The following is a 72,089-nucleotide window of genomic DNA, read 5'->3' on the forward strand; positions in this document are numbered from 1 at the left end:
CCAAGATCCGCCCTTTCCTCTCCATCCAAACCGCTACCTTGCTGGTTCCATCTCTCATCCTAGCCCGACTGGATTACTGCATCAGCCTCCTCTCTGATCTCCCATCCTCCTGTCTCTTCCCGCTTCAGTCTATACTTCACTCTGCTGCCCGGATCATCTTTGTGCAGAAATGCTCTGGGCATGTCACTCCCCTCCTCAAAAATCTCCAGTGGCTGCCTGTCAACCTACGATCAAGCAAAAACTCCTCACTCTCAGCTTCAAGGTTGTCCATCCCCTCGCCCCTTCCTACCTCACCTCCCTTCTCTCCTTCTCCAGACCAGCCCGCAACCTCCGCTCCTCTGCTGCTAACCTCCTCACCGTGCCTCGTTCTCGCCTGTCCCGCCATCGACCCCCGGCCCACGTCCTTCCCCTGGCCTGGAATGCCCTCCCTCCCCACATTCACCAAACTAGCTCTCTTCCTCCCTTCAAAACCCTACTGAGAGCTCACCTCCTCCAGACTGAGCCCCCTTTTTCCTCTCCTCCTCTCCATCCCCCCTGCCCTACCTCCTTCGCCTCCCCACAGCACCTGTATATATGTCTGTACAGATTTATTACTCTATTTTACTTGTACATATTCACTATTCTATTTATTTTGTTAATGATGTGCATATAGCTATAATTCTATTTGTTCTGATTATTTTGACACCTGTCAATATGTTTTGTTGTCTGTCTCTCCCTTCTAGACTGTAAGCCCGTTGTTGGGTAGGGACCGTCTCTGTACGTTGCCGACTTTTACTTCCCAAGCGCTTAGTCCAGTGCTCTGCACACAGTAAGAATGAATGAATGAGAAGGAGATTGACAAGAGGGAGACACAGCAAATAGGAGCAAAGTGTGGGTCCAGGTCGTAGGTCTAGAGGAGCAACGTTAGTTTTTGAGAGCTGATTGAGTGCCTTAAGGCTGCTAATGAATTTCCGTTTGGCTCCAAACAGATGGATGGACAACCACCGGAGGTTTTTGAGGGTGGGGAAAATTTGTTTAATGTTTTCAAAAACCCATCTGAGCAGCAGAGTGAAGGAAGAACTGGAACAAGGAGAGACAGCAGGCAGGGAGGTCAACCTGGAGGTTGATTCAGTAGCCAAGGTGGGATATGACAAGTGCTTGGATCAGCACGGGATAGGCTGAGCCTTGTGGTTACTCTTCCCTGTGACCTTGACCAACTAATGGGAACATTCCCTGCCTTCGGATGTCTTCCTGGCTCCACCACTCGTCTGCTGTGTGACCTTGGTCAAGTCACTTCACTTCCCTATGCTTCCATTATCTCATCTGAAAAATGGGGATTGAGACCCATATGAGACGGGGACTGTGTCCATCCTGATCTGCTTGAATACACCTCAGCACTTAGTACGGTTCCTAACGCTTAGTAAGCACTTAACAAACACCACAATTGTTATCACTATTATTATTAATCCCTGCCTAATCCCAGTTTGGAAATGGGACTGATTTGAGAAATGCCTATCGGTCAAGCAATCATTTGTGTTTATTGAGCACTTATGGGGTTCTAAAAGCTTGGGAGAGTCCAAAATAACAGTATAACAGAGTAGGTAGACACATTCCCTGTCCGCAGCAAGTTTACAGTCTAGAGGGGGAAAATCTGTGTATCTGCTTATTTGTTTGATTAAAACATCTCTGCTTTGGCACCTTCAGGCGTCTGTACTCGTCTAAACAGCTCTGCAGGCCCGGCCACACAAACACGCACAAACCCCTGGCTGCGTCGGGCATTCATCTCCCAGTCCGCCCCGTACTTCCGTTGTGAATCTCTGTTTGGCTCTGGGCCTGGTTGCTTTTGGGAGCCAGAAAGGAGAGAGGCTCCTTGGCCCAGAGCTAATCAGAGCGATGAGACAAAAAGAAAACAAACTGAAGAGCAAACGTGACCTTGGTCAAGTCACTTCACTTCTCTGGGCCGCAGTGACCTCATCTGTAAAATGGGGGATTAAGACTGGGAGTTCCGTGTAGAAAAGGGACGGTGTCCAACTTGATTAACTTGTACCCACCACAGTGCTTAGTAGGGTGTCTGGCACGTAGTAAGTGTGTAACAAATATTATTATTATTATTTTTAGAACAGCTTCTGCTCCTCGAACATCTTTCACTGTCAAATCCCTCAGCGGGACTTAGCAGGCCCGGCTCCATCCCTGCTTCGGGCTGCAGCCAGCCTTATTCCAGCCCCAAATACACCCCAAATTAGACCCCCAAAACCCATCAAACTCCGTATTTGGGCCCAGCCTTTAATCCCGTGTTTGTGCGGAAAGCTAAAGGCCTTAGGTCACTTTCTGGGTTTAACTTACGACTTTCTCTGCAAATCATCTACTTGGCAAAGCACATAGACCCTCCAGCAATACTTAGCAAAACCCAGCCCAAGACCCCTTTGCCCTGATCTGCAGATTTCTCTTTTTGTTTTCTAACCAGGGTTTTTTTGTCCACTTTAATAATGGCATTTATTAAGCGCTTACTATGTGCAAAGCACTGTTCTAAGCGCTGGGGAGGTTACAACGTGATCAGGTTGTCCCACGGGGGGCTCACAGTCTTAATCCCCGTTTTACAGATGAGGTAACTGAGGCCCAGAGAAGTGAAGTGACTTGCCCAAAGTCACACAGCTGACAAGTGGTGGAGCCGGGATTTGAACCCATGACCTCCGACTCCAAAGCCCGGGCTCTTTCCACTGAGCCATGCTGCTTCTCTAATGGAATGGAACTATTGGAACTATTGGAACTATTTAATGGAACTATTGCCTGCTAGCTGCATGGGGTATTGTGATTATTGTTGTATTGTACTCTCCCAAGAGCTTCGTATAGTGTACTGCACGCAGTGAGCACTTAATAAATATGACTGACTGAGTGAATGAGTTAAACTCTTGCTATGAAGCAGCGTGGCTCAGTGGACAGAGCCCGGGCTTTGGAGTCAGAGGTCATGGGTTCAAATCCCTGCTCTGCCAATCGTCAGCTGTGTGACTTTGAGCAAGTCACTTCACTTCTCTGGGCCTCAGTCAACTCATCTGTAAAATGGGGATTAAGACCGTGAACCCCCCCGTGGGACAACCTGATCATCCTGTAAACTCCCCAGCGCTTAGAACAGTGCTTTGCACTAAGTGCTTAATAAATGCCGTTATTATTATTATGATGTGCCAGGCATTGTGCTAAGCATTGGGATAGATGTAAACTAATCAGGTTGGATGCAGTCTATTTCCGACATGGGGATCACGGTCTTATTCCCCATTTTCAGATGAGGCGACTGAGGCACAGAGTGGTTAAGTGACTTGCCTGAGGTCATGCATGAATATTCATGCATTCAATTGTATTTATTAAGTGCTTACTGTGTGCAGAGCACTGTACTAAGCGCTTGAGATGTACAAGTCAGCTCCTTCCCTTCCCCACAGCACCTGTATATATGTATATATATTTGTACATATTTATTTATTTATTTTACTTGTACATATCTATTCCATTTATTTTATTTTGTTAGCATGTTTGATTTTGTTCTCTGTCTCCCCCTTTTAGACTGTGAGCCCACTGTTGGGTAGGGACCGTCTCTATATGTTGCCAACTTGTACTTCCCAAGCGCTTAGTACAGTGCTCTGCACACAGTAAGCGCTCAATAAATCTGATTGATTGATTGATTGATATAGAGATGGTCCCTACCCAACAATAATAATGATGATGATGGCATTTATTAAGCGCTTACTATGTGCAAAGCACTGTTCTAAGCGCTGGGGTAGATACAAGGTAATCAAGTTGTCCCACATGGGGCTCACAGACTTAATCCCCATTTTCCAGATGAGGTAACTGAGGCACAGAGAAGTTAAGTGACTTTCCCAAAGTCACACAGCTGACAAGTGGCAGAGCTGGGATTTAAACCCATGACCTCTGACTCCAAAGCCTGGGCTCTTTCCTACCGAGCCACGCTGCTTCAACAACAGGCTCACAGTCTAGAAGGGGGAAAAAGACAACAAAACTAAACATGTGGACAGGTGTCAAGTCACCAGAATAAATAAAAATAGAGCTAGATGCACATCATTAACAAAATAAATAGAACAGTAAATATGTACCAGTTAAATAAATAGAGTAATAAATCAACTCCTCCAGAGGGACAAAGTAGCGGTCCCACCTGAGGCTCCAAGTCTTAATCGCCATTTTTGAGAGGCGCTAACTAAGGCTCAGAGAAGTCAAGGGACTTGCCCAAGGTCATCCAGCAGCCACGGAGCAGGGGCTGGATTCGAAACCACATCCTTCTGACCCCAAGACGGGGCTCTATCCGCTAGGGGGCACTGCTTCGCTCCACTTGTCTGCTGTGTGACCCTGGGCAAGGCACTTCACCTCTCTGTGCCTCAGTGACCTCATAATAATAATAATAATGATGGCATTTGTTAAGCACTTACTATGTGCAAAGCACTGTTCTAAGCGCTGGGGGGACACAAGGTGACCAGGTTGTCCCATGTCGGGCTTACAGTCATCATCCCCATTTTACAGATGAGGTAACTGAGGCCCAGAGAAGTGAAGTGACTGGCCCAAAGTCACACAGCTGACAAGGGGCGGATCCGGGATTCGAACCCATGACCTCTGACTCCAAAGCCCGGGCTCTTAACGCTGAGCCACGCTGCTTCTCTAATCTCATCTGTCCAGTGGGACAAGCAGGGCCGCCCTGCGTCTATGCTAGTGCTGAGAACGGTGTCTGGAAAATAGCAAGCGCTCAGCAAACACCGTGGCTCTTGGCAAAATGGCGAACTGATGGTGGAATTGGGTTTCGAACACAGATCCTTCAGATTCCAAGGCCCACGCTATGCCCACTAGGCTGCGTTGCTTCTTTAGGGTTGAGCTTTTCACGGACATTTCTGTGCTGTAGAGAAGGCACTGCTTGCCGATCTCCAGGCCGAAATCCACGCTGGGAAGCAGGACTACTTCAGGTCTTCCCATCGCTTCGTTGTTGCCAGAACCTGCGGAGGCCAAGCCTTCCAGGAACCGAGTCATGTTCTCAGCACGCAGTACGCGCTCAGTAAATACGATCGAATTGAATGAATCCCCCCTCCCAGCCCCACAGCACTTATGTCTATATCTCTCATTTTATATGTTTCTATTAATAGACTGTGAGCCTGTTGTTGGATAGGGACCATCTCTATATGTTGCCAATTTGTACTTCCTAAGCGCTTAGTACAGTGCTCTGTGCACAGTAAGCACTCAATAAATACGATTGAATGAATGAATGAATCCCCCCTCCCAGCCCCACAGCACTTATGTCTATATCTCTCATTTTATATGTTTCTATTAATAGACTGTGAGCCTGTTGTTGGATAGGGACCATCTCTATATGTTGCCAATCTGTACTTCCTAAGCGCTTAGTACAGTGCTCCGCACACAGTAAGCGCTCAATAAATACGATTGAATGAATGAATGAATGACTCCCCCCTCCCAGCCCCACAGCACTTATGTCTATAGCTCTCATTTTATATGTTTCTATTAATAGACTGTGAGCCCGTTGATGGATAGGGACCATCTCTGTATGTTGCCAATTTGTACTTCCCAAGCGCTTAGTACAGTGCTCTGCACACAGTAAGCGCTCAATAAATACGATTGAATGAATGAATGAATGAATGAATGAATGTTCTCATCCCGCTTCATGCTGGTCACCATGGGCCAAGGCCCGATCTCATCCACAACTCGCTGGAGGAGTCGGAGATTTTCATGGTCTGGGGCATCTGGCATAAAGTAGATGATGGGGTCACCCGTGTCGTAGTAGGCGATGCCCAGGTGTCTCACGTGCCACACCACGCTCAGGTGTGTCTCTGCTCTCTCCTCCTCTTCCTCTTGCCCAAAATGCCCCTGCATGGATGGGGAGATCCGGGGGTCGGTGGGAATAATCCCAGCCATATACATATCTATTCTATTTATTTGATTTTGTTAGTATGTTTGGTTTTGTTCTCTGTCTCCCCCTTTTAGACTGTGAACCCACTGTTGGGTAGGGACTGTCTCTATATGTTGCCAACTTGTACTTCCCAAGTACTTAGTACAGTGCTCTGCACACAGTAAGCGCTCAATAAATACGATTGATTGATTGATTTCTGCTCACCGAACACTTCGGAATGATGCATGTCACCCTGACACATAGCCTATACATCAGGGCAGGGCACGGCAGGGCATTTGGGGGCTGGCAGCCTGTCTGCAAGGCAGTTCCTTGAATAATAATTATTAATACTGAGCTCCCCATTCCTCTCCCCCTCCCCATCCCCCCCGCCCTACCTCCTTCCCTTCCCCACAGCACCTGTATATATGTATATATGTTTGTACGGATTTTTTACTCTATTTATTTTACTTGTACATATCTATTCTTTTTATTTTATTTTGTTAATATGTTTGGTTTTGTTCTCTGTCTCCCCCTTCTAGACTGTGAGCCCGCTGTTGGGTAGGAACTGTCTCTATATGTCGCCAACTTGTTCTTCCCAAGCGCTTAGTACAGTGCTCTGCACACAGTAAACGCTCAATAAATATGATTGATTGATTGATTTATTACTCAATTTATTTTACTTGTACATATTTACTATCCTATTTATTTTATTTTGTTAATATGTGTTGTTTTGTTGCCTTGTCTCCCCCTTCTAGACTGTGAGCCCGCAGTCGGGTAGGGCCCGTCTCTATATGTTGCCGACTTGTACTTCCCAAGTGCTTAGTACAGTGCTCTGCACACAGTAAGTGCTCCATAAATACGATTGAATGAATGAATCAATAATAATAATTATGGTATTTGTTAAGCATTTACTACATGCCAAGCACTGTTCTAAATGCTAGGGTAGACATAAAGTCATCAGATTCATTCATTCAATCGTATTTACTGAGCGCTTAGTGTGTGCAGAGCACTGTACTAAGCACTTGGGAAGTACAAGTTGGCAACATATAGAGACGGTCCCTACCCAACAGTGGGCTCACAGTCTAGAAATGTCATGCATTAATTCATTCAATCATCAATCAGTCAATCAATCAATCATATTTATTGAGTGCTTACTGTGTGCAGAGCACTGTACTAAGCGCTTGGGAAGTACAAGTTGGCAACATACAGAGACGGTCCCTACCCAACAGCGGGCTCACAGTCTAGAAATGTCATTCATTCATTCAATCATATTTATTGAGCGCTTACTGTGCGCAGAGCACTGTATGAAGTGCTTGGAAATTACAAGTTGGCAACATATAGAGACGGTCCCTACCCAACAGCGGGCTCACAGTCTAGAAATGTCATTCATTCATTCAATCATATTTATTGAGCGCTTACTGTACGCAGAGCACTGTACTAAGTGCTTGGAAAGTCCAAGTTGGCAACATATAGAGACGGTCCCTACTCAACAGCGGGTTCACAGTCTAGATGGGGGAAGGTTCCCACGTGGGGCTCGCAGTCTTAATCCTCATTTTCCAGATGAGGTAACTGAGACACAGAGAAGTGAAGTGGCTCGCCCGAGGTCACCCAACAGACAAGTGGCAGAGCTGGGATTAGAACCCACATCCTCTGCTTCCCAAGCCGGGGCTCTTTCCACTAAGCCACGCTCCTTTGAATGCTATCGTCTGGCCCCTGCAGTTTCGAAGGGAATCCTCGGGGTCTCAGGAGGTTTTCCGAAGCTTAGCGTCGAGCAGTCCCACCTCTGGTTTGGATTTGCCCGGATGACCTTACTCCCTTCGCCCAACAAACACAAAAGCCATTGAGAAAGCGGAGCTGCGCGGGGAGATTTGATTACATATTTGCGGTGTTACATCGGAAATGCAATTAGGAAGTGTTCACTTAGGACTTCAGCTGCCTTGCTGGCGGCCGGGATTTCGCTTCCATTTCTCCCAGAGGATTACCCGCGTCCGCTGTTGGGCCATCCTGGAAGAGGCCTTCTGGTAGCCTTCCCCCCCAACCCGACTCCTTCCTCTTTCTGGCTGCTCTCGTGTCCTTGGTTAAGCGATCAAACAGCTGTACTTTGTTTGCTCTGAGCACCCTCCTTCAGGGTGAGATCCCTAGACCTGGTTCATCATCGTCAATCGTATTTATTGAGCGCTTACTGGGTGCAGAGCACTGTACTAAGCGCTTAAGCGCTGGTTCATAGACAGTGCCAGATTCCTCCTCGGACGCAGAAGAAGAAGCACTTAAGCAATACGCCATTTGCACTTTCTGGGACTTCTCCAAAACCGCCCGCTTCATTACACCGAGGCCGTTTGCTCGACTGAAAATTGAAGCGGAGAGCAAATTCAGGTGGAAAGTCCAGGAGTTCTATCAGAAGTCGTAAATCGGTTGTAATCAATCAATCGATCGTATTTATTGAGCGCTTACTGTGTGCAGAGCACTGCACTACCAATCAATCAATCAATCATATTTATTGAGCGCTTACTGTGTGCGGAGCACTGTTCTAAGCGCTTGGGAAGTACAAGTCGGCAACACATAGAGACGGTCCCTACCCAACAGCGGGCTCACAGTCTAGAAGGAGACAGAGAATCAATCAATCAATCAACCAATCATATTTATTGAGTGCTTACTGTGTGCAGAGCACTGTACTAAGTGCTTGGGAAGTACAAGTCGGCAACACATAGAGACGGTCCTTACCCAACAGCGGACTCACAGTCTAGAAGGGGGAGACAGAGAACCAAACCAAACATACTAACAAAATAAAATAAATAGAATAGATATGTACAAGTAAGATAAATAAATGAATAGAATAATAAATAAATAAATAGAGTAATTATAATTATAAAATAGAGTACTAAGCGCTTGGGAAGTAATCAGAATCGAAGAGATCTGCTAAGCGTCCTGCATTTCAGTTCTGGCTGAGCGACTGGCTGGCTGGTTTACCTGTACTTCCCAAGCGCTTAGTACAGTGCTCTGCACACAGTAAGCGCTCAATAAATACGATTGATGATGATGGAGTGAATCGTATGTTCAGCTGTAGAATCCCAGGAACAGGTCAGAGGGGGTCATCTAGTCCATCCCCCCACCTCCCAAGGAAACTACAGTTAAATCATCCCAAGAAGATGAGGAAGAAGCATTTTTAAAGCTCCCAGTCAGTCGATGGTATTTATTTCATGGCTACTGTGTGCAGAGCACTGCACTAAGCGCTTGGGAGAGTCTAGTACAGAAGCAGCATGGCCTAGTGGAAAGAGCCCGGGCTTTGGAGTCAGAGGTCATGGGTTCAAATCCCGGCTCTGCCAACGGTCAGCTGGGTGACTTTGGGCAAGTCACTTCACTTCTCTGGGCCTCAGTTCCCTCATCTGTAAGGGACTGAGGCTAGGCTAGACTGTGAGCCCGCTATTGGGTAGGGACCGTCTCTATATGTTACCAACTTGTACTTCCCAAGCGCTTAGTACAGTGCTCTGCACACAGTAAGCGCTCAATAAATATGATCGAATGAATGTAAAATGGAGATGAAGCCTCACGTGGGACAACCTGATCACCTTGTAACCTCCCCAGTGCTTAGAATAGTGCTTTGCACATAGTAAGCGCTTAATAAATGCCATCATTATTATTATTATTATTATAGTCTTAAGGGGGAAACAAACAGTAATGCAAATAAATACATTCCGGATATATATATATAAGTGTTCTGAAGGAGAGGTGAATACATTGTGCAAATGCAAGCACAAGTGTGATGCAGAAGGGAGTGGGAGAAGAGGAAATGAAGGCTTAGTCAGGGAAGGCCTCTTGGAGGAGATGGGCTTTCAATAAGGCTCTGAAAGTAGGGAGAATGATCGTCTGTCAGATACGAAGAGGGTGTAAGACGGCCAGAGGCAGGGCATGACGAGAGGTCGGTGGCAAAGATAGAAGATAGATATTTAATTTGTACATATTTATTCTACTTATTTTATTTTGTTAATATGTTTTGTTTTGTTCTGTCTCCCCCTTCCAGACTGTGAGCCCACTGTTGGGTAGGGACCGTCTCTAGATGTTGCCAACTTGTACTTCCCAAGCGCTTAGTACAGTGCTCTGCACACAGTAAGCGCTCAATAAATACGATTGATTGATTGATTGCTTGGAAGTGCAGAGTGTGCAAATGTGTAGGAGAGCAGCGGGGTGACATAGGAGGGGGCAAAGTGATAGAGTGCTTTAAAGCAGATGGGTAAGGAGTTTCTCTTTGTCAACCACTGAGCCTTCAACTCAACAAAGATTGGGTTGTTGACTAATCAATCAATCAATCAATCGTATTTATTGAGCGCTGACTGTGTGCAGAGCACTGTACTAAGCGCTTGGGAAGTACAAGTTGGCAACATATAGAGACAGTCCCTACCCAACAGCGGGCTCACAGTCGAAAAGAAGCCAACCATTCATTCATTATCACTGCTGCCCTTGGACAAAGCCAGCCACTCCCCACCTTAGTTTTCAGAAAAACAGCGTGGCCTAGTCGATAGAGCCTGGGAGTTATGTTGCCAACTTGTACTTCCCAAGCGCTTAGTACAGAGCTCTGCACACAGTAAGCGCTCAATAAATACAATTGATTGATTGAGTCAGAAGGACCAGGGTTCTAATCCTGCTCCACCATAATAATAATGACATTTATTAAGCACTTACTTTGTGCAAAGCACTGTTCTAAGTGCTGGGGAGGTTACAAGGTGATCAGGTTGTCCCACTTGGGGCTCACAGTCTTCATCCCCATTTTCCCAGTGAGGGAACTGAAGCACAGAGAAGTTAAGTGACATGCCCTAAGTCACACAGCGGACAAGTGGCAGAGCCGGTATTTGAACCCATGACCTCTGACGCCAAAGCCCAGGCTCTTTCCACTAAGCCACGCTGCTTCACCATATATATGTATTTATGTTTGTACATATTTATTACTCTATTTATTTATTTATTTATTTTACTTGTACATATCTATTCTATTTATTTTATTTTGTTAGTATGTTTGGTTTTGTTCTCTGTCTCCCCCTTTTAGACTGTGAGCCCACTGTTGGGTAGGGACTGTCTCTATATGTTGCCAACTTGTACTTCCCAAGCGCTTAGTACAGTGCTCTGCACACAGTAAGTGCTCAATAAATACAATTGATGATGATGATGATGATGATCTATGTGTTTCTATTTTTTTGTTGTTGTTGTTCTCTGTCTCCCCCTTATAGAATGTGAGTCCACTGTTGGGTAGGGACCGTCTCTATATGTTGCCAACTTGTACTTCCCAAGTGCTTAGTAGAGTGCTCTGCACACAGTTAGCGCTCAATAAATACGATTGATTGACTGATTGATTGATTTGTCTCCTGTGTGACCTTGGGCAAGTTACTTCACTTCTCTGTGCCTCCGTTACTTCATCTGTAAAATGGAGATTGATTGTGAGCCCCACGAGGGACAGGGACTGTGTCCAAGCTGATTAGCTTTTATCTATCGCAGCGCTTAGAACAGTGCCAGACACAGAGTAAGTGCTTAACAAATACCATTAAAACAAACAAACAATCCCCCCACTCAAAAAAACCCATCATCAATCGTATTTATTGAGCGCTTACTGTGTGCAGAGCACTGTACTAAGCACTTGGGAAGTACAAGTTGGCAACATATACCATGGATCTGAGAAAGAGCCTCTGGCCCTGGTGGTCTGGCCCAGCTCTCTGCCCTCAGGCAGGTGAATATTTACCCCATAATACATAACTGTTCCTTCCCGAGCTTTCTCCAAGGTGGAGATTCCACAACTTTCCTTGTTACCCGTTTCAGGGTTTTAGAACTTCTACCATCAGGAAATTCTTCCTTTGGTCTGAACTGAAATCTTTCCCGCTTTCACGTAAGCCCATTTCCTCATGTTCGGGCTGTGTGGTTTAGGGCAGAGAGCCTAGGACTGGAGTCAGGAGCCCAAGTTTCGAATTCTGGCTCTGCCTGTTGAGGGACCTTGGGCAAGTCACTTAACTTCTCTGTGCCTCAGTTTCCCAGTCTGTAAAATGGGGATTAAATTCTGACCTTATTGAATTGTTTCTACCGCAGAATTTAGTACAGTGCTTGGCACATAGTAGCTCTTAACAAATACAATTATTAATCCTTTTAGTGGACCTGGTTATTCATTCATTCAATTCAATAGTATTTACTGAGTGCTTACTGTGTGCAGAGCACTGTACTAAGTGGTTGGGAAGTACAAGTTGGCAACATATAGAGACGGTCCCTACCCAACAGTGGGCTCACAGTCTAGAAGGGGGAGACAGAGAACAAAACAAAACATATTAACAAAATAAAATAAATAGAATAAATATGTACAAATAAAATAGAGTAATAAATACATACAAGCATATATACCAACTGATCCTCCTTTCCCTTTCGTCCTTTTCATCCCTTCCCTCCCTTTTTTCCTTCCCCTTCCTCTTCCCCCTCCTCCTGCTCCTCTTTATGAAAGTTGCACTGTCTTTGAAGAAGATGCTAAATCCTCCTTTAGGTTTCTCTCCTCCAGGATAAACAACTTCAGTTCCTTTCTCATCTTTCTGAATAGATCTCATTTTCCACCTCTTGAATCATTTTTTGTCACTCTTCTCTGGACCCTCTCCAGGCTCTCCACATCCATTTCGAAATGTGGTTTCCAAGACCAGACACAATATTTTAAAGAGGGGCCTGGCAACTAGTGCTGGATCTATGAATAGGATGACTTTGTGGCTCTTGAAAGTCACACTCCAGTTAAGACATTCCAGGACGGTAACATGACGGCATTCTCTGGATTGACTGCTTCTCAATGAGTCCCTCTCCAACCCTGCATTTATACGCCTTGATTTTTCTGTTTAAGTATGCCATCCTGCACCGCTCTTCTTTTTCATTTTAATCCCGTAGGTGATTTTTCTAATTTATTAAGGATACTTTGAATTGGATCATCTCCTTGGGCAAGTCATCTACGTCCGTTGTCTCCACTTCCCCTGTTCCAGTCCTCTCCTTTGACCCCCTCCAGTCTGGCTTTCTCCCTCTTCACTCCACCAAAACTGCCCTCTCTAAGGTCACAAAGGACCACCTTCTGGCCCAATCTAACTGCCTCTACTCCATCCTAATCTTCTTAGACCACTCAGCTGCCTTCGACACTGCTGACCACCCCCTTCTCCTGGAAACACGATCTAACCTTGCCTTCAATGACACCGTCCTCTCTTCCTTCTCTGCTTTCTCTCTGGCTCATCTTCATTCATTCATTCAGAATGAGTCTTTCTCAGGCTCCTCTTCTGCTTTCCACCCTCTAACCCTAGGAGACACTCAAATCTCTGTTCTGGGCCCCCTTCTATTCCCCATTGGAGAACTCATCCACTCCCACAGCTTTAATCACCATCTCTATACAGACATTTCCCAAATTCTCCAGCCCTGACTCTCTTCTTCACAGTTTTGCATTTCCTCCGGCCTTCAGGAAGTCTCTACTTGGATGTCCTGTGGACACCTCAAATTTAACATGTCCAAAAAAGCACTCTTCATCTTCCCACCCAAACCTTGACTTCTCCCTGCCTTTCCCATCACCGTAATAATAATAATGGCATCTATTAAGTGCTTACTATGTGCAAAGCACTGTTCAGGTTACAAGGTGATCAGGTTGTCCCACAGGGGGCTCACAGTCTTAATCCCCATTTTACAGAGGAGGGAACTGAGGCACAAAGAAGTTAAGTGACTTGCCCAAAGTCACCCAGCTGACAATTGGCAGAGCTGGGATTTGAACCCATGACCTCTGACTCCAAAGCCCAGGCTCTTTCCACTGAGCCACGCTGCTTCTCTACTGTAGACGGCAGTCTACATCCTCCCTGTCTCACAACTTTGCAAATTTCTCGACCCATCTCTTTCATTCAACCCACATATCAATGTCATCAAATCTCATCGGTATGGGAATTCATCCTTTATTCTACAACCATACTGCTGCCTTGCTGATCCAAGCATTTATCATATCCCACTTTGACTCCTGTATCAGCCTCCTCACTGACCTCCCTGCCTTCTGACTCTTCCCATTCCAGTTCATTCATTCATTCAATCATATTTACTGAACACTTACTGTGTGCAGAGCACTGTACTAAGTGCTTTGGAAGTACAAATCGGCAACATATAGAGATGGTCCCTACCCAACAATGGGCTCACAGTCTAGAAGGGGGAGACAGACAACAAAACAAAACAAGTAGACAGGTGTCAATACCATGGGTGGGGAGGTCCTCCTCCCCATCCCCCCGACCCTAGCTCCTTCCCCTCCTCACAGCACCTGTATATATGTTTGTACAGATTTATTACTCTATTTATTTTACTTGTACATATTTAATATTCTATTTATTTTGTTAATGATGTGCATCTAATTTTAATTCTATTTGTTCTGATGACTTTGACACCTGTCTACATGTTTTGTTTTGTTGTCTGTCTCCCCCTTCTAGACTGTGAGCCCATTGTTGGGTAGGGACCTTCTCTATATGTTGCAGACTTGTACTTCCCAAGTGCTTAGTACAGTACTCTGCACACAGTAAGCGCTCAATAAATACGATTGAATGAATGAATGAATACTATCAGAATGAATAGGATTATAGCTATATATACATCATTAATAAAATAAATAGAGTAATAAATATGTACAAATATACACAAGTGCTGTGGGGAGGTGAAGGGGGTAGGGCAGAGGGATGGAGGGGAGCGATGGGGATGGGAGGAGGAGGAGAAGAAAAGAGGGGGCTCAGTCTGGGAAGGCTTCCTGGAGCAGCTGAACTCTCAGTAGGGTTTTGAAGGGAGGAAGAGAGCTAGTTTGGTGGATATATGTCACTCTTCTGCCTGGATTATTTTGCTGAAAAAAAAAATCAGTCCATGTCTTCCCACTCATGAAGAACCTACAGTGGTTGTCCAACCACCTCCACATCAAACGGAAACCCCTTTCCAGTGACTTTAAAGCACTCAATCAGCTTGCCCCTTCCTACCTTACCTCACTGATTTCCTACTACAATCCAGCCCAACACTTTACTTTAGAGAAGCAGCTTGGCTCAGTGGAAAGAGCCAGGGCTTTGGAGTCGGAGGTCATGGTTTAAATCTCAGCTCCACCAATTGTCAGCTGTGTGACTTTGGGCAAGTCACTTCATTTCTCTGGGCCTCAGTTACCTCCTCTGGAAAACGAGGATTAAGACTGTGAGCCCCCCGTGGGACAACCTGATCACCTTGTTACCTCCCCAGTGCTTAGAACAGTGCTTTGCATATAGTAGGTGCTTAATAAATGCCATTATTATTATTATTTACTCCTCCTAACGCATTCTCACTATCCCTGAATCTTGTCACCGACCCTTGCCCTTATCCTTCCTCTGGCCTAAAACTCTCTCCCCCTTCATATTTAACAACCACCACTCTCCCCACCTTCCAAGCCTGACTAAAATCATATCTCCTCCAACAAGCCGACAAGCCCCTCATTTCCCCTACTCCTTCTCCCCTTCACGCCACTTATGCATTTGGATTTGTACCATTTAAGTCCTTGATATTCACCTGTACATACCTGTAATTCATTTTAATGCCTTTTCCATTATCCAGACTTCATGCTCCTTCTGGTCAAGAAACGTGTCTATCAGCTTTTTTGTTAATATGTTTTGTTTCGTTCTCTGTCTCCCCCTTCTAGACTGTGAGCCCACTGTTAGGTAGGGACCGCCTCTATATGTTGCCAACTTGTACTTCCCAAGTGCTTAGTACAATGCTCTGCACACAGTAAGCGCTCAATAAATACAATTGAATGAATGAATGAATGAATGAACTTTTGTTGTATCAACTGTCTCAAATAATTGTTAGTACAGTGCTCTGCATACTGTAAGTGCTCAATAAATACCACTGTTTGATGGATTCTAAAGGGTGAGCAACTCCCCTCAAGATAGTACGATCTTTGTGTCTGATGAAAATGTGTTGTTCTTTTGCCTATGCCTTCAGCAAGGATGTTGTAGAGTACCGGTCTCAGAAGCAACTTGGGCTAGCGGAAAGAGCACAGAACTAGAGAAGCAGCGTGGCTCAGTGGGAAAAGCACAGGCTTTGGAGTCAGAGGTCATAGGTTCAAATCCTGGCTCTACCAATTGTCAGCTGTGCGATTTGGGGCAAGTCATTTCACTTCTCTGTGCCTCAGTTCCCTCATCTGTAAAATGGGGATGAAGACTGTGAGCCCCACGTGGGACATCCTGATTACCTTGTAACCTCCCCAGCACTTAGAGCAGCGCTTTGAACATAGTAAGCACTTAATAAATGCCATCATTATTGTTATTATTACTAAGAGTCAGGAGACTTGGGAGTTAATCCTGGCTCTGTCACTTGGCTGCTTTGTGACCTTGGGCATGTCACTTGACTTCTCTGCATCTCACTCTCCTTATTTGTAAAATGGAGATTACATACCTGTTTTCCTTCCCTCTTAGAAGGTGAACCCCTTGTAGGACAGGGACTTTGACTGATCTGATTGTATTTCATTGTGTCTACAGATACAATTACTAGCCCATAGTAAGCATTTAATAACAATAATAATAATAATAATGTATTAATAATAACCACCAGAGCTGATACCTTTTGGAAATCTTACAATATACCCCCCATCTCAAAGCTTGCACTCCCCGAGACTTTGATAACTTCCCTGTGGACATGGCCCTATAAACCAGTAGTTTGGTCAAAATACATATTTTCTAAATGGATTGATGAGAATTCTGTGTGAGACTGACTTGGAAAGCTTGCTGAGGTCCAGATAGAGTCTACCAGTTCTTCTGAGTTCTTACGCTCATTAGAACCCATCCCAAATGGCTTCAACTAAGAATTCAGATGCTTCAGTAGCCATCCAAGAGGTTGAGGAACCAGTTAATGATATTCTATTGTTACATATGGCTCCATAAAATGGAGTCATGGTGGAGTTAATGTTTCAGTCAGTCAGTTGTATTTATTGAGTGCTTACTGTGTGCACAGCACTTTGGAGAGTACAATATAACAGGCACATTTCCCGCTCACAATGAGCTTACAGTCTAGAGGGAATGACAGACATTAATATTCTGATTCTCAGGCCTGTGCTCTAACCACTACGCCATGGTTACAGATATGTACACGGTGATGTGGGGCTGGGAGGGGGGATGAATGAAGGGAGCACGTCAGGGTGACACAGAAGGGAGTGGGAGAAGAGGATAAGTGGAGCTTAGTCTGGGAAGGCCTCTTGGAGGAGATGTGCCTTCAGTAAGGCTTTGAAGGAGGGATAGTAATTGTCAGATTTGAGGAAGGAGGGCAAGAGAGGCAAGATCGAAGCACAGTGAGAAGGCTAGCATTAGAGGAATGAGCTATTCAGGCTGGGTTGTAGTAGGAGAGTAATGAAGTAATGAACCTCAGTAGGAGTGGGTCAAAGTGACTGAGTGCTTCAAAGCCGATGGTAAGGAGTTTTTGTTGAATGCAGAAGTGGATTGGGCAACCACTGGAGGTTCTTGAGGAGTGGGGAAACATGGCCTGAATGTTTCTGTGGAAAAACGATCTAGGTAGCATAGTGAAATATGAACTGGAATGGGGAGAGACAGGAGAAAGGGAGGTCAACAAGGAGGCTGATGCAGTAATCCAGGCAGGTTAGGATGAGTGATTGTATTAACGTGGTAGCAGTTTGGATGGAGAGGAGAGGGCCGATTTTAGCTGTGTTGTGAAGGTCAATCTGACAGAATTTAGTGATGGATTGAAAATGTAGGTTGATTGAGAGAGAGGAATCAAGGACTACGCCAAGGTTAGACTTGTGAGATAGGAAGGATGGTGGTGCCATCTATAGTGATGGGAAAGGCAGGCAAAGACAGAGTTTAGGTGGGAAGGTAATAAGTTTTGTTTCAGACATGTTAGGTTTGAGCTGATGGTGGGACGTCCAAGTAGAGATGTCTTGATGGCAGGAGGAAATGCGAGGCTGCAGAGAGGGAGAGAGATCAGGGCTGGAGATGATTTGGGAATCATCTGCGGAGAAGTGGTAGTTGAAGCCATGGGAGCAAACGAGCTGTCCAAGGGAGTGGGTGTAGATGGAGAATAGAGGGGGACCCAGAACTGAACCTTGAGGGACACCCAGTTATAGGGTAGGAGGCAGAGGAGAAGCCCGTGAAGGAGACTGAGAATGAGTCGCCAGAAAGATAGGAGGAGAACCAGGAGAGGACCATGTCAGTGAAGCCAGGATTAAGTGATGTTTCCAGGAGAAGGGGATGGTCGACAGCGTCGAATGCAGCTGAGAGGTCAAGGAGGATAGGATGGACTAGAGGCTGTTGGATTTGGCAAGAAGGAGATCATTGGTGACATTTAAGAGGGCGGTTACTGTGCAGCGAAGGGGATGGAAACCAGATTGGAGCGGGTTGAGGAGAGAATCGGAGGGGAGGAACTTGAAAAGGCAGGTTAGACAATTCACTCCAGGGGTTTGGGGAGGAACGGTAAGAGGGAAATGGAGTGATAGCTGGAGGGAGTCGTGGGGTCAAGGGAGGGTTACTTTAGGATAAGGGAGACATGAGCATGTTTGAAAACGGTGGGGAAGAACTCACTGGAGAGGGAACAGTTATACACACTCTGAAATAGCCTCACTGGAAGCAGTGGTAACTCCTGGGCCAATTCTTCAGCTTCTGTTCAGTTCAGGGCTCGTCACCCAGCAGGGTTGTTGTTCAGTTAGAAGATGAGTCTGCTGATGGTGATGAGAATCCCACTGAGAAACTCTTGTATCCTTATCTACTGGGTTTTTTTTTAATGGCATTTACTAAGCGCTTACTATGTGCAAAGCACTGTTCTAAGCCCTGGGGATGTTACAAGGTGATCAGGTTGTCCCACAGAGGGCTCACAGTCTTAATCCTCATTTTACAGATGAGGTAACTGAGGCCCAGAGAAATTAAGTGACTTGCCCAAAATCACACAGCTGACAACTGGCAGAGCTGGGATTTGAACCCACAACTTCTGACTCCAAAGCCCATGCTCTTTAGAAATGATGGGTTCAATCGAGTTTAACAAGGGTTGGCATCCCTTTGGGGTCGAAGAGCCAAATGGAATTACATTCTGCCGTGCCCCGAGGAAGCGATAACGTGATGGTGTCATCCTAGGCCGTGAAGCCGCAGCTGCCCCAGAGCAACAACTTCTGCTGCCAGCGTAGCTCAGTCCCATTGCCTGCTCCTCTCCATTTCCCAGTCTGAGCCCCCGCCTGAGACGGGGAGGGGAGGAGAAGGGCGGGGGTCTGCATGAGGGGCCAGCACCGCCATCAACAACTGCTCCCACCCTGCCCTGGCCTAGCCTTGTCTCCCACAGCTAGAGCTCAGAAGGGAAGGTGAGGTTTCAAGAGGGAACTGGTGGCCAGTGGCTTGTGGGGAGCTATCGCAGGACAGGTCTGAGGTATTTTTCACCTTTCCCTCTGCAGCCCCCAGGGGTTTGAGGGGTTCAAGGCCTCCACCGTGGGTTCAAACCCCGGCTCAGCTGCGTGACTTTGGGCAAGTCGCTTAACTTCTCTGGGCCTCAGTTGCCTCATCTGTAAAATGGGGATGAAGACTGTGAGCCCCCCGAGGGACAACCTCATCACCTTGTAACCTCCCCAGTGCTTAGAGCAGTGCTCTGCACATAGTAAGCGCTTAATAAATCATCATCATCATCAATCGTATTTATTGAGTGCTTACTGTGTGCAGAGCACTGTACTAAGCGCTTGGGAAGTACAAGTTGGCAACATATAGAGACGGTCCCTACCCAACAGCGGTCTCACAGCCTAAAAGGGGGAGACAGAGAACAAAACCAAACATACTAACAAAATAAAATAAATAGAATAGATATGTACAAGTTAAATAAATAAATAAATGCCATTATTGTTATTATTATTATTATCTCCCCTCTCCCCCAGCCCCCTCTGTGACACTCGCCTGGAGAGGATGATAGAGAAGACCTTCTGAGCGGGGAGGAGGAGCAGAGTGGAGGGGAGGGAAGATCACTTTTTCAACAAAAGCGTTCAGGACACGTCACCCCGCTCCTCAAAAAACTCCAGTGGTTGCCCATCCACCTCCGCATCAAACAAAACCTCCTCACTGTTGGCTTTAAAGCAGTCCACCACCTTGTCCCCTCCTCCTACCTCCCCTCGCTACTCTCCTTCTACAACCCAGCAGACGCACTTCCCTCCTCTAGCGTTAACCTTCTCACTGTACCTTGATCTCCCCAATCTCACCACCAACCGCTTGCCCACATCCTGCCTCTCTGCACACAGTAAGCGCTCAATAAATACGATTGATTGATTGATTGATTGGAATGCCCTCCCTCCTCAAATCCGACCGAGAATTACTCTTCCCCCGCTTCAAAGCCTTATTGAAGAGAGGACGTATCTCCCCCCGAGAGGCCTTCTCAGACTAAGATCCTCCTTTCCTCTTTCTCTCTATGTTCTTGCCCCCTCCCAGCCCCACAGCACTTCTGCACCTATCTATAATTTATTTACTTGTATTGATGTCTGGCTCCCCGCTTCTCGACTGGAAGCTCTTTGTGGTTAGGGAACGTGTGTGTTTATTGTTGTTTTGTATCATCATCATCATCATCAATCGTATTTATTGAGCGCTTACTGTGTGCAGAGCACTGTACTAAGTGCTTGGGAAGTACAAGTTGGCAACATATAGAGACAGTCCCTACCCAACAGTGGGCTCACAGTCTAAAAGGGGGAGACAGAGAACAAAACCAAACATACTAACAAAATAAAATAAATAGAATAGATATGTACAAGTAAAATAAATAAATAAATAGAGTAATAAATCTGTACAGACATATATACATATATACAGGTGCTGTGGGGAAGGGAAGGAGGTAAGATGGGGGGGATGGAGAGGGGGACGAGGGGGAGAGGAAGGAAGGGGCTCAGTCTGGGAAGGCCTCCTGGAGGAGGTGAGCTCTCAGCAGGGCCTATATATTTGTACTCTCTGAAGCCATTAGTACAGCGCTCTGCGCAGTGGAAGTGCTTAGAGAGGCAGCGTGGCTCAGTAGGAAAGAGCCCGGGCTTTGGAGTCAGAGGTCATGGGTTCAGATCCCGGCTCTCCTCTCTTTTGTCATATCTTCATTCTCCTGATGAATCAGAAGTTAAGAGGAGGAGTCATAATAATAGTATTTACTAAGGGCTTACAGTGTGCAGGGCATTGGACTCAGTACTGGGAAAGAGTACAAGTGGGAATAAGTCATGGACCCTTTTCCCCACAGAGCTCACAATCTATCAATTAATAATCAATCAACCATATTTGAGTGCCTACTGTGTGCAGAGCACTGGGTGCAGAGAAGCAGCGTGGCTCAGTGGAAAGAGCCCGGGCTTGGGAGTCAGAGGTCACGGGTTCAAATCCCTGCTCTGCCAATTGTCAGCTGTGCGACTTTGGGCAAGTCACTTCACTTCTCTGTGCCTCAGTTACCTCATCTGTAAAATGGGGATTAAGACTGTGAGCTCCCCTGTGGGACAATCGGATCACCTTGTAACCTCCCCAGCACTTAGAACAGTGTTTTGCACATAGTAAGCACTTAATAGATGCCATTATTATTATTATTATTATTAATATATCCCGCTGATTGAATGAATGAGGAGGATGTAGGGAGAAAAGGAGGCGCTGGCTTTCCTCAGAGGCTGCATCTTGCAAATAAGTCACACTGGCGAGGCTCCAGGGTTCTCTGCCATGAGAAGCAGCATGGAGTAGTGGATAGCGCATGTCCCGGGGAGTCAGAAGGTCATGGGTTCTAATCCCGGCTCCACCACTCGTCTGCTGTGGGACAAGTCACATCACTGCTCTGTGCCTCAGTTCACTCATCTGTAAAATAGGGATTGAAACTTTGAGCCCCACGAGGGACAGGGACTGTGTCCAACCCGATTTGCTTGTTTCCACTCCAGCACTTAGTACAGTTCCTGGTGCATCGTAAGCGCTTAACAAATACCACAGTTATTACTATTACTATCGCGGCCTGAGGAGTTAGGGAGGAAAGGAGGGGAGGGGCTGTGGCTGTGGAGGGCAGGGAAGCAGCGTGGCTCAGTGGAAAAGAGCCCGAGCTTTGGAGTCAGAGGTCATGGGTTCAAATCCTGACCGCCAATTGTCAGCTGTATGGCTTTGGGTAAGTCACTTAACTTCTCTGTGCCTCATCTGTTAAATGGAGATCAAGACTGTGAGCCCCCCATAGGACAATCTGATCACCTTGTAACCTACCCAGCACTTAGAACAGTGCTTTGCACATAGTAAGCGCTTAATAAATTCATTCATTCATTCAATTGTATTTATTGAGCACTTACTGTGTGCAGAGCACTGTCCTAAGCGCTTGGGAAGTACAAGTTGGCAACATATAATAATAATAATAATAATGATGGCATTTATTAAGTGCTTACTATGTGCAAAGCACTGTTCTATGCCCTGGGGAGGTTACAAGGTGGTCAAGTTGTCCCTTGGGGGGCTCACAGTCTTCATCCCCATTTTACAGATGGGGTAACTGAGGCACAGAGAAGTTAAGTGACTTGCCCAAAGTCACACAGCTGACAATTGGCAGAGCTGGGATTTGAACCCATGACCTCTGACTCCAAAGCCCGGGCCCTTTCCACTGAGCCATGCTGCTTCTCACATATAGAGACAGTCCCTACCCAACAGCGGGCTCACAGTCTAGAAGGGGAAGACAGACAACAACAACAAAAAAATCCGTATTAACAAAATAGAATAGTAAATATGTACAAGTAAAATACAGTAATAAATGCCATCATCATCATCATCATCATCAGGGGCCAGCTCTGCCCTCAAAGCCAAGGGCAAACTGATCCCACAGAGGCAAGGAGAATGAGCATCTCACAGTCCCAGGCTGGGAGCCCTTCCTCAGAGCTGCTTCCAGGAGAGCAGCATATGATTCATGAACCACTGGTTGTTGAATCAATCAGTCATATTTATTGAGCGCTTACTGTGTGCAGAGCACTGTACTAAGCACTTGGGAAGTACAAGTTGGCAACATATAGAAACGGTCCCTACCCAACAGTGGGCTCACAGTCTAGAAGAACTTTAGACTGTTGAACCTTAACACATCCATTGTTGGGTAGGGACCGTCTCTATATGTTGCCAACTTGTACTTCCCAAGCGCTTAGTACAGTGCTCTGCACACAGTAAGTGCTCAATAAATACGATTGAATGAACTAGGTTGTCCACTCATCCATACCAGACTCTTTTGTGTCCTTGAAAAATTTTTCAGGGTCACGTCTCCCTCTCCAACAATTTCTGACTCAGATGAGGTGAGCCCACTGTTGGGTAGCGACTGTCTCTCTATGTTGCCAATTTGTACTTCCCAAGCGCTTAGTACAGTGCTCTGCACATAGTAAGTGCTCAATTAATACGATTGATGATGATGATGAGGTGCTAAAGTTCATGTAAACCTGGAAGAGGAATGTGTGGGTTCTAGTACAAAAATGGGGGGCTTAAGGGTCCCCATAGAGGAGCACTCTAGGATCCCAGATAACAGGCTAGACTGTTTCTAGAGTGTGAGCTCACTGTTGGGTAGGGACCGTCTCTATATGTTGCCAACTTGTACTTCCCAAGCGCTTAGTACAGTGCTCTGCACACAGTAAGAACTCAATAAATACGATTGAATAAATGAATGAATGAACAGGCCCACTCTTGCAAAATGGATCACGTGACATTACAGCAGTGTGGGTCCCATTGTCTGTATTTCCGAGGACACTCAGGGGAAGCAGCATGGCGTAATGGATGGAGCCCGGGCCTGCGAGCCAGAAGGTCATGGGTTCTAATCCCGGCCCCGCCACTTGTCTGTCGTGTGACCTTGGGCAAGTCACTTCACTTCTCTGAGCCTCGGTTGCCTCATCTGTAAAATGGGGATTGAGATTGTGAGCCCTGTGTGGGACAAGCACTGTGTTCAACTTTATTCATTCATTCAATTGTATTTATTGAGCGCTTACTGTGTGCAGAGCACCGTACTAAGCGCATGGGAAGTACAAGCTGATTTGCTAGTATCCACCTCAGTGCTCAGTATAGGGACTGGCACATAGCAAGTGCTTAAATACCATAATTATCATTATTATTACTAGCTGCCCTAGTATAAATGGTTATGGCATTTTGAGCATCATTACCTTAGCACACTATATTTGGCTTCACAAGTTCATCACATATTTCCGGAGCCCTGAATCTAGGGGAACGGTTAAGGCAGCGGTCCAACCGATACCCGTGCTTCAGCAAACTGGCATGTTGTTAAAAAGAATGCACCAACTTCTCACAGCCGGGTTCACATACTTATTAAAACCAGCCCACATTGATTTTGCCCACAAATTGAGATCTATCCATTCTGGAGTTTAATGAATCTGAAGTTAAAGTCCGGTCAATCTGGGTATTTTGGGGCCGTCACTCGGGAATCGGCCATTCCCATCACCTCCATGACAGAGGCTTGGCCTCCTTCCCGATCAGCCTGAGACTGTCCACTTCCCAAGACAGAATCTCTGCGCTATACGTTGGACGCCAGAAGCAGAAGAGTCCCACTTGGGAATGAGGAGAAATCCTCCACTCCTGCTAGCCTAGATGGCATTTATTAAGTGCTTACTATGTGCAAAGCACTGTTTCAAAGCACTGGGGAGGTTACAAGGTGATCGGGTTGTCCCACAGGGGGCTCACAGTCTTAATCCCCATTTTACAGATGAAGTAACTGAGGCACAGAGAAGTTAGGTGACTTGCCCAAAGCCACACAGCTGACAAGTGGCAGAGCCGGGATTTGAACCCATGACCTCTGACTCCAAAGCCCGGGCTCTTTCCACTGAGCCATGGATGGGCCTAAATGGTTGCCTCCGCCTTGCCTTGGCCCTCAGTTTTCTTTTTTGTCTTAATCAGTAGCAGTACCACTTGAGAACCAATTAATGAATTATATTTATTGACTGCTTACTGTGTGCAGAGCACTGTACCCACGCTCTTGGGAGAATACAGCGCTTAGAACAGTGCTTTGCACATAGTAAGCGCTTAATAAATGCCATTATCATTATTATTATTATTAATACAATATTTCTAGACTGTGTGCCCGTTGTTGGGTAGGGACCATCTCTGTATGTTACCCACTTGTACTTCCCAAGTGCTTAGTACAGTGCTCTGCACACAGTAAGCGTTTAATAAATACGATTGAATGAATACAATATAACATAGTTTGTAAACACGTCCCATGCCCATAATGAGCTTAACAGTCTAGGCAGGAAGAGAAATACTAATATAAGTAAAGAGAAGCAGCATAGCCTAGTGGAACGAGCACAGGCTTGGGAGTCCGAGGTCATGGGTTCTAATCCTGGTTCCACCGCTTGTCTGCAGTGTGACCTTGGGGAAGTCACTTAACTTCTCTGGGCCTCAGTTCCCTCATCAGTAAAATGAAGATTGAGACCATGAGCCCCATGAGGGACACAGACTGTCCAACCTGATTAATTTGTATCTACCCCAGCGCTTAGTCCAGTGCCTGGTACATAATAAGTGCTTAGCAAATACCATAAAAAATAGAAATTAAATTACGGATACATGCATAAATTCTCTGGGGCTTAGGAAGGAGTGAATAAAGGTTGCAAATCCAAGTGCAAGATCCTTTCCTCCTCCTCTTCCAAGTGCTTAATACAGTGCTTTGCACATAGTAAGTACTCAATAAATACAATTAAATGAATGAATGAAAGTGGCAAAGAGTGGTTTGATAGAAGATTTCCTGCTGTCCTTGGGGTCATTGTCATTATTCAGTCCCAGCCACTTAGCCACTCAGCCATTTTGCAGCTTGATCTAACTGGTTCCCCAACGTTTAGTTATTTTTTTTTAATGCCATTTCTTAAGCACTTACTACCTGCCAGGCACTGAATTAAGTGCTGGGGTAGATACGAGATAATCAGGTTGCACACAGTCCATGCCCCACGAGGAGCTTTCAGTCTTAATCCCCATTTTACAGATGAGGTAACCGAGGCACAGAAAAGTGAAGTGACTTGCTCAGGGTGACACCCAACAAAGACAGGGGTGTGGGCAAATAGGCTGCTGCTACTTTCTTATAGGGGGAAAGTGGAGTTTTACCAGCTCAATTTTAGAGCGAGTTCAGGAGAGAATCTGGCACTCTTCTGCTTGATGTTTCATAATAATAATAATAATAATGTTGAGCTCACTGTTGGGTAGGGACCGTCTCTATATGTTGCCAGCCTGTACTTCCCAAGCGCTTAGTACAGTGCTCTGCACACAGTAAGCGCTCAATAAATACGATTGAATGAATGAATGAATGATGGCATTTATTAAGCGCTTACTATGTGCAATGCACTGTTCTAAGCACTGGGGAGGTTACAATCAATCAATCGTATTTATTGAGTGCTTACTGTGTGCAGAGCACTGTACTAAGCGCTTGGGAAGTATAAGTTGGCAACATATAGAGACAGTCCCTACCCAACAGTGGGCTCACAGTCTAAAAGGGGGAGACAGAGAACAAAACCAAACATACTAACAAAATAAAATAAATAGAATCGATATGAACAAGTAAAATAAATAAATAAATAAATAGACTAATAAATATGTACAAACATATATACATATATACAGGTGCTGTGGGGAGGGGAAGGAGGTAAGATGGGGGGATGGATAGGGGGACGAGGGGGAGAGGAAGGAAGGAAGGGGAAGGAAAGAAGGGAGGAAGGGAGGAAGGGAGGAAGGGAGGAAGGGAGGAAGGGAGGAAGGAAGGAAGGAAGGAAGGAAGGAAGGAAGGAAGGAAGGAAGGAAGGAAGGAAGGAAGGATCACAAGGTGATCAGGTTGTCCCACAGGGGGCTCACAGTCTTAATCCCCATTTTACAGATGAGGTAATTGAGGCCCAGAGAAGTGAAGTGAGTTGCCCAAAGTCACACAGCTGACAATTGGCAGAACCAGGATTTGAACCCATGACCTCTGACTCCAAAGCCTGGGCTGTTTCCCACTGAGCCCGGGCTTTGGAGTCAGAGGTCATGGGTTCAAATCCCAGCTCTGCCGATTTGCCCAGCAAATCCCATTTGCTCTTTTCCACTGAGCCACGCTGCCTCTCCCAAGCGCTTAGTACAGTGCTCTGCACACAGTAAGCGCTCCATAAATACACCTGAATGAATCCTCTCAGCGTTCCCCATTCCAGCAGCTTCATTTCCTCTTCCCCCTCTTAGCGGCGCTGATTCAATTTGGGCCATGGGATGGTTTAGCTAACACAACTGTACTACCAAGAGGGTTGCCCTGTTGGGAAGGGTGAGGGGTTTAATGGTTAATCAATCAATCGTATTTATCAATCAATCGTATTTATTGAACGCTTACTGTGTGCAGAGCACTGTACTAAGCGCTTGGGAAGTACAAGTTGGCAGCATATAGAGACGGGCTCACTGGGTAATCACCTCCTGCTTTCTTTTTGACTCTAATGACTTAGTGAGGCTAGTGGGGGTGGGCTTTGGGTGGTGGGGGTGGCAGTTGACTTCCTATTCCCTCTCCCATTTGCTTTTCTCTTTCCTTGGCTTTATTTCTCACGTGCGTTGAATGGCGGCTAGACACCGGGTGCCCCAGTACCACCCCTCCAGGTGTCTTAGTCCCTTTCCCACTCCCTCTCATCCCCTTAATTTCCACGATTCTCTTTCAGGAACTAGGCCTGCTTGCTCGAGATTGATTGTTTTAATGATAATAATAATAATGATGGCATGTCCGCCCGCCACCTAAAGCTCAACATATCGAAGACTGAGCTCCTTGTCTTCCCTCCCAAACCTTGTCCTCTCCCTGACTTTCCCATCTCTGTTGACGGCACTACCATCCTTCCCGTCTCACAAGCCCGCAACCTTGGTGTCATCCTCGACTCCGCTCTCTCATTCACCCCTCACATCCAAGCCGTCACCAAAACCTGCCGGTCTCAGCTCCGCAACATTGCCAAGATCCGCCCTTTCCTCTCCATCCAAACTGCTACCCTGCTCATTCAAGCTCTCATCCTATCCCGTCTGGACTACTGCACCAGCCTTCTCTCTGATCTCCCATCCTCGTGTCTCTCTCCACTTCAATCCATACTTCATGCTGCTGCCCGGATTATCTTTGTCCAGAAACGCTCTGGACATATTACTCCCCTCCTCAAAAACCTCCAATGGCTACCGATCAATCTGCGCATCAGGCAGAAACTCCTCACCCTGGGCTTCAAGGCTGTCCATCCCCTCGCCCCCTCCTACCTCACCTCCCTTCTCTCCTTCTACTGTCCAGCCCTGACCCTCCGCTCTTCCACCGCTAATCTCCTCACTGTACCTCGCTCTCGCCTGTCCCGCTGTCAACCCCCGGCCCACGTCATCCCCCGGGCCTGGAATGCCCTCCCTCTGCCCATCCGCCAAGCTAGCTCTCTTCCTCCCTTCAAGGCCCTGCTGAGAGCTCACCTCCTCCAGGAGGCCTTCCCAGACTGAGCCCCTTCTTTCCTCTCCCCTTCGTCCCCCTCTCCATCCCCCCGTCTTACCTCCTTCCCTTCCCCACAGCACCTGTATATATGTATATATGGTTGTACACATTTATTACTCTATTTATTTATTTATTTATTTTACTTGTACATTTCTATCCTACTTATTTTATTTGGTTGGTATGTTTGGTTCTGTTCTCTGTCTCCCCCTTTTAGACTGTGAGCCCACTGTTGGGTAGGGACTGTCTCTATGTGATGCCAATTTGTACTTCCCAAGCGCTTAGTACAGTGCTCTGCACATAGTAAGCGCTCAATAAATATGATTGATTGATTGATTGATTGATTGATTTGTTAAGCGCTTACTACGTGCCAAGCACTGGGGTAGATGCAAGGTAATCAGGTTGTCCCACTCGGGGCTCACGGTCTTAATCCTCATTTTACAGATGAGGGAATGGAAGCACAGAGAAGTGAAGGGACTTGCCCAAGGTCACACAGCCGACAAGCGGCGGAGCCAGGATTAGAACCCATGACCTCTGACTCCCAAGCCCATGCTCTTTCCACTAAGCCACGCTGTTTTTGGACACGTAAGCACCCCTTTTGCACTGGAAGCTCCCGTTGTGTACCAACTCTGTTATATCATACTCTCCCAAGCGCTTAATACAGTCCTCTGCACATGGTAAGCCCTTGTGAGAATCAGCGTGGCCTCGTGGGAAGAGCACGGGGCTTGGAGTCAAAAGACCTGGGTTCTAATTCTGGCTCTGCCACTTGTCTGCTGTGTGACCTTCGGCAAGTCACTTTACTTCTCTGTGCCTCAGTACCTCAGCAAGCATTGAATAGTATTTATTGAGCAGTTGCTATGTGCAGAGCACTGTACTAAGCGCTTGGGAAGTTCAAGTTGGCAACATATAGAGACAGTCCCTACACAACACCGGGCTCAGAGTCTAGAAGGGGGAAACAGACAACAAAAGTATAATACAACAGAGTCAGCAGACACATTCATTCATTTATTCATTCATTCAATCGTATTTATTGAGCGCTTACTGTGCGCAGAGCACTGTACTAAGAGCTTGGGAAGTACAAGCTGGCAACATATAGAGACGGTCCCTACCCAACAACGGGCTCACAGTCTAGAAGGGGGAAACAGACAACCAAACAAAACATGTGGACAGGTGTCAAGTCATCAGAACAAATAGAATTAAAACTAAATGCACATCATTAACAAAATAAATAGAAAAGTAAATATGTACAAGTAAAATAAATAGAGTAGTAAATCTGTACCAACTTATATACAGGTGCTGTGGGGACGGGAAGGAGGTAGGGCGGCGGGGATGGGGAGGAGGAGAGGAAAAAGGGGGGCTCAGTTCCTTGCCCATCTGTAAAATGAGGATTAAGACTGAGAGCCCGATGTGTTACATGGACTGTGTCCAACCTGATTATCTTGTATCTACCCCAGCACTTAGAACAGTGCTTGACACAGTCTTGTCTTACGCTGTCGAGTTGTCTCCGACCCATAGTGACACGGTGGACGCATCAAGACCACAGGCTTTGGAGCCAGAGGTCATGGGTTCAAATCCCGGCTCCACCAATTGTCAGCTGGGTGACTTTGGGCAAGTCACTTCACTTTTCTGGGCCTCAGTTACCTCATCTGGAAAATGGGGATTAAGACTGTGAGCCCCCCGTGGGACAACCTGGTCACCTTGTAACCTCCCCAGCACTTAGAACAGTGCTTTGCACATAGTAAGTGCTTAATAAATGCCATCATTATTTATTATCATTATCAATCAATCAATCAATCAATCGTATTTATTGAGCACTTACTGTGTGCAGAGCACTGTACTAAGCGCTTGGGAAGTACAAGTTGGCAACCTATAGAGACGGTCCCTACCCAACAGTGGGCTCACAGTCTAAAAGGTGGGCTCACAGTCCCAGAATGCCCCACCTCCATCTGCAATCGTTCTGGTAGTGGATCCACAGAGTTTTCTTGGTAAAAATCCAGAAGTGGTTTACCATTGCCACCTTCCACACAGCAAATTTGAGTCTCCGCCCTCGACTCTCTCCCATTCCGCTGCTGCCCAGCACGGGTGAGTTTTGACTTGTAGCAGATGGCCTTCCACTCGCTAGCCACTGCCCAAGCTAGGAATGGAGCGGACAGGTTTGACTCTCCCTCCCCTAGCCAAGACTGGTAGAGGACTGGAAACTCTCCAGGTGCAACCCTGAGAGGGGGCTTGACACATATATATACAATTAAAAAAACCGGTCAGTCAACACAACTGATCGATTGGGTGGCTTTTTTCTTTCCGCAGGTGGAGGGAGGCCTACGGAGAACACGGCTGGTATTCAGTCTCCGTTAAGCCAGGCATCCCAGGAATGAACACCAGTGGTGTCTCCTGTACCCACAAAATAGACAGAATGCCTGAGAACAGCTTCATCCGTAAGTACGGCGATGAGGAGAATCTCGGAGTACAGAAAAAGCAGCTCTTGTGATGGTTTCCCATCCACTCACTCTTGTTCCTGGGATTCTGACAGTCAGTCTAGAGACATTTCCATTTGTTGTTGCTGATGGTGTTTGCTAAGCACTCACTCTGTGTCGGGCACCGTGCAAAGCACTGGGGTAGAGACACAGTAATCAGATTGGACACAGTCCTGTCCCACATGGGACTCACAGTCTCAATCCCCATTTTTCAGATGAGGTAATGAGGCACTGAGAAATGAAGTGACTTGCCCAAGGTCACACAGCCGACAAGTAGTGGAGCTGGGACAGAATTAAGATGGGTCTCGCTTCTATCAATCAATCAATCATATTTATTGAGCACTTACTGTGTGCAGAGCACCGTACTAAGCGCTTGGAAAGTACAAGCTGGCTTCTAGACTGTGAGCCCACTGTTGGGTAGGGACCGTCTCTCTATGTTGCCAACTTGTACTTCCCAAGCGCTTAGTACAGTGCTCTGCACACAGTAAGCGCTCAATAAATACGACTGAATGAACGAGTGATAGGGTATATCAATCAATGATATTTATTGAGCTCTTACTATGCCCTACTGAGAGCTCACCTCCTCCAGGAGGCCGTCCCAGAGTGAGTCCCCCTTTTCCTCTGCTCCTCCTCCCCTCCCCATCGCCCCTACTCCCTCCTTCTGCTCTACTCCCTTCCCCGCCCCACAGCACTGGTGTATATTTGTGCATATTTATTATCCTATTTATTTTATTAATGAGGTGTATGTACCTATAATTCTATTTATCTATTTTATCTTGTTTTGTTTTGTTGTTTATCTCCCCCTTCTAGACTGTGAGCCCATTGTTGGGTAGGGATTCTCCCTATCTGCTGCCGAATTATACTTTCAAAGCACTTAGTACAGTGCTTTGCACACAGTAAGCGCTCAATAAATATGATTGAATGAATGAATGTACAGAGCAGTCAGCCAATCGTATTTATTGAGCACCAACATAGGCGTCTGGAATAGTACTGTACAACATAATTAGCAGACACGTTCCCCATCTATAAATTGCTGAGTAGACATTGGAGAGAAGCAGTTGGATGAACAGAGAGCCAGTGGCATGCATCCATCTGAATTATGTAAACTAATCAATCAATCAATCATATTTATCGAGCACTTACTGAGTGCTGAGCACTTTGCTAAGCACTTGGGAGAGTACAGTTTAATGTTCTCTGCCCACATTGAGCTTGCAGTTTAGATGGGAAGGGAGACATTAATATAAATAAATAAATTATGGATACGTATGTGTTGGGGGGCTGAGGGAGGTTAAAAAAAGGAGGAAATCCAAGTGGAAGAGGAAAGGAGGGCTTAGTCAGGGAAGGCCTCTTGGAGGAGATGGCTTTGAAGAGGGGGAGAGTGATCATCTGTCAGATATAAAGAGGGAGGGCATTCCAGGCCAGAGGTAGGACATGGGTGAGAGGTCAGTTACATAATAATAATAATAATAATAATGGCATTTATTAAGCGCTTACTATGTGCCAAGCACTATTTTAAGCTCTGGGGAGGTTACAAGGTGATTGGTTGTTCCATGGGGGCCTCACAGTCTTAATCCCCATTTTACAGTTGAGGTAACTGAGGCACAGAGAGGTGAAGTGACTTGCCCAAAGTCACACAGCTGACAATTGGCGGAACCGGGATTTGAACCCATGACCTCTGACTCCAAAGCCCGTGCTCTTGTCCACTGAGCCACTTTGGCTTGATTAATCAATCAGTGAGCACTTATTGTGTGCACAGCACTGTTCTAAGTGCTTGGGAGAGTACAATATAACAGAGTTGGTAGACATAATCCCTGTAGGTCTCAGGTGAGGATGGAGATTTGATTCTGAGATGGTGTAGCAACATCTCTCTCAATTTATAGATCAATCGGTGGTATTTACTGAGTGCAGAGCATTTCACTAAGCCCAACAAAATTAGTAGTCACATTCCCTGTCCATAAGGAGCTCTCCTGCTCTCTCTTGCTTCTTACCATGAGAAGCAGTGTGGCCTAGGGGACAGGCTTGGGGGTCAGAAGGACCTGGATTCTATTTCTGGCTCTGCCTCTTGTCTGCTGTGTGACCCTGGGCAAGTCACTTCACATCTCTGTGCCTCAGTTAATTCATCTGTAAAGTGGAGATTAAGACTGTGAGCCCTATGAGGGACAGGGACTATGTCCAAACTAATTTGCTTGTATCCACCCCGGCATTTAGTTACAGTGCCTGACACATAGTTAGTACTAAACAAATGCCACAGTTACTATTATTACTCTGATCTCAATGTCATATTTATTTTGCTTGTATCCAGACTGTGAGCCCACTGTTGGGTAGGGACTGTCTCTATATATTGCCAACTTGTACTTCCCAAGCGCTTAGTACAGTGCTCTGCACACAGTAAGCGCTCAATAAATACGATTGATTGATTTTACTGTCTATATCCCTTTCTAGATAATAAGGTTGTTGAGGGTAAGGAACCAGTCTATTTGCTCTATTTTACTCCCCAGAGTGGTTGGTGCAGTGCTTTGTAAGTGCTTGATAAATACCACTGGTTGATGTGATAGAGGAAATACAACTTGATGCAAACAAGTTTTCAGAGAGAGACTTGAATTGCATTTTGGGAAACAGGCTTATTTTTCTTCATTAGCGTGATTGTTTTACAATTGCAGAACATTTTTGTTTCTTTGGACTGAAATTTGGTAGGGGAAAAGGAGGACCGGAGTAGGAAAGCTGTAAGGAAGGGGGAACATATCTACCAACTCTCTTTTTTTAAATTAAATAGTATTTTTTAACCCTCTCAGAATCGCACCTGGAGAGATCATCATCATCATCAATCATATTTATTGAGCGCTTACTATGTGCAGAGCACTGTACTAAGTGCTTGGGAAGTACAAATTGGCAACATATAGAGACAGTCCCCACTCAACAGTACTCTCCCAGTTTCAGCTATGGGAGGGAGAGTCAAGCAGAGGCCTACCCATTCCATTCCTAGCTTGGGCAGTGGCTAACGAGCGGAGGGCAATCTGCTGCAAGACAAAACTCACCTGTGCTGGGTAGCAGCGGAATGGGAGAGAGTCGAGGGTGGAGACTCAAGTTTACTGTGTGGAAGGAGGCAGTGGCAAACCACTTCTGTATTTTGACCAAGAAAACTCTCTGGATCCACTACCAGAATGATTGCAGATGGAGGTGGGTCATTCTGGGAGCGCTATGTCCAAGGAGTCGCTATGGGTTGGAAATGACTCCACAGCATAAGACAAGATAAGGTATTTGTTAAGCGCTTAGTATGTTCCAGGAACTATACTAAACACTGGGGAGCCCCCTCCCACAGACTGAGCCCCTTCCTTCCTCTCCTCCTCTTCCCCCTCCCCATCCCCCCCGCCTTACCTCCTTCCCCTCCCCACAGCACCTGTATATATGTATATATGTTTGTATGGATTTATTACTCTATTTATTTATTTTAGTTGTCCATATTTATTCTATTTATTTTATTTTATTAATATGTTTTGTTTTGTTGTCTGTCTCCCCCTTCTAGACTGTGAGCCCGCTGTTGGGAAGGGACCGTCTCTATATAATAATAATAATAATAATAATAATAATGACATCTGTTAAGCGCTTACTATGTGCAAAGCACTGTTCTAAGCGCTGGGGGGGGATACAAGGTGATTAAGTTGTCCCACATGGGGCTCTATATGTTACCAACTTGTACTTCCCCAGCGCTTAGTACAGTGCTCTGCACACAGTAAGCACTCAATAAATACGATTGCATGAATGAATGAATAAATACAAGTTAATCAGGTCGGGCACAGTCCCTGTCCCCTATGGGGCTCACAGTCTTCACCCCCATTTTACAGATGAGGTAACTGAGGCACAGAGAAGTGAAGTGACTTGCCCAGGGTCACACCCAGCAGATGTGGTAGAGACAGGATTAGAATTAAGTCTTTCTGACTCCTAGTGCTCTCTGCACACCGTAAGTGCTCAATAGATATGATTGATCAATTGGATAATAATAATAGTAATAATAATTATGGTATTTGTTAAGTGCTTGTGCCAAGCACTATTCTAAGCGCTAGATGAGGAGAGGGGTTTGGGCAAGGCTGAAGTTCCTAAATCAGGCTATCGCAGCCCCTTGCTGTGCTTTTTCCAGGCCAGTCCACACAGTGACCCTTAGCCAGATTCTCCAGGGTGGGCTGTAAGCCCATTGTGGACAGGGAATGTCTCTATTTGTTGCTGAATTGTACTTTCCAAGCACTTAGTACAGTGCTCTGCACACAGTAAGTGTCCAATAAATACAATTGAATGAATGAATGAATGGGCTCAGCCCTGGCATGGGCAGTTCTCACACCACAGAGGTCTCTATGGACAATTTTTCTCCAGGATCCTCGAGCCCCAGCTTCAGGGAAGCAGATGAGCCTCTCTGTCTCCTCCTGGGTCTTCGACAGTGAGTCAGCTTGCGGAAGTTGTCTTCATTTATTTTAATTTAAGTGAGAACAGTTTCATCTTGTGGAATCACTGCAGGCTCTGTGCTGCGCTCATTTATTTGGCCCTTCCGTGCTGGAAGGGGAAGAGGTGAGGAGGAGGAGGTTGAGGAAGAGGAGGAGGGAGAGAGTAGAGCAGACCATTTTTGTTGTTGTTGTTGTGTTTTTCTCATCACCTTTCCAGAGAAAGCAAAGGGGACTATTTACTAGCCTTTTTTGAGATATTGTTGCTCATCCAACTCTTCAAAGGAGAAGAAAGGGAACGTAAATCCAAAGCCAAAGTCTCAGGAAAGGAATGCATCATTTAGAAAATAGTCCCTCAAAGTATAATTAAAACAGGGCACTATGGTTTTCTGTTTTTCATGGTTCTCCATCAGGTATCTTTTCCAAACATGAAAGAATCAGGATTTTGGGTTCCAGTTGTCACCAGCAGCTATAAGAAGAATTTGTTCATGTAAGACTGGCACAAGCGCAGTATGGGAATGTTGATATAATATTAATAATAATAATAATGATGGTATTTGTTAAGCGCTTACTATCATCATCATCATCAATCGTATTTATTGAGCGCTTACTATGTGCAGAGCACTGTACTAAGCACTTGGGAAGTACAAATTGGCAACATATAGAGACAGTCCCTACCCAACAGTGGGCTCACAGTCTAAAAGGGGAAGACAGAGAACAAAACCAAACATACTAACAAAATAAAATAAATAGAATAGATATGTACAAGTAAAATAAATAAATAAATAAATAAATAAATAAATAGAGTAATAAATATGTACAAACATATATGCATATATACAGGTGCTGTGGGGAAGGGAAGGAGGTAAGAAGGGGGGATGGAGAGGGGGACAAGGGGGAGAGGAAGGAAGGGGCTCAGTCTGGGAAGGCCTCCTGGAGGAGGTGAGCTCTCAATAGGGCCTTGAAGGGAGGAAGAAAGCTAGCTTGGCGGATGGGCAGAGGGAGGGCATTCCAGGCCCGGGGGATGACGTGGGCCGGGGGTCAATGGCGGGACAGGCGAGAACGAGGTACGGGGAGGAGATTAGCAGAGGAGGAGTGGAGGGTTCGGGCTGGGCAGTAGAAGGAGAGAAGGGAGGTGAGGTAGGAGGGGGCGAGGTGATGGACAGCCTTGAAACCCAGGGTGAGGACTTTCTGCCTGATACGCAGATTGATTGGTAGTCACTGGAGATTTCTGAGGAGGGGAGTGATATGCCCAGAGAGTTTCTGGACAAAGATAATCTGGGCAGCAGCATGAAGTATGGATTGAAGTGGAGAGAGACGTACATAACCATATGCAATTTATTTTAATGTCTATCTCCCTCTCTGGTCTGTAAACTCTTTGTAAACTTTAAGACTGTGAGCCCCATGTGGGACACGGACTGTGTCCAGCCCAATTATCTTGTATCTATCCCAGTGCTTAGTACAGTGCCTGGCACATAGTAAGCTCTTAACAAATATTATTATTATTACTATTATTATTATTATTATTATTATTATTATTGGAAAGGATTGTTCACACCTCATTTGTATTATGCACTCCAGAGCACTTACTACAGTGCTCTGCACATACTAAATGCTCACTAAATACCACTGATGGATTGATTGATTGTTTTAGGACACAGTCCTTGTTCTTCATGACTCGGTCTCCCCATTTACAGATGAGATAACTGAGGCCCAGAGAAGTCAAGAGATTTTCCCAAGATCACACACCAGACAAGTGGAGGAGCTGGGATTAGAACCCAGGTCCTCTGACACCCAAGCCTGTGACCTTTCCACTAGGCCAGGATACTTCTTCTAACACTTCAACAATTCCAGGCTGCTGCTTTCCTGCTGTGGTTTCCTAAGGTCAATTGTACCACTTTAAGCATATTGTATTTCAAACTGTGGAAAAGCCATGTCTGTACTTTGTTGATTAGGTACAAGACAGGAGGGGCAGTGAAGTCCATTCTGTCCCCAGTGTGATTATCTGAGTCTGGTGTAGCAAAAAGCACCATGCTTCAGCACCTAGGAAGTGCTTCATAAACACCAACTAAGCAATGGTATAGCATGCCTACTGTATGCAGGCCACTGGACAAAACCCTCTGGAGAGTGCAATTGATCTAGTGGACAAGATCCTTACCCTCCCAGCTAACACTCTAGTGGGGAAGACAGACATAATCAAAAGGCAAATTAATGGAAGGAGGAAGCAATAGAATACAAACCTATATATACAAGTTCCAATGGCTTCAACTGTCATACCTAAGTGAATAATTCCCTAATCTACATCTCCAGCCCTGATCTTTCTCCTTCTCTGTAACTTCACATTTTCTCCTGACTTCAGGGTAGTGTTTAAGACATAGTAAGCACTTAACAGGTAGCAGAAGGAAAAAAAAGCAGGAGAATCCCTACTACTTAAGGCATTTAAAAGCAGGTTGCACCATCTACCATCTACAACTAAGCCACAGACTGCCCAGATCCCCAGGAGATGAAATTCTTGACCCAGTGGACACTCTTCGCCTCTTAATAGCATGACTGCTTGCAATCCCTTCCAATAGTGAAGTCACTGCGAAGCACTGTTCCAAGCACTGGGCAGGATACAAGATGATCAGGTTGTCCCATGTGGGGCTCACAGTCTTAATCCCCATTCTACAGATGAGGTCACTGAGGCACAGAGAAGTGAAGTGACTTGCCCAAAGTCACACAGCTGACAAGTGGCAGAGCCAGGATTAGAACCCATGAGTGAGGTTGGGCAGCCAGCTTGATTCGGCTTCTCACAGTATTCATTCCTTCATTCAGTCGTATTTACTGAGCACTTACTGTGTGCAGATTATTGTACTAAGCACTAAGGAGAGTGTAATCTAACAATAAACAGACACATTCTCTGTATGTGAATGACCCTAGAATTGGGAGTCAGTAGACCCAATTTCTAATCTCTCTTGGTGTCTTGACTACTGTGTGATCCTGGGCAAGTCACTTGACCTTTCTGTGTCTCAGATTCCTCATCAGGAAAAGGGGGACTAAATACCTGTTCTCCCTCCTCCTAGGCCTGGGAGGCCTGGGATCACTATACGAGGCAGGGATTGGGTCTGATGTGATTATCTTGTATCTATCCCATGATTCATTCATTCATTCAATCGTATTTATTGAGCGATTACTGTGTGCAGAGCACTGTACTAAGCGCTTGGGAAGTACAAGTCGGCAACATCTAGAGACGGTCCCTACCCAACAGCGGGCTCACAGTCTAGAAGGGGGAGACAGACAGGAAAACAAAACATATTAACAAAATAAAATAAATAGAATAAATTTGTACAAATAAAATAGAGTAATAAATACGTACAAACATATATACATATATACAGGTGCTGTGGGGAGGGGAAGGAGGTAAGGTGGGGTGGTTGGGGAGGGGGAGGAGGGGGAGAGGAAAAAGGGGGTTCAGTGTGGGAAGGCCTCCTGGAGGAGGTGAGCTCTCAGTAGGGCTTTGAAGGGAGGAAGAGAGCTAGCTTGGCGGATGTGTGGAGGGAGGGCATTCCAGGCCGGGGGAGGACGTGGGCCGGGGGTCGATGGTGGGACTGTTCTAAGAGCTGGGGCAGATACAAGCAAATAGGGTTGCCATGTGGGGCTCACAGTTTCAATCCCCATTCCACAGATGAGGTAACAGAGGAGTGAAGTGACTTGCTCAAGGCCACACAGCAGACGAGTGGCAGAGCTGGGACTAGAACCCATGATCCTCTGATTCCCAAGTCTGTGATAAATTTATAAGACTAGGCCCCCCTTTTCCTCTGCTCCTCCTCCCCTCCCCATTGCCCTGAATTCTTCCCTCTGCTCTACCGTCCTCAAGAAGAGTCAAGCAGAGGCCTACCCATTCCATTCCTAGCTTGGGCAGTGGCTAGCGAGTGGAAGGCCATCTGCTACAAGTCAAAACTCACCTGCGCTGGGCAGTGGCAGTATGGGAGAGAGTCGAGGACAGAGACTCATGTTTACTGCGCAGAAGGAGGCCATGATAAACCACTTCTGTATTTTTACCAAGAAAACTCTATGGATACAATACCAGAACAATGGCAGACGGAGGTGGGACGCTCTGGGAGAGATGCATCCATGACGTCGCTATGGGTCGGAGACGACTCGACAGCGTAAAACAAGATTTATGGTGTGGAGAAAGGCGGGGCAAATGAGCAGCACCCTCTGGTGATTGCTGTTCTTTGTTTGCAACTGAGTCTTTGTGAGTTCATTTTGTTTGAAAAACTGCCTACTCTAGTCTTTGGCTCCTAGCCCAGTGTGGACGACTAACAGACAATGTAAGAATCACATTCACATTCAGATGTCAGCTCTGCCAGAAAGATCCTCATTTATTCTCTACTACCAGCCCGGTCCAGCCCTTTCCCATTTTTTTTTCTCGCTAAAGTTCCTAGTGGTTTATTTTTACAATCAGGGAAGTCCACAAAGTGCCCAGTATCCTGCCTTTAGTGGATGCTAAGCAGTCAGAGATGCTAATGAGCAGTGATACATTCAGTTAGCTTGATTGAATTGTGATATAGTAATTTTCTGAGGAACTACATTTTAAAAACCATATTTTCCCATTTCCTTTTGGCCAGGGAGAGGAAAACGGGGAGTAAGAAATGAAATAGAGCAGATCCCTGAACTGATAAAGGTAGATACTTGGATATATGTGAGTGAGGAACAGTGTGGTTTAGTGGAAGAAGCACAGGTTTGGGAATCAGAGGATTTGGGTTCTAATCCCCACTCCACCATTTGCCTACTGTGTAACCCTGGACAAGTTACTTAACTTCTCTGTGCCTTAATTGCCTCGTATTTAAAATGGTGATTTAATGCCTATTTTCCCCTCTACTTAGGCTGTGAGAACCATGAGGGACCCACAGAGAAGCAGCGTGGCTTAATGGAAAGAACGCGGACTTGAGAGTCAGAGGTCACGAGTTCTAATCCCGGCTCCGCCGCTTATCAGCTGTGTGACCTTGGGCAAGTCACTTCACTTCTCTGGGCCTCAGTGACCTCATCTGTAAAATGGGGGTGAAGACTGTGAGCCCCACGTGGGACAACCTGATTACCTTGTACCTACCCCAGAGCTTAGAACAGTGCTTGGCACATAGTAAGCGCTTAACAAATACCAACATTATTATTATTATTATTATTATTGTTATTCTTCTGAGAGATAGGGACTGTGTCCAACCTTATTAATTGTAGATCTACCCCAGCGCTTAGAACAGTGCTTGACATATAGAAATCCCTTAATGAATCTTATCTCAGTTTACGCTGTTGAGACGTCTCCAACCCCTAGTGACGCCATGGATGCATCTCTCCCAGAATGCTCCACCTCCATCTGCCATTGTTCTGGTGGTATATCCATAGATTTTTCTTGCTTAAAATATGGAAGTGGTTTACCATCGCCTCCTTCCACACAGTAAACTTGAATCTCTGCCCTCGACTCTCTCCCATTCTGCTGCTGCCCAGCACAGGTGAGTTTTGACTTCCAGCAGATTGCCTTCCACTCGCTAGCCACTGCTCAAACTAGGAATGAAATGGGTAGGCCTCTGCTTGACTCTCCCTCCCATAGCTGAGACTGGGAGAGTACTGGAATCTCTCCTGGTGTGATTCTGAGAGGGTACCTTAATGAATACAATGATAATACTACTACTAATAATAACACACATGCAAGCCCCTCTTTCTGCCATAGCAGGACTAGGAAAATGTTCGCTTATCATGGTCAGGGAACATATCTACCAACTCTGTTGTATTGCATCCTCCCAAATGCTTAGTACAGCACTCTGCACACAGTAAGCATTTCTTCCTCCCTTCAAAGCCCAACTGAGAACTCACCTCCTCCAGGAGGCCTTCCCAGACTGAGCTCCCATTTTCCTCTCCTCCTCCCCATCCCTCCCGCCCTGCCTCCTTTCCCTCCCCACAGCACTCATCTATATTTGTACAGATTTATTACTCTATTTTACTTGAACATATTTGCTACTCTATTTTGTAAATGATGTGCCTAGAGCTATAATTCTATTTATTCTGATGATTTTGACACCTGTCTACATGTTTTATTTCGTTGTCTGCCTCCCACTGTTGGGTAGGGACTGTCTCTATATGTTGTCGACTTGTACTTCCCAAGCACTTAGTACAGTGCTCTGCACACAGTAAGCACTCAATACATATGATTGAATGAATGAATGAATGAATTGGTTGATTGATCGATTTGTCCATGTGAACAGTGGTTTGGAAATGCATGACAGACTTGCAAGTGGCTCCCTGAACTCATTTCTTGGTTTCATACCCCATCAGGGATCCACCAGAAGTTACAGCCCAAACAAATGCATGACTTCTTTCCATCAATTAATGGAATTTATTGAGCCCTTACTGTTTGCAGAGCACTGTACACAGCACTTACAGGAACTTACTGTCTTAGAGGATCAGCTTGTTATTCAATTCTGCCCATTATTAGTCATTTCTCTGATGTTTCCCTCCATTTTTTAATGGATCTTAATGCAGGTCAGCCGGTTGGGGTGAGGGAGTTTGAAATAAAAAGAATAAAAAGTTGATGAGCTCATTAGCATTTCATATTATTACTCTCAATTCCTTTTGCTTAAACACAATAAAAGCGTAGTGTCAAGAGGTTCTCATCTCAGACAGGATGTGGCATAGAATTAGGAATGCAGCGCTGGCAGGAATGTTTGGTCTAGGTCTAGGCGCCTCGGTTTCTGTGTGACGTTTGCCAAGAAGAGGGATTTTTTTAATGGCATTTGTTAAGCACTTATTAGGCGCCAGACATTGTCCTAAGCGTTGGGGTAGATACAAGATAATCACGTTGGAGACAGTCCATGTCCCACATGGGCCTGACAGTTTTAATCCCCATTTTACATTTGAGGTAACTGAGGCACAGAGACGTTAAGTCACTTTCTCTAGTCCACACAGCAGGTAGGTGGCAGAGCCAGAATTAGAGCCCAGGTCCTTCTAATTCCCGGGCCCATCCTCTGGTCACTAAGCAACACTGCTCCTCCGGTTCAGAATTCAGAAAAGAGCAACAGGAACGAATAGGCTGGAGAGATTGCTTTGTAGAAGATTTCTCCCTTGGAAGAGTAAGCTCTTATGTACAGAGAGAGGGAAATGTAGTCTCCCAGGAGAGAACTCTTGTTGGTGTGAATGAACTTTGTAATCCATTGCTATACATGTTGAAAGAAAACCCTGCGGTGTCCTGGAGAAGAAAAGTAGTGGATAAAGAGATTCCATTCCTTAATTTCAAAGGAGGATGAACACGGGCCTGGGGTGGCCCAGGCACAATGATTAAAAGTGAATCTGTCCCCTCTGGGGTGCTCTGCCCTCCCGCCTCTTCATCAGGGAGGCTTCCTCCCCGCAACTCAATAAAGAACAGAGGAAATGCTATTATTAGAAGATGCCATTATTTTTAGGAGTAATGGGATGACCCTGAGCAAAGTTCATATAAGTTGAATATGAGGCCAATCTTCTCTGAAGTGTAGAAGCCTCATTCATCGACTCCTCCTAAAGCAGGCCTGGATAAAATGCCTGTCCCTTTATTTTTGGCTCATTCCCGCTTAGGGTTGGGACTCTCTCTCGGAGGCTGCCTCTGGATCTGAAGCGGTGAGGCTTAGTGGAAAGAGCATGGGCCTGGAAAACAGAAGGACCCGGGTTCTAATCCCCATTCTGCCACTCGTCTCAATCAATCAAACAATCAATCGTATTTATTGAGCGCTTACTGTGTGCAGAGCACTGCACTAAGCGCTTGGGAAGTACAAGTTGGCAAAATATAGAGACAGTCCGTACCCAACAGTGGGCTCACAGTCTTGAAGGGGGAGACAGAGAACAAAACCAAACATATTAACAAAATAAAATAAATAGAATAGATATGTACAAGTAAAATAAATAAATAAATAACTAGAGTAATATGTACAAACATATATACGTGTGACTCTGGGCAAGTCACTTAACTTCTCTGTGCCTCAGTTCCCCCTCATCTGTAAAATGGGGGTTAAGACTGTGATCCCCATGTGTCCAACCCGATTATCTTACTTCCTATCCAGCGCTTAGTGTCTGGCACATAGTAAGTGCTTAACAAATACCATAAAAAAGAAAAAAAGAAGACAAGGGATACAGCAGTAAATAGCTAACTGCCTGACAGATAAGGTTACCACCTGTTTGCTGTGAGCCCGTTATTGGGTAGGGACCGTCTCTATATGTTGCCAATTTGTACTTCCCAAGCTCTGCACACGGTAAGCGCTCAATAAATACGAACGGATGAACGAATGACCCCTCAAAAGGCTAAAAAGCTCTGGGTTGTTTGTGTCTGGACTCTACCCCTGGAAAGTCTGGGAATGTTGTGACAGCAGATGCTTTGGGTTGGAGAACTGCATCTATTCCAGCCATGCATCTAAACACGGGCCTACTTAGTTTTACAACGTGTGTCCAGATGTTTTCTAAGTTGAGATTAGGTCATTTTTGGACACCTATTGCACGCATTGTATAAAAACAGAAATGTTGAAGCAAGACATTCCAATCTGCTGTGTTGGGCTACTGGGGCGATGTGATGTCATTGGCCATCTTAAAGTGCTAAGGCAGCTTTTTAATTTTTTAATGGAGCTCGTTAAGTCCTCACTAAGAGCCAGACACTGCACTACAAGAAAGATACAAGATAATCAAGTTGGATGCAATCCCTATCTCACACGGGTCTCACAAATCTAAGTTGGAGGGAGAACAGGCCTTGAATCTCCATATTCTAGGTGGTGAAACTGAGGCACAGAGAAGTTAAGTGATTTACCTAAGGTCATAAAGCAGATAAGGGGCTGAGTTGGGATCAGAATCCCGATCTTCTGGTTCCCAGACCTGTGCTTTTTCTACCAAGCCCAGTGAGCTTCAGGTACATAGCGCTTAGTACAGTGCCAAGTGCTTAGTACAGTGCTCTGCACACAGTAAGCGCTCAATAAATATGATTGAATGAATGAATTAATTTACAAGTTCTCCTGTCCCAGGACTCTCTTTTTTTCAGTATTCACTCATTCATTCATTCAATCGTATTTATTGAGTGCTTACTGTGTGCAGATCACTGTACTAAGCACTTGGGAAGTACAAGTTGGCAATATATAGAGATGGTCCCTACCCAACAGTGGGCTCACAGTCCAGGAGGGACCCCTTTCTAAAATCCTATTTTCAGCTGGAAGACTATTTCCCCTATATGTTTCCCTTTCTGTTGACCGAGTGACAAAAAATATAGTAATTTTGGTATTTAAGCCCTTACTAAGCTCTGGGGTAGAACTAGTATGAGCAGTTCAGACACAGTTCCTGCCCCCCATGGGGCCCACAGTCTAAGTAGGAAGTGGAGCAGTTATTTAATCCCCATTTTCCACATGAGGAAACTGAGGCCCAGAGAAGCTGTGACTTGCCCAAGGTCAAAAGGCAGACGAATGGTGAAGCTAGGATTGGAACCCATGCAGAAGCCCCAACTCCCAGGCCCTGGCTCTTTTCATTAAACCATGTTCCTTCCCCAGACTTCCCAGTGCTTGTCAAAGCTCAAGAGGAAACCAGTAATAATAACAGTAATAATAATGATTATGGTATTTGTTAAGTTCTTACTGTGTGCCAGGGATTTTTCTAAGCGCTAGGGTGGAAACAAGCAAATCGGGATGGACACAGTCCCTGCCCCAGGTGGGGCTCACAGTCTCAATCCCCATTTTCCACATGAGGTAACTGAGGCCCTGATGTTCTTAGGATTTGAAGGAGCTGGAAGAGAAGTGGAAGGTTTGTTGGGAGTAGGGGGGAAAGGGAGAAAAAAGTGCTTAATAGATACCATAGTTATTATGGTGATGATTATCAGGCCCCTAACCTAGGGGAGAGAGGTGCTTGAAGGTCATCCTGACTTCCTCCTGACAGGACTTTGGGTGCTGTTGATGAGAGGGGCTGTAACATCCCTGCGGAGAGATTAGCAGGATAATTGAAAGGCTCCAAGGATTGAGCATTGCCCTGGGGGGTTGTGAAGCCATCCTCCCCTGAATCTGTGGAGTTCAAAAGTTGAGATTCATTTGGGATTGAAGGGGTAATTTGTTTCTTTCCCTAAGGGAAAAGAAGGAAATAAACATTATGATTATTAGATGGAGAAGATAAAGTGGGAAACTAGGGAAAGAGTGGGCTGATTTGCACATCAAATACCTTAATAAGTAAAATAGCCTAAGCCCCAAGACTAAAGAAATTAGACTGGGCTGAAAATGGAGAAGGCGGAAGTGAGGGAGCATTTTATTGAAACTTGAAAATGTGTCCTTCACCGTGAGTGTCATAATTCTTCAGGAACCAAGGGTCACAGAAAGCATAATTGCTCTTTCATTCATTGAATCATATTTATTGAACACTTACTGTGTGCAGAGCGCTGTACTAAGCACTTGGGAAGTACAAGTTGGCAACATGTAGAGATGGCCCCTACCCAACAGCGGGCTCACAGTCTAGAAGGGGGAGACAGACAACAAAACAAAACAAAACATATTAACAAAATAAAATAAATAGAATAGTAAATATGTACAAGTAAAATAGAGTAATAAATCTGTACAAGTATATATACAGGTGCTGTGGGGAGGGGAAGGAGGTAGGGCGGGGGGATGGGGAGGGGGAGGAGGGGGAGAGGAAGGAGGGGGTTCAGTCTGGGAAGGCCTCCTGGAGGAGGTGAGCTCTCAGTAGGGCTTTGAAGGGAGGAAGAGAGTTAGCTTGGCGGATGTGTGGAGGGAGGGCATTCCAGGACGGGGGGAGGATGTGGGCCGGTGGTTGACGGTGGGATAGGCGAGAACAAGACACAGTGAGGAGGTTAGTGGCAGAGGAGCGGATGGTGTGGGCTGGGCTGGAGAAGGGAAGAAGGGAGGTGAGGTAGGAGGGGGTGAGGTGATGGACAGCTTTGAAGCCCAGGGTGAGTAGTTTTTGCCTGATGCATAAGTTGATTGGTAGCCACTGGAGATTTCTGAGGAGGGGAGTAACATGCCCAGAGCGTTTCTGTGCAAAGATGATCCGGGCAGCAGTGTGAAGTATAGATTGAAGTGGGGAGAAACAGGAGGATGGGAGATCAGAGAGGAGGCTGATGCAGTTATCCAGTCAGGATAGGATGAGAGATTGAACGAGCAGGGTAGCAGTTTGGATGGAGAGGAAAGAGTGGATCTTGGCGATGTTGTGGAGTTGAGACTGGCAGTTTTTGGTGACGGATTGGATATGAGGGGTGAACGAGAGAGCGGAGTCGAGGATGACACCAAGGTTGCGGGCTTGTGAGATGGGAAGGATGGTAGTGTCGTCAACAGTGATGGGAAAGTCAGGGAGAGGCCAGGGTTTGGGAGGGAAGATAAGGAGCTCAGTCTTGGACATGTTGAGTTTTAGGTGGCGGGCAGACATCCAGATGGAGATGTCCTGAAGGCAGGAGGAGACACGAACCTGAAGGGAGGAAGAGAGCAGGGGCAGAGATGGAGATCTGGGTGTCATCAGCGTAGAGATGATAGTTGAAGCCATGGGAGCGAATGAGTTCACCAAGGGAACCTCTTCCACTAGGGTCTGTGGGAGGGGCTTGAAGAGGTGAAGGGTACTGAAATCTGCAAAGCCCAAGGATAAATAGCCTAGGGTTCTTGCATTTAGAACCGGGTGTTAAGGATTCCTGAGTTCTAATCAGCAGTAAGGCCTAGTGGAAAAAGATGGGGCCTGGGAGTTAGAGGAGCTGGGTTCTAAGTCCAGCTCTGTCCTGCTCTGTCATGTGACCATGGGCAAGTCTCTATACTTTTCTGTGCCTCACTTTCCTCATCTTGAAAATGGGGATTCAATTCCCTTAGACTGGGAGCACCAGGTGGGACGGGGACTCATTCCAATCTGGATTATCTTCTATTCATTGAGTGCTCACAGTGTGCAACAGCATTGTACTAAGCACTTGGACCGTACAGTTCAGCAACTGATAGAGACAAGCTCTACCCAACAGCAGGCTCACGGTCTAGGCGGACAACAAAAGAAAACAAATAATGGCATAGTAAGTGCTTAACAAGAATCATAGTTATTGATATTAATCTAATTCTGGCTTGTCTCCTCAATTTTACTCAGTTGCCTATTCGGGCTCAACTGTTCAGAGCCTTCATTCTGCCTTCTGTCAAATCAGGATGGCATCCCGTCTGAGTCCTGATGGGGAACACTGGAGGAATTATGTCCTGTAAGTCAAACCTCTTCAATTAATAATGATGGCATTTATTAAGCGCTTACTATCTGCAAACCACTGTTCTAAGCGCTGGGGAGGTGACAAGGTGATCAGGTGGTCCCACGTGGGGCTCACAGTCTTCATCCCCATTTTACAGATGAGGTCACTGAGGCCCAGAGAAGTGAAGTGACTTGCCCAAAGTCACACAGCTGACAAGTGGTGGAGCTGGAATTTAATAATAATAATGATGGCATTTATTAATGCTTACTATGTGCAAAGCACTGTTCTAAGCGCTGGGGAGGTGACAAGGTGATCAGATTGTCCCACGTGGGGCTCACGGTCTTCACCCCCATTTTACAGATGAGGTCACTGAGGCCCAGAGAAGTGAAGTGACTTGCCCAAAGTCACACAGCTGACAAGTGGTGGAGCCGGGATTTAATAATAATAATGATGGCATTTATTAACGCTTACTATGTGCAAAGCACTGTTCTAAGCGCGGGGGAGATGACAAGGTGATCAGGTTGTCCCACTTGGGGCCCACAGTCTTAATCCCCATTTTACAGATGAGGTCACTGAGGCCCAGAGAAGTGAAGTGACTTCATCATCATCAATCGTATTTATTGAGCGCTTACTGTGTGCAGAGCACTGTACTAAGCGCTTGGGAAGTGCAAATTGGTAACTTGCAAAAAGTCACGCAGCTGACAAGTGGCGGAGTGGGGATTTGAACCCATGACCTCTGACTCCAAAGCCCGGGCTCTTTCCACTGAGCCCCGCTGCTTCAACTGATGGAGAAGCATGGTCCTGGGAGTCAGAAGGACCTGGGTTCTAATCCCGACTCCACCACTTGTCCTCTGTGTGACCTTGAGCAAGTGGCTTAACTTCTCTGGGCCTCAGTTACCTCATCCGTAAAACAGAGATTAAGATTGTGAACCCCATGTGGGCTATGGACTGTATTCGACCCGATTAGCTTGTATCTACCCCAGTGCTCTTTACAGTGCCTAGCACATAGTAAGCACCTAATTCATACCATTTGAAAAAACGAGTTCCTTTTCAGTCTCCCTGGTTAGACTGTAAGCTGTGTGATTTATTATTTATTTATTTATTTTACTTGTACATAGCTATTCTATTTATTTTATTTATTTTATTTTGTTAGTATGTTTGGTTTTATTCTCCGTCTCCCCCTTTTAGACTGTGATCCCACTGTTGGGCAGGGACTGTCTCTATATGTTGCCAATTTGTACTTCCCAAGCACTTAGTACAGTGCTCTGCACACAGTAAGCGCTCAATAAACACGATTGATGATGATGATGATGATGATGGCATGAATCATGTCTGTACTATATTTTACTCTCCCAAGTGCTTACTGTAGTATTCTGCACACAGTAAGTGCTCAAGTAATGCCACCGACTGAAATTGCAAGAACTTGTTCAGAGTCACGGACTAATTTTCAGGTTCCGGGGGAGCAGCGGATTCGTTAGCTAACACTGTATCTCTGGTCAGTCTATTGCTGGAAAAAACTTCGATGCTGATCAACTGGGACCCTCTCCAATCTCGGTCGATTTCCGGCAGTTGTTTAATTGTTTTATTTTGGCATTTGTTGAGGTGTTAATGTCTGTCTCCCCTTCTACACTGTTAGCTCCTTGTGGGCAGGGAACGTTTCGACCAAGTCCGTTATATTGTACTTTTCCAAGTGCTTAGTAGTGTTCTGTCCACTGTAAATGCTCAGTAAACACCAATGAAGATGGATTGAATGCTTACTATGTGCTAAGCACTGCATTAAGTGCTGGGGTAGGTCATTCAGTTGTATTTATTGAGCGCTTACTGTGTGCAGAGCACTGTACTAAGCGCTTGGGAAAGTACGATGCAATAATAAACAGTGACATTTCCTGCACACAGTGAGCTCACAGTCTAGAGCAGAAGCAGCGTGGCTCAGTGGAAAGAGCCCGGGCTTTGGAGGCAGAGGTCATGGGTTCAAATCCCCGCTCTGCCACTTGTCAGCTGTGTGACTTTGGGCAAGTCACTTTACTTCTCTGGGCCTCAGTTATCTCATCTGTAAAATGGGGATTAAGACTGTGAGCCCCCCGTGGGACAATCTGATCACTTTGTAACCTCCCCAGTGCTTAGAACAGTGCTTTGCACATAGTAAGTGCTTAATAAATACCATCATTATTATTAGAGATAATGAGGTTGGACACAGTCCCTATCCCGCGTGAAGCTCACAGTCTAAGTAGGAGGGAATAGAATTTAATCCCCATTTTACCAACAAGGAAACTGAAACACACGGAACTGAAGTGACTTGTCCAAGGTCACACAGAAGACAGTTGGAGGAGCCGGAATTAGAGCCTGGATCCTCTGATTCCCAGGCCAGTATTCTTTCCACTTGGCCACGTTGCAACTCCTAGACACTCTATTCATTCATTCATTAATTCAATCGTATTTATTGAGCGCTTACTGTGTGCAGAGCACTGTACTGAGCGCTTAGGAAGTACAAGTTGGCAACATATAGAGACGGTCCCTACCCAACAACAGGCTCACCCTGTTTTTTTTAAATGGTATCTGTTAAGCGCTTGCTATGTGCCAGGCACTGTTCTAAGCACTGGGGCAGATACAAAGTAATCAGGTTGGACACAGTCCATATCCCGCATGGGGCTCGCAGTCTTAATCCCCATTTTACAGATGAGGTAGCTGAGGTCCAGAGAAGTGAATAATAAATAATAATAATGGTATTTGTTAAGCACTTACTACGTGCTAAACACTGTTCTAAGCTCTGAAGGGATACAAGGCAATCAGGTTGTCCCACGTGAGGCTCACAGTCTTAATCCCCATTTTACAGATGAGGGAACTGAGGCACAGAGAAGTCAAGTGTCCTGCCCAAAGTCACACAGCTGACGTGGTGGAGCCGGGATTAGAACCCATGAAGTCCGACTCCTGAGCCCGTGCTCTTTCCACCGAGCCGTGACTTGCCCAGGGTGACACAGCAGACAAGTGTTGGAGTCAGGATTAGAACCCAGGTCCTTTTGACTCTCAGGCCCACGATCTATCCACTAGGCTACTCTGTTTCTTCCAGCTCAGAATTAGGGGTAGGGGGAGGTGGGCAGAAAACTGTGCCTCATTTTCCCCATCTGTAAAATGGAGATGAAATACCTCATCTCCCTCATACTTGAACTGGGAGCCTCATGTGGGGCAGCGATTGTGTTTGACCAGATGAACCTGAATCTACCCCAGTGCTTAGAACAGTGATCGATATGTAGTAAGTGCTTGACAAATGCCATTATTATAATCCTTATTAGAAAACTCTTTTTTCTCCCAAGCTTAATTGTTCTGGGAAAAAGAAAATATATAGACACATTCTTCATCAATCCTAGAAATTTTATGACCACCTCCAAGATTGTTCTGGGCCAAGTGGCAAAGAGACTGACAGTTGTCCCCTGTGTCAATGGTGTGAATGTGCCAGGGGAAGTGGGAAATGCTTTTCTTGAACAGTAATTGTAATAACCGTGGCATTTGTTAAGTGCGTACTATGTGCCAGACACATTACTAAGTGTTGGGGTGAATACAAGCAAATTGGGTTGGACACAGTCCCTGTCCCACATGGGGCTCATAGTCTTAATAACAGTCCCCTGACCTCAGTCGAAAATAAATCTGGCAGGGCTGATTCTTTTCTCAAAAGAAATCAGTCTCACCAGAGGAAGTCGGGTCTTCGATCTTGGTCTCTCCTGCCCTTTTTCTTGCTGTGTTTCACGAATCCAAAATCTGATCTCTGAGAGGAGGACTTCCTTAACACCAAGTTACGTCTCCACAGAGACGGATGATGTTTTCGTCTCCACCAGAAGTACGACGAGAAGGGACGGTTATAGGCAAATCGGACGAGACAGGCTGTCAGGGTTAATACCAGCAAGGGAGAAACTGTGAAACCAAGAGGAGAAGAAGCTGCTGAGTGCTTCTCTCTAGTTTATGAGGCTTTGGGGAACTGTGTAGTGTTTTGTAACTTAGGACTGAATGGTGGACCCAAAGCAAATAACCCAAGGAAAAAAGCCCCACCTTTCAGTTTGTTTTCCTCAGATGATATCTTAAGCTGTCGAATCTGGTGAGTTCAGTGTTATTAATCAAAAGCTGTCAACATTTTAGGGAATAGAGGGGTTGTCCATTCCAAAAGGAGCTTGCATCTCAGATCAGAGATTCCACTTCTGCCAGCTGTGACCTCTTTTAGTTCCACGGTTGCCTTTCTGGGAGGCACATCACACCCAGTGGGATCCCTTCCTTCTCTGAGCCTCTGATTCACTTCCCAGAAGATGAAGATAATGCTATTGACCCCCTGTTTCTCAGAAATGTTTGAAAAATGCTGAAAGACATTTTCTCTAACAGCTTCCTCCCCTTGTCCTCTTCCCCCATCCAATCAATCAATCGTACTTATTGATTACTTTCTGCCTTTCAGAGCGCCATACTAAACACTTGGGCCAGTACAATATAACAGACGCATTCCCTGCCCACAACAAGCTTACAGTCTAGAACAGGACCCTGTTTTTTTCAAGGTCCAAAGGCAACATAGAGTCTTCGGCTTTCCTTCAGTTTTTTTTATGATATTTGTTAAGTGCTTACTATGTGCTAAGCACTGTAGAGAAGCAGTGTGGCTCAGTGGACAGAGCAAGGACTTTGGAGTCAGAGGTCATGGGTTCAAATCCCACTCCGCCACTTGTCAGCTGTGTGACTTTGGGCAAGCCGCTTAACTTCTCTGTGCCTCAGTTACCTCATCTGTAAAATGGGGACTATGAGCCCCCCGTGGGACAACCTGATCCCCTTGTAACCTCCCCAGTGCTTAGAACAGTGCTTTGCACATAGTAAGTGCTTAATAAATGCCATTATTATCTTGAGAAGCAGTGTGGCTCAGTGGAAAGAGCCCAGGCTTTGGAATCAGAAGTCATGGGTTCAAATTCTGGCTCTGCCAATTGTCAGCTGTGTGACTTTGGGCAAGTCACTTAACTTCTCTGGACCTCAGTTACCTCATCTGTAAAACGGGGATGGAGACTGTGAGCCCCCTGTGGGACAACCCGATCACCTTGTAACCTCCCCAGCACTTAGAACAGCGCTTTGCACATAGTAAGCACTTAATAAATGCCATTATTATTATTATTATTATTATTATTATTATTATTACTAAGTGCTTAGGTGGATACAAGGTAAGCAGGTTGGACACAGTCCCTTTCCCACATGGGGCTCACAGCCTTCATCCCCATTTTATAGATGAGGCGCACAGACAGTGAGCACTCAGGATGATGACGCCGATGATGATGAAGTTAAGTGACTTGCCCTAAGTCACTCAATAGTCGAATGATGGAGCTGAGACTACAACCCAGGTCTTCTAACTCCCAGGACTGTGCTTTATTCGCTAGGCCACATGGCTTCTCCAATTTCTAGGAGCAGCGTGGCTCAGTGGAAAGAGCCTCGGCTTGGGAGTCAGAGGTCACGGGTTCTAATCCCAGCTCCAGGGAGAGATGATCAATCTGGGGAGCTGAGACGGGAGAGATTATCAATCAGTCAGTAGTACTTGGATTTGTACCCTTTATTCACCCCATCCTCACAGCACTTATGTACATACCAGTAATTTATTTATATTAATGTCGGTCTCCCCCTCTAGACTGTAAGCTCCTTGTGGTCAGGGAACATGTCTACTTGTACTTCCCAAGTGCTTAGTACAGTGCTTTGCACACAGTAAGTGCTCAATAAATACGATTGAATAAATGAATGAATGAATGTCTACCAACTCTGTTGCGTTGTATTCTCCGAAGAGCTTAGTACAGTGCTCTGCATACAGAGAAGCAGCATAGCTCAGTGGAAAGAGCACAGGCTTGTGAGTCAGAGGTCATGGGTTCTAATCACGGCTCCGCCACTTGTCAACTGTGTGACTTTGGGCAACTAACTTCACTTCTCTGTGCCTCAAATCCTTCATCTGTAAAACGGGGATAAAGACTGTGAGCCCCATGTGGGACAACCTGATTGCCTTGTATTCCCCCACCCCCCAGCACTTAGAACAGTGCTTGGCACAGAGTAGCACTTAACAAATACCATTATTGTTATTAGTAGTAGTAGTAGTAGTAGTAGTAGTAAGTGGTCAATAAATACAATTGAATGATACTCATTGAGCACCTTCTGTGTGCAGAACACTATAATAGGGAGAATAAAATAGAGTTCATAAACATGGTCCCTATCCTTACGGAGCTGGCATTCTAGCTGGGGAGAGAGGTCTGAAAATGATTCTCAGATGGAAGGAAGAAGGAGAAAGGGGATAGATACATTAGTTAGTGCTTAAGTAATAAGGTGGGTAAGATTGAAGCAGCGTGGTTTAGTGGAAAGAGCACGGGTTTGGGAGTCAGAGGTTGTGGGTTCTAATCCTGGCTCTGCCACTCATCAGCTATGTGACTCTGGGCAAGTCATTTAACTTCTCTGTGTCTGTTACCTCATCTGTAAAATGGGGATTATGACTGTGAGCCCCGTGTGGAACAACCTGTTTATCTTGTTACCCCAAGATATCCCAAGTTACCCCAAGTTACCCCAAGATAAGATTATCTTATTACCCCAGCACTTAAAACAGTGCTTAGCACATAGTAAGTGCTTAACAAATATCATTATTATTATTATTATTATATGTATCTATGTAAAATACATAGGGTGTTAGTTCACAAGGGCTCAGATGAGGCAGAAATGCTGGAGTTGGAGGTGGGGTTGGCTATCGGGATAGAATTGGAAGTCATCTGAATTAAGGAGGTTGTTGAAGCCATTGGAGCAGATTCACTCATTCAATCAATCAATCAATCAATCAATGAATCAATCGTATTTATTGAGCGCTTACCGTGTGCAGAGCACTGTACTAAGTGCTTGGGAAGTACAAGTTGGCAACACATAGAGACGGTCCCTACCCAACAGTGGGCTCACAGTCTAGAAGGGGGAGACAGAGAACAAAACAAACCATATTAACAAAATAAAATAAATAGAATAGATATGTACAAGTAATATAAATAAATAAATAAATAGAGTAATAAATATGGACAAACATATATACATATATACAGGTGCTGTGGGGAAGGGAAGGAGGTAAGGTGGGAGGGATGGAGAGAGGGAAGAGGGGGAGAGGAAGGAGGGGGCTCAGTCTGGGATATTATATCCCAATCATATTTATTGAGTGCTTACTGTGTGCACTGTACTAAGTGCTTAAATGCTTTGCATGCAGTAAGCTCTCAATAAATGTGATTGAATAAATACAACTGAATGAATGAGTTCTCTAAGGGAGTGAGTGGAGAAGGAAAATAGAAGAGGACCCCCAGAATGGAGTCTTGAGTGACCCCCGCAGTTAGTGGGTCAGAGGCAGAAGAAGAGCCAGCCACAGAAACTGAGCAGCCTGATACGTAAGAAGAGAACCTGAAGAGAACTTTATCAGTAAAATCTAAGTAAAATAACATTTCTAGGAAAATAATAGCTATGGTGTTTGTGAAGCGCTTACTAGAGAAGCAGCGTGGCTCAGTGGAAAGAACGCAGGCTTGGGAGTCAGAGGTCATGGGTTTGAATCCCGGCTCAGCCACTTGTCAGCTGTGTGACCTTGGGCAAGTCACTTCAGTTCTCTGGGCCTCAGTTCCCTCATCTGTAAAATGGGGATTAAGACTCTGAGCCCCACGAGGGACACCTGATCACCTTGTATCCCCCCACAGCGCTTAGAACAGTGCTTTGCACATAGTAAGTGCTTAATAAATGCCACCATTATTATTATCATTATTAGAACAGTGATTCACACATAGTAAGTGCTTAACAAATACCACCATTATTATTATTATTATTATTATTATTATTATGTGCCAGGCACTGTACTAAATGCCACGGTGGACACAAGCAAATCAGGTTGAACACAGTCCCAGTCCCACGTGGCCCACACAGTTTCAATCCCCATTTTACAGATGAGGTAACCGAGTTCCAGAGAACTGCAGTGACTTGCCCAAGGTCACACAGCAGGCAATTAGAACCCATGACCTTCTGACTGCCAGGCCGGCACTTTATCCACTGTGTCATACTGCTTCTGGGAAAAGAGAGTGTTAGAAGCAGTCAAATGTTAGAGAAGGATTAGGGCAGGGTTGCTCTTTATTGCTGAATTGTGCTTTCCAAGCGCTTGGTACAGGGCACTGCACACAGTAAGCGCTCAATAAATGTGATTGAATGTTAGTGTGGCAAGGAGGATTCATTCATTCAATCGTATTTACTGAGTGCTTACTGTGTGCAGAGCACTGTACTAAGCACTTGGGAAGTACCCCCTTCTACACTGTTCTTCCCCTCAATTTTCCCCCTTCTAAACTGTTCTTCCCCTCAATTTTCCCCCTTCTAAACTGTTCTTCCCCTCAATTCTCCCCCTTCTAGAATGTGAGCCCATTTTTGGGTAGGGACCGTCTCTATATATTGCCAACTTGTACTTCCCAAGCGCTTAGTACAGTGCTCTGCACACAGTGAGAGCTCAATAAATACGATTGAATGAATGAATGAATACCAGTCGGCAACAGATAGAGACGGTCCCTACCCAACAACGGGCTCACAGTCTAGAAGGGGGAGACAGACAAAAAAACAGTAACATCAATAACATCCTGTGAACCCGTTGTTGGGTAGGGACTGTCTCTATATGTTGCCAACTTGTACTCCCCAAGTGCTTAGTACAGTGCTCTGCCACACAGTAAGCGCTCAATAAATATGATTGAATGAATGAATGAATGAAAAGGTGAGCTTGGAGAGGGTGGTCTCGGAAGTGAAGAGGGTAGAAGTTGGATCATAAAGGTTTAGGAAGTGGATTGTAGAGGAAAGTGGAGCTTACGGGTGTATGTGATCAGTTGTATTTATTGAGTCCTTGTAGTGTGCAGAGCACCGTACTAAGCACTTGAGAAAGTACAATGCGACAGAGTTGATAGAGTTGTTAGACACACTTCCTGCCCACAACGGAAATGTACATAAGTGCTGTGGGATTGAGGGAGGAGTGAATAAAAGGAGCAAATTAGGATGACGCAGAAGAGAGTGGGAAAAGAGGAAATGAAGGTTTAGGGAAGGCCTTTTGGAGGAGATGTGCCTTCAGTACGGCTTTGAAGGTGGGAAGATTGAACATATTTACTATTCTATTCATTTTGTTAATAATGCGCATCTAGCTTTACTTCTGTTTATTCTGATGACTTGCCACCTACCTACATGTTTTGTTTTGTTGTCTCTCTCCCCCTTCTAGACTGTGAGCCCGTTGTTGGGTAGGGACCGTCTCTATATGTTACCGACTTGTGCTTCCCAAGCGCTTAGTACAGTGCCCGGCACACAGTAAGCGCTCAATAAATATGATTGAATGAATGAATAAATCTAAAGAGGGAAGATATTCCAGGTCAGAGGTAGGATGTAGTGAGAGGTTGGCAACGTGATTGAGGTACAGTGAGTGGCTAGGCATTAGAGGAGCCAAGTGGGTGGGCTGGGTTGCAGTAGCCATGTGAGGTAGGAGGGCAAACTGATTGAGTGCAATGCATTTGAAGAGTTTCGACAAGAGTGGGAGGAGAGAGATGGAGATTACTGAAGAGGGGTGCTTAAAGCCACACCTCTCCCTGTCCAATAGCTTGCTTTTGGCTCCTGAAGTCGCTTGTTTGAACCCGGCATCTTCTCAGGCAAACTGAGCTATTCAGCAGTGTGAGCGAAAAATATCTGATGCTAATCAATTCACAACCTTGAGGAGAAGAGTTCTAAATCCATGGTACTCTGGAAGCGGTTTGAACAAAACATCAGACCAGGGGTAGGTGAACAGACTGCCTTTAGGGAGCAGGAGAGGGAACATGTCATCATCATCATCAATCGTATTTATTGAGCGCTTACTATGTGCAGAGCACTGTACTAAGCGCTTGGGAAGTACAAATTGGCAACACATAGAGACAGTCCCTACCCAACAGTGGGCTCACAGTCTAAAAGGGGGAGACAGAACAAAACCAAACATACTAACAACATAAAATAAACAGAATAGATATGTACAAATAAAATAAATAAATAGAGTAATAAATATGTACAAACATATATGCATATATACAGGTGCTGTGGGGAAGGGAAGGAGGTAAGATGGGGGGATGGAGAGGGGGACGAGGGGGAGAGGAAGGAAGGGGCTCAGTCTGGGAAGGCCTCCTGGAGGAGGTGAGTTCTCAGCAGAGCCTTGAAGGGAGGAAGAGAGCTAGCTTGGCGGATGGGCAGAGGGAGGGCATTCCAGGCTCGGGGGATGACGTGGGCCGGGGGTCGATGGCGGGACAGGCGAGAGCGAGGTACGGTGAGGAGATTAGCGGTGGAGGAGCGGAGGGCGCGGGCTGGGCAGTAGAAGGAGAGAAGGGAGGTGAGGTAGGAGGGGGCGAGGTGATGGACAGCCTTGAAGCCCAGGGTGAGGAGTTTCTGCCTGATGCGCAGATTGATTGGTAGCCACTGGAGATTTTTGAGGAGGAGAGTGATATGCCCAGAGCGTTTCTGGACAAAGATAATCCCTGCCTGTGATGTAAGTAGCCAATTCCTTCGAAAACACTGAAGAGAAACTGTGTGCTAAGTAAATCAAACTCATTTCCAAGATACTAATAAAAATAACAAGGATGATGGCATTTATTAAGCTCTTACTCTGTTCCAGAAGCAGCAGGGCTTAGTGGCTAAGTGGAAAGCATTCAGGTCTGGGGCCCGGGTTCTAATCTCGGCTCTGTAGCTTCCTTGCTGTGTGACCTTGGAGAATCACTTACTTTCTCTGTGTCTCAGTTTCCTCATATATAAAATGGTGACTAACCATCTGTCTTCCTCCCCCTGAGACTGCGAGCCCCTTGTGGACAGGAACTGCGTCAGTGTGGCTTAGAGGAAAGAGCATGGGCTTTGGAGTCAGAGTTGTGGGTTCTAATCCTACTTCTGCCACTCAGCTGTGTGATTTTGGGCAAGGCACTTAACTTCTCTGGACCTCAGTTCCTTCATCTGTAAAATGGGGACGAAGCCTGTGAGCCCTATGTGGGACACCCTGATTACCTTGTATCTACCCCAGTGCTTAGAACAGTGCTTTGCTCATAGTAAGTGCTTAACAAATGTCATTATTATTATTATTATTATTATTATTATCTGTTTATATGGTACCTCCCCAAGCATTTAGTACAGTGCTTGGGTCATAATGGGTGCTTAACAAATACCACAGTACTTGGTATTGTACTTCTTGGCCAAGCATTATGGTAAATATAAGCAAATGCCATCATTATTATTATTATTATTCAAATCTGACAAAGTGTCCTTGTTGCCTTCACACTGATGTTATATCCCTCAAAGAAAGATCCAGCTAAATATGCCCTGAAAATCAGGTATCCAGGGAACTACAAATACCTTGTCCACTGGGTTATCCAGCTGTGAAAAGTAAAGGCATTTACTCTCCATTACTGAGTCACCAGTTTCTCTGATCATATATAATAATAATAATGATGATGACATTTATTAAGTGCTTACTATGTGCAAAGCACTGTTTTAAGTGCTGGGGAGGTTACAAGAAGCAGCGTGGATGGGAAGCAGCATGGCTCAGTGGAAAGAGCCTGGGCTTTGGTGTCAGAGGTCGTGGGTTCTAACCCCGACTCCGCCAATTGTCAGCTGTGTGACTTTGGGCAAGTCACTTCACTTCTCTGTGCCTCAGTTACCACATCTGTAAAATGGGGATTAAGACTGTGAGCCCCCCATGGGACAACCTGATCACTTGTAACCTCCCCAGTGCTTAGAACAGTGCTTTGCACATAGTAACTGCTTAATAAATGCTATTATTATTATTATTATTATTATTATTATTATTATTATTATTATTATTACAAGGTGATCAGGTTGTCCCACGGGGGGATCACAGTCAATATCAGTCAATGATATTTATTGAGCGCTTACTGTGCAGAGCGCAGTACTAAGTGCTTGGAAGTGTCCAATTGAGTAAGTAGACATAATAATAATAGTAATAATGATGGTATTTGTTAAGCGCTTACTATGTGCCAAGCATTGTTCTAAGCGCTGGGGTAGGTACAAGGTAATCAGGTTGTCCCACCTGGGGCTCACAGTCTCAATCCCCATTTTCAAATGAGGTAACTGAGGCGCAGAGAAGTAAAGTGACTTGACCAAGGTCACACAGCAGACAAGCGGAGGAGCGGGGATTAGAACCCACGACCTATGACTCCCAAACCTATGCTCTTGTCACTTCCCATAAGGACCTTACCATCTAGTATTTATTTATTTATTTATTTTACTTGTACATATTTATTCTATTTATTTTATTTCGTTAGTATGTTTGGTTTTGTTCTCTGTCTCCCCCTTCTAGGCTGTGAGCCCACTGTTGGGTAAGGACTGTCTCTATATGTTGCCAACTTGTACTTCCCAAGCGCTTAGTACAGTGCTCTGCACACAGTAAGCGCTCAATAAATACGATTGATGATGATGATGATGATAGTAGAGGCTATACAATAATAATTGTGTTTCAGTTCTTACACTGTGCCAAGCACCGTACTAAGCACTGCGGTAGATAGAAGATAATCAGGTTCAATATGGGGCTCACAGTCTAGGTAGGAGAGAGAACAAATTCCCATTGTGCAGATGAGGGAACCGAGGCACACAGAAGTTGAATGACCTGCCCAAGGTTATCCAGCTGACAAGCGGTAGAGTGGGGATTAGAACCTAGGTCCTCCGACTCCTAGCCTGATATTTATCTATTAGGCCATGCTGCTTCCCTAGTGAGACTCTTCCTAACACGAACATCTTAAATGGGACTTGTGAATCATAATCAGTGACCCTATTGCGGGAGCTGAAGAGGAATATGGCATATTAAAGTACTTAAAGCAAGGAAAAGACTGAAAACTAGTGCTCCTTGAAATTTTGTAGATTTGTGTAACCTAAGGATTAACTGTAAGGATGATAAATCATACCCCTATTTGATGATGATGGCATTTGTTAAGCGCTTACTATGTGCAAAGCACTGTTCTAAGCGCTGGGGGGGGATACAAGGTGATCAAGTTGTCCCACGTGGGTCTCACAGTCTTAATCCCCATTTTTACAGATGAGGTAACGGAGGCTCAGAGAAGTTAAGTGACTTGCCCAAGGTCACACAGCAGACTTGTGGTGGAGCCGGGATTCGAACTCATGACCTCTGACTCCAAAGCCCGGTCTCTTTCCACTGAGCCACACTGCTTCTCTAATCCAGAGATTAATTAATTATTTAACAATTAATTAATTGTGAATTAATTCTCTAATAGCATTTCCAGAGTGCCTTCTGACCTCCAGGATCCCAAAGTGATTTCCTAGGATTTTTATAGTCTTTTCCATTAGAAACTTCTGCTTTCACTTTTCATTCATTCATTCAATCGTATTTATTGAGCGCTTACTGTGTACAGAGCACTGTACTAAGTGCTTGGGAAGTACAGGTTGGCAACATATAGAGACGGTCCCTACCCAACAGCGGGCTCACAGTCTAGAAGGGGGAGACAGAGAACAAAACAAAACATATTAACAAAATAAAATAAATAGAATAAATATGTACAAATAAAATAGAGTAATAAATGCATACAAACATATATATATATATATATATATATATATATATATATATATATTCACTTGGCTTGTAACTTCACCTCTTGGGGATCTCTTGAGGCTAAAACTTTCCTTTATTGTTTTTCTGCCAGGAAGGAGAAGATTTTTGGAGGGCTGGTAAAAAGAGAAATCTATGCAGCCTTTTACAAAGTGACTTGTGCAGGGGAGTAAAGAGGTCTTTATACTTTAAAAATCATCTAGGTGCTCTGTAATATTGACATACTTTAGTGGTATTTCTTAAGCACTTACTATATTCCAGGCACTGTATTAAATGCTGGAGTAGATACAAGATCATCAGGTTGGACACTGTCCCTATCCGACATGGGGCTCACAGTCTTAATCCCTGTTTTACAGATGAGGAAACTGAGGCACAGAGAAGTGAAGTTGTTTGCCCAAGGCCGAACAGCAGACTAGTGGCAGAGCCAGAAATAGAACCCATGTCCTCTGCCTCTAAGGCCCATGCTCTTTCCACTAGGCTTCTCTTTTAACGCAGAAAGCTGCAGTAATTAAAATTCATTTTAAATTATTTTAAATAATTTTTTTAAAAAAATTTAAAATTTTGAAAAAAATTTCAAATCTGACACGCCAAGTGCTTAGTTCTGTGCTCTGCACACAGTCAGTGTTCAGTAAAAACCATCGATTGATGGATTGATTGATTGATTCTTTCAATCGTATTTATTGAGCACTTACTGTGTCCAGAGCACTGTACTAAGCGCTTGGGAAGTACAAGTCAGTAACATATAGAGACGGTCCCTACTCAATAATGGGCTCACAGTCTAGAAGTTGATTGAGATGTCCTTGACAAATATTCTTTATTTTGCCAAATTTGTTCAAAGAGAAGTGATCCTGATTTTGTCAATGAATTACCCCCAGGCTCCATGGCCTTTCTGCCTCAATTTTCCTACTTGTGAATGGGGAGAGCAGCATTTTCATCTCTACAGATCCTGATTTTGTCAATGACTTACCTGGTTAGGTTCCATGGCCTCTCTGCCTCAATTTTCCTATTTGTGAACGGGAAGAGCAGCATTTTCATCTCTACAGAGACCATAGCAAGAGGCTAGAAAAGGTGCTACTGTATTTTCAAGCACAAAGTATGCAGAAGACTCTCCCTGATGCTCACACTCGATACAGGGAGAAGCAGCGTGGCTCAGTGGAAAGAGCCTGGGCTTTGGAGTCAGAGGTCATGGGTTCAAATCCCGGCTCCTCCACTTGTCAGCTGTGTGACTTTAGGCAAGTCACTTCACTTCTCTGTGCCTCAGTTCCCTCATCTGTAAAATGGAGATTAAGACTGTGAGCCCCACATGGGACAACCTGATTGCCTTGTAACCTCCCCAGCGCTTAGAACAGTGCTTTGCACATAGTAAGCGCTTAATAAATGCCATTATTATTATTATTACAGGGCTCATTGTCAGTAGTGTTGCCTTGGAAACGAGGGACAACTCTCTTGGGAACACGGTATCCAGCTGTTCTTCATTCCCACTGAGGGCTGAGCAAGAGGAAATGAGCTTAAATATGAGCAGGAGAGATAAAGATCATATATGAAAGAATTTCCTAGCACAGAGGGCTGTGTCTGCCTATTGGGGATAGAGCTGTACGATCAGTCAATCAATCAATCAATCAATCGACAGTATTTATTGAGCACTGTTCCAAGCACTAGGGAGAGTACAGTGTCTTGTCTTATGCCGTTATCTTTGACCCATAGCGATGCCATGGACATATCTCACCCTGAATGCCCCACCTCCATCTGCAATCCTTCTGGAAGTGTATCCTTGGAGTTTTCTTGGTAAAAATCCCGAATTGGTCTACCACTGCCTCCTTCCGCACAGTAAACTTGAGTCTCCGCCCTCGACTCTCTCCGGTGCTGCTGCTGCCCAACACAAGTGAGTTTTGACTTGTAGCAGATTGCCTTCCACTCGCTAGCCACTGCCCAAGCTAGGAATGGAAATGATGATGATATTGGCATTTATGAATGGAAATGCCTCTGCTTGACTCTCCCTCCCACAGCCGAGACTGGTAGAGGACTGGAAACTCTCCAGGTGTGACCCTGAGAGGGGAAGAGGAGAGTACAATAGAACAAAATTATTTTAAATTATTTATTATAAATTATTTATTTATATTAATGTTGTCTCCCCTCTAGACTATATAAGCTCATTAGGGGTAGGGAAAAAGGTGAGGATGAGGTGGTCGAGGAAAAGAGGCCGAAAGGCAAGAGGAAACATTCAGTCTAAGATACACAAATTCTCAGTCACGATCCTGGGGACAAAGTGCCTTTGCCTAGGGAGACTAATTACAATACATAATTTAAAAATATATCCATACATCCCGTGGGGCTAGGGGTGGGTCTAATATCAAATGTACTTTAAGAGCAGGGGCCTGAGAGTCAGAGGACATGGGTTCTAATCCTGGCTCTGCCAACTACTTGCCATTGGACCTTGGGTAAGTCGCTGCATATCTCTGTTCCTCAGTTTTCTCAGATGTGAAATAGGGATTAAGTATCTGTTCGCCCCCCTCTTAGACTGTGAGCCCCAAGTGGGACAAGGACAGTGTCCAACCTGATTAACTTAAACAATAATGGTATTCGTTAAGTGCCTACTATGTGCCAAACACTGTTCTAAATCTACCTCAGCTCTTAGAACAGTGCTTGACACATAGTAGGCTCTTGACAAATGCAGTTATAAGTATAATAATAACACAGTGAGTGCTTAATACCTACAATTTTTTTTAAAAATTACCATTATTACTTGCTCTCCCAGCTTCAGATGTGAGCTCCAGACAGGAAATGTGTCTGATCTGAATATTTTATATTATATAGAGCTTTGGCACAGAGTAAGCACTTAAAAATACCATAATTAAGCAGTATCAAGGTCCTGAAAAGTTAACAAGAGGTCTTAGTTCCAATTAGCTGTATTCTTGGACTCTTCATGAACATAAGTGGCAGGTTCCCTAGGCAAAGGCACTTTGTCCCTTGGCAGGATCATGACTGAGTGCTTGTACCAGAAACAGAATGTTTCCTCTTGTCTTTCTGCCTCTTTTCCTGTACCACCTCATCCTCATTTTTTCCCCTACATCTACCCTCCCTACCTACCTTTCCATCTACTTACCTTCCCTGCTTCCTCACTGCTTTTCCTGTCCACCATTGTGCTGAGAGGAGTGTAGGGCTGAAGGGATCAGTCATTCATTCATTGTAGTATTTATTGAGCGCTTACTGTGTGCAGAGCACTGTACTAAGTGCTTGGGAAGTCCAAGTCGGCAACATATAGAGACGGTCCCTACCCACCAACAGGCTCCCAGTCTAGAAGGGGGAGACAGACAACAAAACAAAACATGTGGACAGGTGTCGAGTCATCAGAATAAATAGAAGTAAAGCTGGATGTACATTATTAACAAAATAAATAGAATAGTAAATATGAACAAGTAAAATAAATGGGTAGGATGTGGGCCGGGGGTCGATGGCGGGACAGGTGAGAACGAGGCACAGTGAAGAGGTAAGTGGCAGAGGAGCGGAGGGTGCGGGCTGGGCTGGAGAAGGAGAGAAGGGAGGTGAGGTAGGAGGGGGCGAGGGGATGGACAGCCTTGAAGCCGAGAGTGAGAAGTTTTTACTTCATTCGAAGGTTGATAGGCAACCACTGGAGATTTTTGAGGAGGGGAGTGACATGCCCAGAGCATTTCTGTACAAAGATGATCCAGGCAGCAGAGTGAAGTATAGACTGAAGTGGGGAGAGACGGGAGGATGGGAGATCAGAGAGGAGGCTGATGCAGTAATCCAGTCGGAATAGGATGAGAGCTTGAACCAGCAAGGGAGCAGTTTGGTTGGAGAGGAAAGGGCAGATCTTGGCGATGTTGCGGAGGTGAGACTGGCAGGTTTTGTTGATGGATTGGATGTGTGGGGTGAATGAGAGAGTGGAGTCGAGGATGACACCGAGGTTGTGGGCTTGTGAGACGGGAAGGATGGTAGTGCCGTCTACAGTGACGGGAAAGTCAGGGAGAGGGCAGGGTTTGGGAGGGAAGATAAGGATTTCAGTCTTGGACATATTGAGTTTTAGATGGCAGGCAGACATCCAGATGGAGATGTCCTGAGGGCAGGAGGAGATACGAGCCTGGAGGGAGTACAAATAGCACTTAGTAGACACTATATTAAGCACTGGGAAAGAAATTGCAAGTGGGAATTAGACAAGGTCCCCATCCCTCAGAGGGCTCATAAGAAGCAGCACGGTGTAGTGGATAGAGCACGGGCCTGGGAGTAAGAAGGTCATGGGTTCTAATCCTGACTCTGCCACTTGTCTGCTGTGTGACCTTGGGCGAGTCACTTCACTTCTTGGTGCTTCAGTTACCTCATCTGTAAAATGGTGATTGAGACTGTTAGCCCCACATGGGACAGGGACTGTATCCACTCCAGCACTTAGTACAGTGTGGCTTAGTGGAAAGAGCACAGGTACTTCCCAATCGCTTAGTACAGTGCTCTGCACGCAGTAAATGCTCAATAAATATGATTGAATGAGTGAAGGAATGAGTCAGAGGTCATGGGTGCGAATTCCTGCTCCTCCACTACTCAGCTGTGTGACTTTGGGCAAGTCACTTAGCTTCTCTGTGCCTCAGTTACCTCATCTGTAAAATGGGGAGTTAGACTGTGAGCCCCACGTGGGACAACCTGATTACCATGTAGCTACCTGAGGGCTTAGAACAGTGCTTGGCACATAGTAAGCACTTAACAAATACCATTATTCCCCTTCAAGAATGTGAGCCCATTCTTGGGTAGGGACCATCTCTATATGTTGCCGATTTGTACTTCCCAAGTGCTTAGTACAGTGCTCTGCACACAGTAAGCACTCAATAAATATGATTGAATGAATGAATAAATACGAGTGAATGAATGAATACAGTGCCTGGCACACAGTAGGTGTTTACAGTGCTCTGCACACAGTAAGCACTCAATAAATACGACTGAATGAATGAATACAGTGCCTGGCACATAGTAAGTGTTTAACAAAAATACTATTATCATTATTATAATCTAAGAGAATATGTGCAGGAGAGGGGGCTGGGGACAGGCACATCAATAGCGATAAAACATTAAAACAGCATAAAAAACAAGGGCTTGTACACAAGATAAAAACAAAAATCAACAGGATGCTGTGGCTAAAGGAGAAGAATGTCAGGTTCCTCTGTTTTGTTTTGTTTATGGTATTAAGTACTTTGTGCTAGGAACTGTTCTAAGCCCTGGGGTAGATACAAGTTAATCAGCCCCACTTGGGGCTTACAGTCTTAATCCCCACTTTGCAGATGAGGTAACTGAGGCCCAGAGAAGTGAAGTGACTTGCCTAAGGTCTCACAGCAGACAAGTGGCGGAGTTGGGATTAGAACCCATTTATGGTATTTGTTACGTGTTTATTATAAGCCAAGCAGTGTTCTAAGCACTGGTATAGATACAGTGTAATCAGGTTGTCTCACGTGGGGTTCACAGTTTTAATCCCTATTTTACAGATGAGATAACTGAGACCCAGATAATAATAATAATAATGATGGTATTTTTTAAGTGCTTACTATGTGCAAAGCACTGTTCTAAGCGCTGGGGAGGTTACAAGGTGATGGGGTTGTCCCACGGGGGGCTCACAGTCTCCACCCCCATTTTACAGATGAGGTAACTGAGGCCCAGAGAAGTGAAGTGACTTGCCCAAGGTCTCACAGCAGACAAGTGGCGGAGTTGGGATTAGAACCCAGGGCCTTTTGACTCCCAAACCCGGGCTCTGTCCACCAGTCCAAGCTGTTTGAGTTCAGGGAACACCCAGAACCAAAGCAACTGCTCCTCCAGACACAAGTTTTCCCAAGGTTTTGTGGAGGCCTGATCCTGTGGGTGCTGCTTTTTTTGTTTGTTTGCTTTTGATGGTATTTGTTAAGCGCTTACTATATGCCAAGCACTGTTCTAAGCACTGGGATAGATACAGTGTAATCAGGTTGTCTCACATGGGGTTCACAGTTTTAATCCCCATTTTACAGATGAGGTAACTGAGGCCCAGAGAGTAATAATAATAATAATTACAGATGAGGTAACTGAGGCCCAGAGAATAATAATAATAATAATAATGGTATTTATTAAGTACTTACTATGTGCAAAGCACTGTTCTAAGCGCTGGGGAGGTTACAAGGTGATCGGGTTGTCCCACGGGGGGCTCACAGTCTTCATCCCCATTTTACAGATGAGGTAACTGAGGCCCAGATAATAATAATAATAATAATAATGGTATTTATTAAGCGCTTACTATGTAAAAGCACTGTTCTAACCACTGGGGAGGTTACAAGGTGCTCAGGTTGTCCCACGGGGGGCTCACAGTCTTCATCCCCATTTTACAGATGAGGTAACTGAGGCCCAGAGAATAATAATAATAATGGTATTTATTAAGTGCTTACTATGTGAAAGCACTGTTCTAAGCACTGGGGAGGTTACAAGGTGATCGGGTTGTCCCACGGGTGGCTCACAGTCTTCATTCCCATTTTATAGATGAGGTAACTGAGGCCCAGAGAATAATAATAATAATAATAGTATTTATTAAGCGCTTACTATGTGAAAGCACTGTTCTAAGCACTGGGGAGGTTACAAGGTGATCGGGTTGTCCCACAGGGGGCTCACAGTCTTCATCCCCATTTTACACATGAGGGAACTGAGGCCCAGAGAAGTGAAGTGACTTGCCCAAAGTCACACAGCTGACAAGTGGGGAAGCGGGGATTTGAACCCATGACTTCTGATTCCAAAGCCCGGGCTCTTTTCCACTGAGCCACGTTGCTTGCGGCTTGCCCACCGTCACACTGTAGACAAGTGGCAGAGCTGGGATTCGAACCCAAGCACTCTGTCTCCCAAGCCCGGGCCATTAAACAGCGTGGCTCAATAATACCGTTATTATTATATGCTATTAATAAATAAATAAATGGCTTAATAAATACCATTATTATTATTATTATTCTCTGGGCCTCAGTTACCTCATCTGTTACCTCCTAGAAAAGCTCAGGAGAAGCAGCATGGCTCAGTGGAAAAGAGCCTGGGCTTAGAAAAGCAGCGTGGCTCAGTGGAAAAAGTGTGGGCTTGGGAGTCAGAGGTCATGGGATCGAATCCCGCCTCCCCCACATGTCTGCTGTGTGACCTTGGGCAAGTCACTTCACTTCTCTGTGCCTCAGCTCCCTCATCTGTAAAATGGGGATTAAGACTGTGAGCCCCACATGGGACAACCCCATCTCCTTGTGTTCTCCCCCAGCGCTTAGAACAGCGCTTTGCACATAGTAAGCGCTTAACAAATACCAACATTATTATTATTATTTGGAGTCAGAGGTCATGGGTTCAAATTCCGGGCCCGCCACTTGTCAGCTGTGTGACATTGGGCAAGTCACTTCACTTCTCTGGGCCTCAGTTCCCTCATCTGGAAAATGGGGATGAAGACTGTGAGCCCCCCGTGGGACAACCTGATCACCTTGTAACCTCCCCAGCGCTTAGAACAGTGCTTTGCACATAGTAAGCGCTTAATAAATGCCATCATTATTATGAAGCCGCGCTGCTGTTCTCTTTTTTGCTGGGGCGGAGGAAGGCAGGATTGGATGGAGTCTCCTCGAGGGCACCGAGGAGAGCCAGGAGAGAAGCAGCGTGGCTCAGTGGAAAGAGCATGGGCTTTGGAGTCAGAGGTCATGGGTTCGAATTCTGACTCCGCCACATGTCAGCTGTGTGATCTTGGGCCAGTCACTTAACTTCTCTGGGCCTCAGTTACCTCATCTGTAAAATGGGGATTAAGACTGTGAGCCCCATGTGGACAACCTGATCACTTTGTATCCTCCCCAGCACTTAGAACAGTGCTGTGCACATAGTAAGCGCTTAATAAATGCCTATTATTATTATTATGATGATGATGATGATGATGATGATGATGATGATGCAGCGTCTGGCGGGGAGGATGCCGAGGGCTTCTGTCTCCATGGCTCAGTGGAAAAGAGCATGGGCTTTGGAGTCAGAGGTCATGGGTTCAAATCCTGGCTCCGCCACTTGTCAGCTGTGTGACTTTGGGCAAGTCACTTAACTTCTCTGGGCCTCAGTTACCTCATCTGTAAAATGGGGATTAAGACTGTGAGCCCCATGTGGACAACCTGATCACTTTGTATCCTCCCCAGCGCTTAGAACAGTGCTGTGCACATAGTAAGCGCTTAACAAATGCCAATCATTATTATTATTATTATGATGATGATGATGATGATGATGATGATGATGATGATGATGATGATGATGCAGCGTCTGGCGGGGAGGATACAGAGGGCTTCTGTCTCCGTGGCTCAGTGGAAAAGAGCATGGGCTTTGGAGTCAGAGGTCATGGGTTCAAATCCCGGCTCCGCCACTTGTCAGCTGAGTGACTTTGGGCAAGTCACTTAACTTCTCTGGGCCTCAGTTACCTCATCTGTAAAATGGGGATTAAGACTGTGATCCCCATGTGGGGCAACCTGGTCACCTTGTAACCTCCCCAGCACTTAGAACAGTGCTTTGCACATAGTAAGCGCTTAATAAATGTTATTATTATTATTATTATTATTATTATTATTATTATTATTATTATTATTATTATTATTATGACCTGGTGGGTGCAGAGCACGTCGGGAGCAGGCGGCCTTGGGGGCATGAGGGAAGGTGGAAGATATCAGTTGCTTTGCTTGGCTGAGATGGAGAAGAGCAACATCTAGTATGTTCTCTCCATCCCACCCCTACACCATTTCCCCGCAGTTCGGGTTTATCACGATGATCATCAATCGTATTTATTGAGCGCTTACTATGTGCTTACTATGATGTGCATAGAGCCTTAATTCCATTTGCTGTGACGATTTAACACCTATCTACGTGTTTTGTTTTGTTGTCTGTCTCCCCCTTCTAGACCGTGAGCCTGTTGTTGGGTAGGGACCGTCTCTATATGTTGCTGATTTGTACGTTCCAAGCGCTTAGTACAGTGCTCTGCACACAGTAAGTGCTCAACAAATACGATTGAATGAATGAATGAACTCTGTGGCACTGTACTCTCCCAAGTGCTTAGTCTAGTGCTCTGCCCACAGTGAGCTCTCTATAAATGTGATTGATTGATTCAAAGAAAAATTCCTACATATCCAAGGTAAGAAAGCTAAAAATCTCCTAAAAAGGGAGTCATTTCTGTCACTCGAACCCAAAGTGTTGTCTACATGTTTTGTTTTGTTGTCTGTCTCCCCCTTCTAGACTGTGAGCCCACTGCTGGGTAGGGACCATCTCTATATGTTGCCAATTTGTACTTCCCAAGCACTTAGTACAGTGCTGTGCACACAGTAAGTGCTCAATAAATACAATTGAATGAATGAATGAATCCCCATTTTTTCAGATAATAATAATAATAATAATACTGATGGCATCTATTAAGTGCTTACTATGTGCAAAGCACTGTTCTAAGCGCTGGGAAGGTTACAAGGTGATCAGGTTGTCCCACGGGGGGCTCACAGTCTTAATCCCCATTTTACAGATGAGGTAAATGAGGCCAGAGAAGTTAAGTGACTTGCCCAAAGTCACACAGCTGGAAATTGGCGGAGCCAGGATTTGAACCCATGACCTCTGAATCCAGAGCCCGGGCTTTTTCCACTGAGCCACGCTGCTTCTCTTCAGATGAGGTAGTGAGGCACAGAGAAATGAAGTGACTTGCCTAAGGTCACACAGCAGGCAAGTGGGACCGTCTCTATATGTTGTCAATTTGTATTTCCCAAGCACTTAGTACAGTGCTCTGCACACAGTAAGCGCTCGATAAATATGATTGAATGAATGAATGAATGAATGATGATGGTATTTATTAAGCACTTACTATATATTAATATATATTAATGGCATTTATTAAGTGCTTACTATGTGCAAAGCACTCTTCTAAGCGCTGGGAAGGTTACAAGGTGATTGGGTTGTCCCATGTGGGGCTCACAGTCTAAATCCCCATTTTACAGATGAGGTAACTGAGGCATAGCGAAGTTAAGTGACTTGTCCAGGCCCTGTAGTAAGTGCTGAGGTGAATACAAGCAAATCAAGTTGGGCACAGTCCCTGTCCACTGTGGAGCTCAAAGTCTCAATCCCCATTTTGCAGATGAGGTAACTGAGGCCCAGCATTGCGTGGCGAGTCGGGAGCACCTGCAAGGCTGTCCCTGGGTCTCCTGATTAAACTGATGAGAAGGAATAATAATAAATAAATAATGATAGCATTTATTAAGCACTTACTATGTGCAAAGCACTGTTCTAAGCGCTGGGGGGGTTACAAGGTGATCAGGTTGTCCCATGGGGGCTCACAGTCTTCATCCCCATTTTCCAGATGAGGGAACTGAGGCCCAGAGAAGTGAAGTGACTTGCCCAAAGTCACACCGCTGACAGTTGGCGGAGACGGAATTCGAACCCATGACCTCTGGCTCCAAAGCCCAGGCTCTTTCCACTGAGCCACGCTGCTTCTCTAAGCAGCTCATCCCAGCTCTAAGGAAGGCACCTGGAGATTTTCCAGCACTCTACCATTCATTCAATCGTATTTATTGAGCGCTTACTGTGTACAGAGCACTGTACTAAGCGCTTGGGAAGTACAAGTTGGCAACATATAGAGACGGTCCCTACCCAACAGCGGGCTCACAGTCTAGAAGGGGGAGCTACAGTCCCGGCTATGGGAGGGAGAGTCAAGCAGAGGCCTACCCGTTCCATTCCTAGCTTGGCCAGTGGCTAGTGAGTGGAAGGCCATCTGCTACAAGTCAAAACTCATCCGTGCTGGGCAGCAGCGGTGTGGGAGAGAGTCGGGAGCAGAGTCTCAAGTTTACCGTGTGGAAGGAGGCAGTGGTACGGATTTTTACCTAGAAAACTCTGTGGATCTGCTACCAGAACGATTGCAGATGGAGAGTGGGAGAGATGCGTCCATGGAGTCGCTATGGGTCGGAAACGGCTCGATAGCATAAGACGAGACTGGGTGCAGAGCCCTCTGCTAAGCGTTTAGGAGAGGATGCTACAATACACTGCATCAGCCTCTTCTCCGATCTCCCATCCTCGTGTCTCTCCCCGCTTCAGTCCATACTTCACGCCGCTGCCCGGATCGTCTTTGTGCAGAAACGCTCTGGGCATGTTACCCCCCTCCTCAAAAATCTCCAGTGGCTACCAA

The sequence above is a fragment of the Tachyglossus aculeatus genome, chromosome 3 (genome assembly GCF_015852505.1).
Source record: "Tachyglossus aculeatus isolate mTacAcu1 chromosome 3, mTacAcu1.pri, whole genome shotgun sequence".
In the NCBI taxonomy this organism is placed as follows: domain Eukaryota; kingdom Metazoa; phylum Chordata; class Mammalia; order Monotremata; family Tachyglossidae; genus Tachyglossus; species Tachyglossus aculeatus.